The sequence below is a fragment of the Carlito syrichta genome, unplaced genomic scaffold (genome assembly GCF_000164805.1).
Source record: "Carlito syrichta isolate Samal-C Ts95f unplaced genomic scaffold, Tarsius_syrichta-2.0.1 Scaffold107969, whole genome shotgun sequence".
NCBI classification, from domain to species: Eukaryota; Metazoa; Chordata; class Mammalia; order Primates; family Tarsiidae; genus Carlito; species Carlito syrichta.
In genome coordinates, this window is record NW_007052065.1 from 6,719 (window position 1) to 78,807 (window position 72,089).

At 36.6% G+C, this 72,089-nt stretch overlaps 1 protein-coding gene across 1 annotated transcript; it reads right to left on the reverse strand.

Moving 5' to 3' along the window:
- Positions 1-18,910: 18,910 nt before the first annotated feature.
- On the reverse strand, positions 18,911-45,077 carry LOC103270628 (zinc finger protein 670-like). Its single transcript, XM_021717291.1, is given in 7 exon segments — positions 18,911-19,728; positions 19,795-19,872; positions 20,041-20,405; positions 20,407-20,427; positions 20,832-20,892; positions 21,526-21,652; positions 44,895-45,077. Coding segments are annotated over 7 exon segments (1,362 nt in total). The 5' UTR covers positions 44,898-45,077; the 3' UTR covers positions 18,911-19,021.
- Between the last annotated feature and the right edge of the window lie 27,012 nt (positions 45,078-72,089).

A 72,089-nucleotide genomic window follows, 5' to 3' on the forward strand; every position in this document is an offset into this window, starting at 1 on the left:
CAGTTGGAAAGCTATGTGACCCAGGGCTTTTGTTGCAGGTTGTTATTGGTCTATTTAGGGTTCCAATTTCTTCTTGTTTAAACCTTGGGATGTTGTGTGATGTCAGAAAGTCCTCCATTTCATTTAGGTTTTTGAGTTTGTTTCTGCACAGATGTACATAGTAATCTCTGATAATCTTTTGAATTTCTTTGGGGTCAGTTGTAACTTCATCATTCACAGTTTGAATTATGTTTATTTGGGCTTTTTAGCTATCTCTTTTTCTTGGTCAATCTGGCTAAGAGTTCATTGATGTTATTTATCATTTCAAATAACCAGTTTTTTGCTTTGTTGTAATTTTTTTCTATAGTTTTTGTCTTCTATGTCTTGTAGTTGGACCTTACCTGCCTTTCCAGCTTCCTTAGGTATATTAGTCTGTGTTCTTGTGATCTTTCTGTTTTCTTGATGTGTGTGTGTGTGTGTGTGTGTGTGTGTGTGTGTGTGTGTGTGTGTGTGTTGAGCTATAAATTTCCCTTTTAGTACTGTTTTCATGGCATCTCAAAGGTTCTGGTAAGATATGTCCTTGTTTTCATTTGTTTCCAAGAATCTCTTAATTTCTGTCACGATTTCTGTGTTGACTCAGGAGTTGTTCAGCAATATGCTATTTTGTGTCCATGTATTTTGTGTGTTTTGGAATGATCCTGTTGATGGTGATTTTTATTTTTATTCCACTGTGGTCTGAGAAGAAGTATGGTAGTATTTTAATCTCATGGAATTTGTTTATGCTTGATTATGGCAGAGAATGTGGTCAATCTTGGAGTACATTCCATGTGGTGATGAGTAGGAAGTATATTCTGTGGTCGTTGGGTTGAGTGTTCTGTCGATATCTATTAAATCCATTTGGTCAAGTGTCTAGCTGAGATCCCAGATCTCCTTATTGACATTTTGCCTCAATGATCTATCTAGGGTAACATTAGTAGAGTATTTAAGCCCCCAGTTATGATAGTTTAGAGCCAATATTTTCTTTTGGCTTATTTTGTAGTTGTTTTATAAATCCTGGTGCTTCTGTGTTGGGTGCATATGTTTAGAATGGATAGTTCTTATTGATGGATTAAACCTTTTATAGTTATGTAGTGTCTTTCTGTATCTTTTAAATTTTTGACAGCTTGAAGTTTGTTTTGTTGGATATTAGAATGGCAGCTCCTACTTTTTTTGTTTTCTATTTGCCTGAAAGTTTATTTTCCATCCTTTGAATCTGTGTGTCCTTTGTAGTGAGGTGTGTTTTTTGGAGGCAGTGTTTTGTTGGGTCAGGCTTTTTTTTTTTTTAACCCAGTTTGCCATTCTATGTCTTTTCAGTGGTGCATTTAGTCCATACACATTCAGGCTGAATATTGAAATGTGTTTATTCTTGTCATGAGGCTCTTATAAGGTTGTTTTGTTTTGTTTTAGCTTTTGTGTTGATACATGTGTGCTATCAATTTTGTTGGCACATTGTATGCTCTGTTGGCTCTGTGTTTTCCTCTACTCATGTAAAGTGCATGGTTCTTTTTTTCCTTTCTTCTATGCTTATATCCTGTAGAGCTGGTCTGGAAGTAGCATAATCTCTCAGGGACTGGATGTCTGGGAAGGATTTAAATTCTCCATTGTTGATGAGGCTTAGCTTAGCTGGGTAGAAAATTCTTGGTTGGAATTGTTTATCTTTGAAAACTGAAAATTGGACTCTAGTCCCTTTTAGCTTGTAGTGTCTCTGACAAGTCTGTTGCTATTCTGGTCTTCCCTGGCAAGTAGTCTAACCTTTCTCTCTCACTACCTTTAGAATTTTTTCTTATATACCTACTTTGTATAGGCAAATTGCTATGTGTTGGGGGGGTTGGTCTTCTCATATGAAGCCTTGTGTGGGGTCTCAGAATCTCTTATGTTTGAATGGTTGCATCTCTGGTGAGATGGGGAAAGTTTTATTAAATAAGCTCATGGAATACTTATTCCAGGGTGTTCTCAGTTTCCCTTTCTGCTTCAGGGATATGAATCAGGCATTAAGGTTGGCCTTGATATAATCACATAGCTCTTGGAGGCTTTCCTCTTCTTTTTGGATGTTTCTTTCTATATGTTTAACAGATTGGGTTAATTCCACATTTTGGTCTTCAAGCTCTGAGATTCTTTCCTCTGCTTGGTTAATTCTGCTTTACATGCTTATCCACTCATTATTTATTTCCTGAGTGGAGTTTTTATGGCCAAAATCTCTTACAAGTTCTTTCAGTGTTTCTTCTTGTCTTGTTCACTCTTTCCATCCATTCTCTGATCTCTGTTGTGTTCTGGAGCCAATCAGGGGTAATATCCATTGTTTGGGCTCTGAGGTCGGATGTTTTGGGCATTGTCTCTTTGGTACTCTGGGGGTTACCTGCATTCTTCTGTTGATTTTTCCTCATTTGTGGCAGATATCTTCCCTTTCTCTTTAATTCCATTATTCAGTGGTAGTGGGAGAAGCTTTCACTTCTGTTTTATGCTCAGTCCTCTATCCTATCAAGAGCAGGGCCTCCAACTTAGTTGTATTTTGAAATAGAGCTAGGTAGGTGTGATGCTGTGCTATCTTTTGTAGTTATGAGAGTCAAATTAAGTGGAATGTGGGAGCTAGGATTCAGAAACTACTTGCAGGTTGCAATGTTCACTTGCTGGGACATGGGTCCCCTGAGACCTTCTCCCACCAACACAAAATATGACAATGCAATGGGGATGTATGTGTACCCTGAATCCAGGATAAAGTAAAATAAAGGAGAACAGAGAAAAATAGATTGAAAGTAAAAAGATTAAAAACTAAACAAAAAGAAAAAAGCAGGGAAAATTGCCAAAGGAGCACACACATACCAAAAAAAAGATGAAGAAAAAACTGAAAAACAATCTCTCTCTCTCTCTCTCTCTCTCTCTCACACACACATACGAAAAAGAGAAAAAATTATGAGTGCTGAGAACCCTCTTGTGGCAGGTTCTGTACTTCTTCCTCTAAGCTGCTCACAGGTAAGTCTGCCAGGTGGCACAGGGGGCTTGGGTTGCAGCTTGTTTCCAATCTCCCCAGCACATGGCTCACAGCAGAAGGGATGGCAGTCATCCACCCCCACCCTCTCTTCTTGTGGTCAGGGGGATGCCCTCTGGGGAGGAAGTGTTGAATTGTCTCCTCCTAAGGTGTGGCAGTGAGTGTGCCAACCAAGCTCATCCCACAGTTAGTATGGTTGTCATCCAGCCTCCACCTGAGTTCTCAGCCACATCCCAACTGTGTGGGTCTGAATTTAGAAGGTTGCTGAGTGGGGAGGGTGTGAGGTCAACCTGGCACTTGATGCTGCTCTTCTCTGGCTGGGTCTTGCTTGCCCTTTTCTGGTTGTGTCCATTGTCCTATGGCTGGGTCAGGGTAGGGAGTGGGACACCTGGAACTCAGCACTCACCCTGTCCCTCTGGAAGTTTTGCTTTCGGGATATTCCCTCTGGGTTCACAATCAACCCCAGAGTGATGTGTGGTTTACCTGCCAGTCTCAAGGAGCAGGTCTGTTGCTTAGTGTAGGAATCCTGGAGCACTTCCCTGCCCAGGTTTCCAGATGATGGTAGAGTGCCTATTTCATCCTCCAGTGGGACTAAGTCTCAAGTTTCCTTGTTGTGGTCCCTCCACAGCTCTTACTGCCATTGTCCAGCCTGGTGCCAAATGGCAGTTGCTCCCAGCAGCTTCTTCCCAAGAAGGACTTTGTTGATTGCAGAAAATGGTGCCTATTCCTCCAAACATTTAAATTTAAGTTGTGGTGGGAATACTGATTTGCTATAAACTAATGAGTTGAGCATTATACTAAGTGAATGGCTTTGAAGTCTAGCTTTTTTTTAACCATTGTCTTTATCCAGTGATAAAATTAATTTTCCTATAAACCAACTAGTAATTCCCATAAAAGAAATGTTAAAATATATTCTATTTTGATTAAAAGAAAGTAAAGCAAACTGAGTGGTCAGATATCAGTGTAGTAAATAATGTTCAAGGAACCTACAGCAACACTATTTATAATAGTAAAACTGAAAATAATCTAAATTTCTATCAAAGGAGGAGCATTTAAAAATATCATGGTACACCTGTTTTTTGCAATACCTTTAAAGCTTTCAAAAGAGTAACTTAGAATTATGTATGCTGATATGGAAATACATCAGTGAAATGAGGGTTGGGAAATAGTAAATTGAGAAACAATGTAGTAAATATGATATAATTTATGTTAAATCATTTTTGTGTATTTTTTATTTTTATTTTTATTTTTTCCTTTTTTTTTTGAGTTGAAGTCTCACTCCATTGCCCTGACTGGAGTGCAGTGGCACGCTCCCAACCACTGCAGTGTCACCCTTCTGGGTCCCAGTGATCCTTCTGCCTCAGCCTTCCAAGCAGCCAGAACTACAGGCGTGCATCACACCTGGTTAATTTTTGATTTATTGTAGAGATGAGGTCTCACCAAGTGGCCTGGGTGGGTCTCGAACCCATGGGCTCAGCAATCCACTCAACTCGGCCTCCCAAAGCACTGAGATTACAGGCTGAGCCACCAAGCCCGGCCCATTTTTGTATATTTATAAAGTCATAGAAAACATTTAGAAGAATAAACATCAATCTGTTAATAATATCATCCTCTATGAAGAGTTTGGTGGAAAGAACAGGAAAGGGGATACTTTCACTTTATAAAAATCTGCATGAATTGATTTTATTTTTTATGGCATGTATTTCTTTTAGAATTAGCAAAAGAGAAAAAAATGAGTGTTGTTACCACTTCATAGGAGGACAACAGTTTTATTTTCATCAGTATTCGTATTATATGTTCTTGCACAGCACAAATCTGTAAGAGAAAACCCAGAGAAAAAAGATAAATTACACCTGCAAAAGTGAGTGGATTATCTTTACATAACAAATCTTCCAGGTGAGTACTGCTTGGTATTTGCCACTGCTCCAGCTCACTCAAAATCCTAATACCTGCCAAGGGTAATACAGAGGACAGGGAAGGCCAAGCTCCTGCCAGTACCCTCCCCCACCAGAACTTATGTGTGCAAGTTTCCTATCAAGTAGCAAGTGGACTCAGAATGGAACATGTACCCTTTCAGATACTAGCAGACACAAAGCAGAAGATAGGTATGCACACCTGAGAGACAGAGCTTCAGGTTCAAAATGCTCCATGAACTTGTGTAAAGCTAATATAGCTAATCAACCTCTCTGAGTGTCAGTTCTCACCTGTAAAATGGGGATCATATGCCTATTTCCTTGAGTTGTTGCAAGGGTTAACTTCATTAAGGAATATTAAAGTGCTGCTATGGCAGAAGTCCACATTAATATTAATAACAAAGCAGTATTGAACTTCAAAATACACAAAAAGAATGATGTCAACAGGACTAAAGATAAGATGCCAGCTTTATAAGCAGCCCTAACAATATCAGATGAGAATATCTGCAAGTAACTACAATTCTTCACAGCTCTAATAGAACAAACATGGGGCCTCCAACAAGACAAGTATGTGGCCATTGCACAATGACTTAGGTAGTGAGGGTGGCTTCCTAAAGACCTTCTGAAATAGTTACACAACTGTCTCCTAAGAAACCACTGGAACAAACAAGTTAACTCAGGAGATGATGCCAGGAATGAGGTTAATGGAGGAAGATTCCAACAATAAAACCTAAGCATATACACATACACAAGGAACACCTGGTTCTGGGAACAGCAGCTGTAATGGCATCAGGACTGATCTTCTGAAACAGCTGCTAAGGAGATTATAATAGCACAGTGACATTGCAAAAATGCAGTGCATCTGAACACAGATTGCAAGTCTTTTCTCTCCATTAATCCTGATTTTAAGATGATGACTACCCTCAAATTGCAGCATCCCTATACATGGCTCATGGAAGAGTGTAATCAGACACCCCCATGTAAAGAGAACACAGAAAAGAGCAGGTATGAGGAAAGGATGCACACAATTGAGCACACAGATTGTGCCCACAGACCTTCTTTAAAACAAGAGAAGAGCCCTAGTATTGTGCTGTGGATCTCCCTATAGTTCCTCATCTTGCATGTGTAAAGATTCTATGTGTTTTCTTACTTTCTTTACAAAAGAGTTGATAAATTTGTGTGTAATTAATTCATAAATATGGCCAGGCATGATGGCTCACATCTGTAATCCCAGCACTTTGGGAAGCTAAGGCAAGATGATTGCCTGAGCCCAGGAATTTGAGACCAGCCTAGGCAGCATGGCAAGACACATGTCTACAATAAATTAAAAAATTAGCTGGGCATAGTAGTGTGTGCCTGTAGTCCCAGCTACTTGGGAGGCTGAGGCAGAAGGATCTCCTGTGCCCAACAGGTTGAGGCTGCAGTAGCCATGATTGTGCCTCTGCACTCCAGCCTGGACAACAGAGTGAGACTCCAACTCAAAAAAAAGAAAAATAAATAAAAACAAAGTAAAGACATTCCAGATAAAGAACCCTGAGAGAATTTGCTGCAAGACAATTAACCATAAATAAAAAAATACCAAAGAACACTTGTCAGACTAAATGCAAGTGACCCCAGATGATAATTCAAATTCATGCAATAAATCAAAAGCACCAGTAAAGGTAATTGTGTAATTACAAAATACAATATAAATGTATATTTGTTATTCTTGTTTTAACTGATTTTTTAAAACAATTATATGAAATAATACATACATGTATAATGTGTCAGACATAAAACATAGAAATGTAATATATGTATAATATAGAAGTGAGTGGAGGCAAAGCCATAGTGAGTTAAGGAAAGAGCTATGGAGTTTAATAGTTATAACACTGCATTGCTGGCTTTCTAACATTAATAGGAATAACCTGCATACCAATATATTCTAAAGTGAAAATAGGAAATAGAGCTATGCAGGAGTAACTTTTTCTACATAACTGAAATTCACCTAGTAAAAAATCTGAAGCTGACGGATTTGTTTAACAATACAACAATCATAAAATTAATAATTTAGAGTAACATAGCACAGAAATTTAAAATATTAGAAAATATTCAGTTAATGCAGATGAAAGCAGTAAAGGAAAAATAGAAAAACAAGATCAATATGAAACAAGCAGAAGATAAAAAGTGAAATGACAGACCTCTATCCTATTATATCAATAATATGAAATGTAGATAAACTAAATAATCACATCAAGAGGCAGAGATTGCCATACTGGAGTTAAAAAAAAATGGTCCAACTATGTACTGTATCAGTTAACACACTTTAGATTCAGAGATGTAAATAGACTGAAATTAAAAGGCTGGAAAATGATACACCCTGCACATAGAAGCTGCAATAAACATCAAGAGAAAAAATGCTAATACTAGGAAAAAGGGTTTTAAACCAAAAAATATCATTGGAGATACAGAGTGACATTGTAAAATGATAAAAGTCTTAATCCACCAGAATAGCATAATTCAAATATATATACATGTAATAACAGGGTACTAAAATACTTTCAGCAAAATCTGACAAAAATAAAGGAAGAAACAGAAGATCCAAGAATAACAATTGGAGACTTCAATACCATGCTTACAATATGTAAACAACAAATAGGCATATGATAAGGAAATAGAAGACTTGGAAAATATTATAAACTCTTTAGATCTACATATCTGTAGATCATTTCACAGAACAAAAATCAGAATATATATTTTTCTCAGGAATATGTGGAAAAAAATCTCCAGTATGGACCTTACTTCAATCCATAATAGAAACTCCAATACATTTAAAGGATTTAATTGATACAAAATACTGGATGTGCCAAAAAAAAATGTATACACATTTTAAGAGATGCTATCTATATATTACTTTTAGTTTGCCATAGTCAGAAGTGTCTGGACACTGATGGCAACCACTTTGAGCACCTCAAGTAATTACAGAAGTTTGACTTGTATTCAACTTTTGTTATTACTATATACTGAGTATTATAATTTTAATACAGTTTTTTCCTTTCTTAAAACTTGCATTCATTTTGTTGGCACTGTCTGTATGATTTCTGACCATAAGGAATAAAATTATAGATCAATAGCAAAAAAATATTTGGGAAACTTACAAATATGTGAAAATTAACAGGCTCTTTAATAAACAACATGCCAAAAAAGAAAGAAAATGGAAATCACAACATGCTGAGATGGATGAAAATGAAGAAAAAACATAGTAGCATTTATGAGGTATAACTGAGGTAGCACTTAAATTTATAGCTATTAGTCTTGTGTTAACAAAGAAAAAAGATCCCAAACAAACAACTTAACCTTCCAATGAAACACAGTAGAAGATAAGCAAACCAAACCTACTGCAAGCAGAGGAAGGTAATAGATTAAAGTGAAAAATAAATAGGAAAAACAGAGAGAAAAATTAATAACACAAAAGTGAGATCTTAAAAAACTAGGAAAATTGGCACACTTTTAGCTAGATTGATAAAGAGAAAAAGAGAAGACAAGAATGGCTGGAATCAGAGAGATAGAGGGACATCACTACAGACACTAAAGGGGAAAAGAGGCTGGGCATGGTGGTTCATGCCAGTAATCCCAGCACACTTTCAGAGGTGGAGGTAAGAGAATTGACTGAGCCCAGGGTTTCAAGACTAGCATGGGAAACTTGGTGAGAACTTGTATCTACAATAAATTTTAAAAACAATTACCTGGATGTGGTGGTGCATGTTTATGGTTCTAGTTACTTGGAAAGCTGAGGTGGAAGAATTGTCTGAGCTGAGGTGGAAGGATCACCTGAGCCCAACAGGTTGAGGCCGTGGTGGAATCCAATAAAATATAAATATCAGAACTGGTAAACCAGTTTAGTAGTGTTGTAGGAAACAAGATCAGTATACAAATGAAGGAAACAAGGACATAAGCTTGACAAGGTTCTTGTGTTTCTGGCCTGGTTCCAACAGGAGCTTGACCAGTGTTTTCTTCTCTCCATGTTTGCCCCTGGGAATGTTGATTTAGTAGAATTCAGGTGGTGTGACCTCTAGTCTGCGTAGGCTGGATGTAGCCTGCTTCGATAATAACTTTACTCAGAACTTCAGAGAACACAGATGTTAATAGTTTGACTTAGACCCTCAGAAAACAAAGATATCAGTGCTATAATAAGCTTGCTAGGGAAAATCCTGAATGTTAACGTTTTCCCAGCTGATGCTAGCATTAAAATATTTCTTGTCTATGTAGTTTTGCTCTATATAAGAAAACATGCTGTGAGAATAAACTTGCTCTCGCCTATTGAGACGAGAGATCTCCCAATCTCACTGTTCTTTGTCTTTCTTTTCTCATTCCCTCCCCCTACCTCAGGCCCTGCTCTACTGAGACTGGACCTCCACATACAAAAGTCAACTTTATTTTATGCACTTGCAATACAAAAATTGGTAAATTTTAAAAATGATTCTATTAATAGTAACACCAACAAAAAGAAGATATTTAGGAATATTTTAACAAAAGAAGGACAAGAGAGATACACTGAAAGTTAAAAAAAAGACACAAACTCATAAAAAAAAACCTACAGCAATAAAAATTATCCTTCAAGTTTGCAGAAGCACTTCAGCTTGATAAGGTCCCACTTGTCTATCTTATCTCTTATGGCATGGGCCTTTGGAGTTTTGATCAGGAATTGGTTGCCTATTCTGATTTCCATAAGGGTGTCTCCTGCAGTTTCTAAGATTCTGGAAATCTGGGGTTTTACATTTAGGTCTTTGATCCATTTGGAGTTGGTGTTTATGTATAGTGATAGTTAGGGGTTCTATTTCACTCTTCTGCATGTGGTCAGCTAGTTTTCCTAGCACCATTTACTGAATAGATTCTCCTTTCCCCAGTGGTTGTTGTTGGAGGCTTTGTTGAAGAAGAGTTGGTTGAGAAATTGAGGTTTTGTTTCTGAAATCTCTAACCTGTTCCATTGGTCTATATGCCTGTTCTTGTACCAATACCAGGTTGTTTTGATTATTGTAGCCTTTTAATAAAGTTTAAAGTCTGGAAATGTAATACCTCCCACTTTGTTTCTTTTGCTAAGGAGTGTCTTGGCTATTTGTGGTTGTTTCCCTATGCATTTCTGTATTGTCATTTTTGGGTTTGAGAATGATGCTGGTTAATTTAATGGGTATAGAGTTGAATCTCTATATTGCCTTTGGTAGGATGGACATCTTACAAATGTTGATTCTTCTAATCCATAAGCATGGAATATATCTCCATTTGTGTCATCTTTGACTTCTTTGAGCAGCGTTTCATAGTTTTCATTGTAAGGTCTTTCACTTCTCTGGTTAGAAAGATGCTGAAGTATTTCATTTTTTCTGTGGCTATTGTGAATGGGATTGTGTTTTTTATTTGGTTCTCTACTTTTTTGTTATTGGTATATAAGAATACAAATGTCTTTTGCATGCTTGTTTTGTATTCTGAGACTTTGCCAAAGTCCTTTATCAGTGCAAGGAGGTTTTTGACAGATTCTCTTGGATTTTGAAGGCATAGGTTCATATCATCAGCAAAGAGGGATAGCTTGACTTCTTCCTTTCCAGTTTGGATATCCTTGATTTCCTTCTCTTGCCTGATGCTCAAGAGAGTGGGGAGACAGCCCATAGAATGGGAAAAAATATTTGCCAACTGCATATCTGACAAAGGTCTAACATCCAGGATCTATAAGGAACTGAAACATGCCAAAAGGGAAAAAACAAACAGCCTCATTAAAAAGTGGGCAAAAGACATGAATAGATGCTTATTAAAAATAAAAAAATTAAAGCAGCCAACAAATGCATGAAAAAATGCTTGGCCTCACTAATCATCAGAAATATGCAAATCAAAACCATACTGAGATATCACCTAAATCCAGTAAGGATGGCCATCATTAATATATCAAAAACAACAGATGCTGGTGAGGATGCAGAGAAAAGGGAATGCTTCTACACTGTTGGTGGGAATGCAACTAATTCCACCTGTATGGAAAACAGTACAGCGATTCCTAAAAGAACTAGAAATTGACCTTCCATATGACCCAGCAATCCCCCTTCTGGGAATATACCCAGAGGAACTTAAATCACTCTACAAAAGACATAACTGTACAGACGTTTATTGCAGCACTACTTACAATCACAAAAACATGGAACCAACATGCTGATCATTGAAACTGAACTGGATTTAAAAAATGTGATCTTTACACACGGTGAAATATTACACAGCCATAAAGAACAAAATTATGGACTTCACTGCAACTTGGATGGATTTAGAGTCTATAATACTCAGTGATTTATCACAGAAACAAAGAATTGAGTACCACATATTCTCACTCATAAGCAAATCCTGAACATTTACCATAATATTATAAGACAGGGATTGGCAGTAGTCAAAATTGTGGGGGCACGGGAGCACATAATATTAACAAGTGTACCTGTTCTCAAACCAGGCAGGTGGGGACCAAAGGGAGGCCCACACTTTACCTGTACAATGACCACTTGTATACCTAATTCTGAATTGTACCCCACATCTTTAAAATAAAGTAATAAATAAATAAAAGAAAGGGAAAAAGCATCCTGTGTTTATAGATTAAAAAACTTAACATTGTTGAGTTGGGAATATGCATAAAATTATCTAGATTCAAGACAATTCCTATTAGAACCCTAACTGACATCCTTATAGAAACTCACAAACTGTTTCAAAGATGGATATTAAATTGTAAGAGACCCAGAGTAGACAAACTGACCTTGAAAAAGAACAAAGTGGGAGGACTCACATTTCTCAATTTCAGTACTAATAACCAACAGTAATGAAGACTATAGACAGTGATACTGGCACCAGGACACATAGATCAGCGAAATAAAACTGAGGTTCTAGAAATAAATCCATAAATCTATATAAAATGAATTTTGACAATGTTATCAAGACTATTTATTGGGGAAAAGGAGGTTCAACAAACAACAATTAATGCTGGGAACAAGTGGATAGCTATGTGCTAAAAAATAAACTTGGACTTAGGCATCACATAAAACACAAAAATTTCCTCAAAATGAATCAAAGACCTAAACATAAAAGGTAAAACTATACTGGTTCATAAAAAAATAAATAAAAAGTCGGCAACTTCATAATCTCATGATTGTGGATTTGAGAAAGAATTCTTAGATAATACACCAAGTGCACAAACAACAAATAGATAATTTAGACTTTATCAAAATGAAAAACTTTTGTCCTTCAGGAGAAACCATTAAGTGAAAGAAAAACCTATCAAATGAACAAAAATAATTGAAATAACATGTCTTGCAAGAGACATGTATGAAGAATGTATAAGACACTTAAAACACAAAAATACAAGGAGTACATTTTTTTAAAAATGGACAAAAGGTCTGAATAGACATTGCTTCAAGAAAAATATATGAATAGTAATAGAAAGAAAAAAAAGGAAGAAAGAGAGGGGAGAGAAGGGAGAGGGAGGGAGGGAGGGAGAAAGAAAAAAAGAAAGATTAGTCTTCAGGTAAATACAATCCCAAATTACAAATATATACCATTTCATTCTAACTAGAAGGGCTAGAATTAAAAAGTGTTGGCAGACGTGAAGAAATTGGAACTCTCATGCACTATTGGTGGCAATGCATACTGTGCAGCCATTTTGGAAAACAGTCTTTGGAAAACAGAATTACTAAGTGATTCAACTGTCTGCTAGTTTTAACAGATTTTTAGTGGAATTCTTCATTTAAGATCATGTCATCTGCAAACAGATAATTTTACCTCTGTTCAGATTTCATCCATGTGTGCTTCAGAATTGCATTATGCAGTTGTTAGATAGACGTCCTGCAAATGCCTGTTAAGTCTGTTTGGCTTAACATATAGTTCAAGCCTGCTATATCCATATTGATTAATTGTTGAAAGTGGGGTACTGCAGTTTCCTAATGTTATGTTGCTATTTCTCCCTACACATCTGTAAATATTTACTTTATATATTTAGGAGTTCTGATGCTGCATGCATATATATTTACAATTGTTATATCCTTTTAACAAATTGACTTCAATATTATACTGACATTTTTGGTTTCTTATTGCAGTTGTTGACTTACAGTCTATTTTATCTGGTAAGTATACCTACCCATGCTCTCTTTTGGATTTTATTTGTGTGAAATATCTTTCCCATTTTTTCAATTCCTTAAAGATAAAGTGAATCTCTCACGGCAGCTTATAGTTGTCTCTTTATGGTTTTTTTCCCCTAGTTTATTCAGTCATTCTGTCTATTGAGACTGATTGATTTAGTCCACTCACACTTAAGTAAATCTTGGTAAGAATTTACTAGTCCCACTTTTTACGTTGTGTTTTAGCTATTTTATAATTTGTTGCTGTCTTCCTTTCTTGTCTTCCTTTATGACTTGACTTTGTAGTATTAAGCTTTGATTCCTTTCTCTTTATCTTCTATGCATCTACTATTGGATATTTTGTTTTGTGGTTACCGTGAGGTTTAGTAAAATATCTTACAGTTATAAAAGTCTTTTTTAAGCCGATAACAACTTCACTTTGGTTGTATATAAAGGCTATGCACTTGTACTCTCCTCCAACACTTTAAGTTTTGATTTGTTTACATCTTGATATTTTGTATTCAGTAACATATTTTTGTTATTATATTTATTCTTAATACTTTTGTCTTTTGATATACATGGCACTATTGTAGTATTACACTTTGTGTTTGTCTATATATTAATCTTTACCAGAGTAAAGATTTAAAATATTCATATGCTTTCATACTGCTTAAGCCATCTGTCTACAATTTGAAGGCATGTAAACTCTCACCCTGACTACATAACAAGAATTATAACAAAAATAAAAGTTCTTTGCTCAAACCATTTTGCACCAATGTGAGAGGCTTACTTTCCCAGGAGACAATCATGAGAGTAAATATTCTCGTACACTCTTGATGTGTAATTAGCAACATCAGTCTAAACATTTGGCCCAAACTTTTGGTTGAGGGCCACTTGCCTTTGCAGGTAACCATGACAGTCATAGAAAGGCAAGATGGTATATACGCTGTAATGTACTTGGCTTATTTCTTACCATGATATATCCTGCACATTTTTTCATGTCAACTAATGCTGTCCCTCGCTTTCATATAGTTGTATATGATTGAGGTTATATAACTGATTCTTTTTAAATAGTCATTTGAATAGTTTATAATCTTTTGTTACCAAAACTATAAATTAAAACTCAGTCATACTGCAGGACAAACATAACAAAATTATATTATTTTCAAATATAACTAGTGATTTAAATATGTTGAAAATGAATATACATCTTATCGAAATTTGTGGAATGCAATAAAAGCAATGCTCAGAGAAAAATTTATAGCACTGAATGTAAACATTAGAACCAAAGAATATAAAATCAATGATGTAATCTGCTTTAGAACCCTAGAAAAAAGAGCTATATAAACCTACATCAGTCATACAAAGAGAAATATAAACAATTAGACCACAAACAATAAAATTGAAAATAGGAAACCAACAGAGAAAATTTTATAAATTACTGAAAAGATCAGTAAAATTGAACATCAGGCTAACTAAGAAAAAACCAAGACACAAATTTCTAATATAAAAAATAAAAGAGAGCCCACCATATCTGATTAATGGATAGTAAAATATAAACTCCATGCCCACAAACAGTATCCTAGATCAATTGACAAATTAATTAAAAACGCAACTCTCTAAAATCCACAAAAGGAAAACCCAGTAATTGATCTATAGGTGTTAGTAAAATGGAATCGATATGTAATTAGCTCCCCAAATTTACATATTTTTTTAGTTACATGGGGCCACGTTAACTTATTTTAACTGGTGGGGTCTAACGGTTCCCATTTTGTAGAGAAAAATTTGGAAGTGACGTGGCAAACATTTAATTTTATTACTCATTAGGTCAGGGAATTGATGTTCACTATAAGATGTTTTAGCATAATTGGTGCCACAATTATGGAGAATTTAGTCAAGAGAATACTTTTGTCATGGTTAAAGGAAGGCATACCTGTTTTCAATAAAGTAATGCCCCCTAAGATTATGTGGGAGCATACCTAAATTTTGTGGTATTTCCAGGTATGCTTATTCAAGCTCTATATAGATTAAGGACATTGAGATTTCCCAATTGATGCATTTCAACAGATACTGTACTTAATTCACAACCTATTTTGTAGAGGCATAAAACTCAATTGACAGTCATTTAACTTTTTATTTTATATGTTCTTAGTTAACTTTGGATATCTAGTTGAGTCAAATTGTGTGCAATTGTTTATATTTTCTTTTCGGGGATGAAGGTTGCTTTGATGTTGGAATGGGGGCACCTATGTACCCTACAAATATCTACTAGTGTCTTCCCCCAGTGAGCCTCAAATCAGTGTTTGCATTATAATAGACATCCCATATAACAATAGTTGTGTTATAGACTTAAGGATGCTAGGTTTATGTCTGATTGAATTAAGTAATACTTTTTCCTATGGTGCCATTGGTGCTTTTCTGCATTGTGGACAAAATTCACTGTGTACTGGTTACCAACTTATCTGAGTTCAGTGAGACATTGTATAGTCAGTCATACACAAGTTGCATAAAGTGGATTTATTACTTTAGGTTGGAAAGGGATAACACAAGTTTCCAACGCAAGCTGGTACCCAAAGACTCAGAAAAGCTGCCCGGGGAAGATTGTGTCTTCACTGCAAGTATCTCAACTGCTCCACAGCTGAACGATCCCGGGAAGCAGGTCTCCTGGGTTTTATATCCCAAGATGCTATGACATGCTGGACAAGTATTGAAGGACATCCTTTTTCTAAAAAGGACTGTAAAAGAGCACAGGCTGTTCTGGTCAGTTCCTCCTGAGACCAAAATATTGCATTCCCATCATACATTTATTCTAGAGAATTATAAGCAAGAAAGCGGGGAGAACTGGGTCAGTCCATGAACATTCAGAGAAATGTCCTGAACCTTTAACACTGAAGGATCAGAATATAGGTTTTAATAGAGATATGTGGTAGCAGCAGTTGCAGTAGAGGTATTTAATGGTCCTGGTGAGCCATCTGCTCTAGATTTTGGATCCTCAGCCTACCATATGATGGCTTTTCTCTTTTGTCTCTATAAAAATTGTCCTAGAATATTTTGGATTTCTACTCATGTAAAGTTGCAGGTTTCAGGTACTATCTCTGATGATTGTTCCACCATGAGGACCATGTGTGTGGTTAAGGGGGAGCATTCTAGAGCCCAACAACCCACATGGGAGGTGATCATCTATGCAGCCATTGACAGCTTCTCAATCTTGTCGGGGTAAGTGTCCACAAGGATTATAGTCATTTTGTGTAAGGATCATCCAAATAGATGAAGAAAAAATTATCTAAAAAAGTTCAACACCCCTTCATAATAAAACAAATAATGAAGAGAAGGGAACTATCTCAATGTGCATTAAAGCATTAATGAAAATTCCACAGCTAACATCATATTTGATGCTTTCGCAAACCTCAAAATTGATACAACATATTGTCAAATCACACTTTAATTCAAAGTGAAATATCCAAATAATAGCCAGACACAGTCAAGAGTAAAGGGAAAACAAAAAACAAAAAAACAACCAATTAACATGACTATACCCTCTGATAAACTTGACAGACTTACAAACTGACACCAAAAATTTTAGCAAACAAAATAAATCATCCACATAAGGTAAGAAAAATCCCAATAATCAGACTCATTTATTAAAGGCCTATTAACCACGGAGCAATTAAACAACTATATACAAATTAAACTTACCCATATATTAGAATTATGTTTCAATCTATCTGTTTATTCAACACACTTTAAAATGGTTACAAAAAAATTTAACCAGCTTCAGGAAAAAAAAACACGATACATTCAACTCATATTATTACTTTAAAAGTATCTATAGAATTCTTGTCTCAACATTTCCTTGCACATGCAAGGAGACCTTCTTTAAGAACGAGCTACTGATAAACACAGTATGTGTATAACTAATATTTTATTCATGTTGCAATTTTTTCAAGCATTATACAATAACTAATTTGCATTAGGCTTTTCATATTACTTATATTTGTAGAACTTCATTCTACTAGGAGTTGTCTCATGACTTTTAAAGTAGTTTGTTTAAAATTGAGAACATTTGTGTATTTTTCATACATAGACAGTTTTAATCAGGTGTGTATTACGTTTACAAGGTCCATATCCAGTGTACATGATTATTTGTCTACAATTGAATATAAGAAAAATAAAGGCATTCCTACATTTTGTACATTGTTTTTCTTCAGAATTAGCTATTTTATGTCATCAAATGCAACTGAAAGAAATAAAGGCCTTATCACATTTCTTACATTCATAATGCCTTTTTTGGTGTAAGTCCTTTTATATTTTCAAACCACATTTCTCAGTCATAGGGGATTTTCTCCAATTTAGTTCTTGTAACTCCATCTATGTCTTTGAAGGAAAATTAAATGCTTCCCTACATTTCTTCCATTTATAGGGTTTCTCTCCTCATGAGGTTTTAACATATTTTTGAAGATGACTGGAACATCTGAAGACTTTATCACAATTTTTTGTATTCATAAGGTTCCTATCCAGTATGCATTCTTTCAAGTTTTCAAAGGTAATTCGAACAGCCAGAGGTTTCACCACATTTTTTACATTTATAGGGTTATTCTCCAGTATGATTTCTTCCATGCCTTTGAAAGGAACTGGAATATGTGAAGTCTTTATTACTTTAATTCATAGAGTTTTTCTCCGTATAACTTCTTTCAGTTTCTGAAGGTAAGTCAAATGGCTAAAGGTTTCACCACATTTTTAAAATTCATAGGATTTTTCTCTAGTATGAATCCTTTCATGTCTACTAAGAGAACAAAAAAGTGTTCCCATATCCCTTACATTCATAGGATTTCACTCCAATATAGGTTGTTTCATGATTACAAAGATGACAGGAATGAAGAATTTATTGCAATGCTTTCATACATGTTTTTGAAGGGAATGGGAAATAGTAAAAGCTTTATCACATTTCTTACATAAACAAGATGTTTCACCAGTGTAAGTCTTTTTATGTCTTTGAAAAGACCTGAGACAACAGAACATTTTCCTACATTCCTTACATTCATAGGGTTTCTCTCCATTAAAAATTCTTTCATAGACTCAAAGGGAACTGCAAAAGCTGAAGGCTTTTCCACATTCTTAACATTCACCATACTACTGGTTTTCCTCCAGTATGACTACTTTCATGGTTATGACGAGAATGGGAATGACAGAAGGCTTTCCCACATTCCTTACATACATAGTTTATCACAAATATGAATTATTTGATGGTCACAAAGGAAACTGGAACAACTTAAGACCTTCCCACATTTCTTGCATTCATAGGATTTCTCTCCAGTATTAGCTCTTTTGTGCTTTTCCAAGAGGAAACAGTGAATGTTTTCCCACATTTCTTACGGGTATAAAGGTCTTCACAAGTGTTTTTTGTCCTTCAAAAGGCTTGAGACAACTGAATCTTTTCCCACATTCCTTACTTTTAAAGGATTTCACTCCAATATGACTTATTTTATAGGTATGAAAGTGAATGGAAGGACTGAATACTTTCCCACATGCTTAATTTCATAGGGTTTAACTCCATTATGAGTTCTTTCATGCTTTTGCAAAAAGTGAATGCTTTACCACATTTCTCACATGTATAAGGTCTTTCATCAGTTTGAGCCTTTGTATGTCCTTTAAAGGACTGAATCTTTTCCCACATTTCTTACATTCATAGATTTTCCCTCTGAGTTATTTTATGCGTATGAAGATGAATGGAATGACTGAAGGTTTTCTTACATACCTTACATTTGTAGGCTTTCACCTCACTATGAGTTCTTTCATGACTAATGGATGTGGAACAAAAGGCTTTTCCATATTCTGTGCATTAATATGGTTTTGAGTTATTTCATGATTATGAAGGTTACTGAAATGTCTGAAGGATTCCCCACATTCTGTAAATACACAGGATTTCTCTACAGTATGAGTTATTTCATTGTTACAAAGGGAACCACAACAAGGTTTTCCTATATATCTTGCATTCATAGTGTTTCCCTAGTATGAGTTCTTTGATGTTTCTGCAAGAAAGAGGAGAGTGTGAATGTTTTACCGCATTTCTTACATGCATAAGGTTTTTCACCAGTGTGAGCCTTTATGTGTCCTCTAAAGGACTGGAGACAACGGAATCCTTTCCCACATTCCTTACACTCATAGGGTTTCTCTCCAATATGAGTTCTTTTATGAGTATGAAGATGACTGGAACGACTAAATGCTTTCCCACATGTCTTACATTCATAAGGTTTTACCCCAGTATGAGTTTTTTCATGATCATGAAGGGAACTTGAACAAAAGAAGGCTTTACCACATTCTTTACATTCATAAGGTTTTTCTCCAGTATGAGTTCTTTCATGATTATGAAGGTTACTGGAATGTCTGTAGGCTTTCCCACATTTCTTACATACATAGGGCTTCTCTCCAGTATGAGTTCTTTCATGATTACGAAGATTACTGGAACGTCTGAAGGCTTTCCCACATTCCTTGCATATATAGGGCTTCTCTCCAGTATGAGTTCTTTCATGATTATGGAGGTTACTGGAACAACTGAAGGCCTTCCCACATATCTTACATTCATAGGGTTTCTCTCCAGTATGAATTATTTCATGCTTTCGCATGGAAGAAGAAAGAGTGAATGCTTTACCACATTTCTTACATGCATATGGTTTTTCACCAGTGTGAGCCTTTTTATGTCCTTTAAAGGACTGGAGGCAACTGAATCCTTTCCCACATTCCTTACATTCATAGGGTTTCTCTCCACTATGAGTTCTTTCATGGCTATGAAGGTAACTGGAACGACTGAAGGCTTTTCCACATTTCTTACATTTATAGGGTTTTTCTCCAGAGTGAATACTTTCATGTCTTTTCAGAAAACAGGGAAAACGGAATGCTTTTCCACATTCCTTACACTCGTAGGGTTTTGCTCCAGTGTGAGTTCTTTTGTGTATGAGACAAGAATTGGAAAAACTGATGGTTACACAAGTTTGCTTACATTTGTACGGTTTACCTACAGTGTGAGTTCTCTCATGTACCTGAAATAAACTGGGAAAACCAAAGTCTTTCCTACATACTGTAAATTTATAAGGGCCTCTTCCAGTGTGAGTTACCATGTGTTGTTGAACACTCATCAGAGAAACAAAGGTTTCCTGACACTGTTGACATTTATATGGCTTCTCTCCACATTTCTCACACTCATATAGTCTGTGTCCACAGTGAGATAACATGTACCTATGAAAAGATAAATGACATATGAAGACTTTTCTACACATACTATATTCATATAGTTTTACGCTAATAAAAATTTTCTTGTTCAGATTAAGATTTGGAATCTGGCTGAAGGTTACTCCACATTGACTACCTGTTTGACTTTTCCAGTATTTCTACTGTATGACTTCTGTAAAACATGACAATAACATTATTAATGGTTGGCTCATTAATATTTTTTCTATTTATTAACTGGTCATGAACTTATATTGCTAGCATTATCAGGGAAAGTACAGATTTCTTGCTATGACTAATTTGTTCAGAGTAAGGAGACTGATTGCTCTGCAACAGGGCCCCTATTCCCATAGCTATTATAAAAACATTATATCCATATATGTCATTTCTTAGATAGTATTCAAGAGAACTACTTTTCAAACAGTGAATATCTATGTCACATATATATTTTTGGTGAAAATTTTATAAGGATAAATAAGTTTAAGCTGTGCTTATTTATTTTATTTCCTTATTTTTAAAATATCATGGCACGTTAAGATTACTTCAAGTGATATTGCTTCCTGTTCAATTGTAAATTACCTCAGATTTCTCCAAGAATTTTTGTACTGATCTCCAGTGTTCTGGTCTTCACACTTATTTCCTAAAATGTAGACCCAGAAAAATTTAATTAACTAGAAATCATAGAAAAATTACTAAATTCTAGGTGCTATGGTTTGGATATGATTTATCCTCACCAAAATTCATATTAAAAATGTTGGGTGGTGAGGCCTAGTAGGTGGTGTCTGTGTAATGAGGCTGAATCCCTTATGAATAGTAATGATCTCCCTAGGGAGTGTTTTTGCTCTTGAGAGACTGGATCAGTTACCAAAGAGCAGGCTGTTATAAAAGCAAGTTTAGCTTCCTAGACTCATCTTTCTCTTTCACCATGTGATTTCTTTGTACACACCCACTTCCCTTCTGTTTTCTGCTATGAGGAGAAGTTCCATAAGGGCGTTTCCAGATGCAGCTGTCTAATCTTGGACTTTCCAGCCACCAGAATTGTGAACTAAAATAGATCGCTTTTTATTGCAAGTTATCCAATCTCAGGTATTGTTATGGTGACACAAAATGAACCAAGACACTAGGTTCACTGTATGCTGTGACAATGCCTGATTCAGTCACTATAAAATTCCCTTTCCACATACCAAATCATAGAACAACACTGATGACCATAAAACACTTATTCTCTAATTGATTAAGTGAAAAAAACAAACAAAACCATTGTCATTCTTACCTACAGAAGCCAAGTTCCTAAAAGTTTCTTGCATCACATCTCTATAGAGATTCCTCTGGGAAGGATCCAGCAAAGCCCACTCTTCCTCGGTGAAGTTCACTGCCACATCCTCAAAGGCCACTGAGTCCTAAAACATCCCACATATGTGTAGAAAAGGATGGGTAAGAGTGACAGTACTGGAAATCTTTAGTCAGTTTATAAGACCTTTACATGATTATGTATTCTTTAAACATTTATTCCATGACTTGGTCATCAGAACTCTCACGCTCTATCTGCACTTTTTCCAATAAGCAGTGCTGATGCTAAATGAACTATTTAGAAAGGCAACAGCAGAATGGCAACACTGTTCTCACTGATGAGTCCAGAAGTAAGATGTACTGGTAGGTCACCCTTATTTTTGCTTTGTGGAGTATATCTCTATAACTGGTCATAACAAATTCCTACTACTAGGTTTGGTAATAGAGTTAATACTGTACTAGCAGTCCTAAGACTACTTATTCTTAGAAATGCCTTCTTATAAAGTTTGATCTTTGTTATCTAAGTGGTTACAGTGGTTCACTGTGTCTAAATAGTTTATCCTAACATACAGTATTTGAAATCTTTTTTTCCCAGCCTAGGCAAATATAGTGAGAACTTGTCTTTACTCCCCCCCACCTCCCCCCAAAAATTAGACAGGCATGGTGGCACATACCTATAGTCCCAGCTACTTGGGTGGCTGAGGTGGGAGTATTACTTGAGCCCAGGAGATTGAGGCTACAGTGAGTCATAATCATGCCACTGTGTTCCAGCCTGGTCAACAGAGTGAGACTTTAACTAAATGTTTTTTTTTTTTTTTCATTCTGTAAGTCTATTATTTTGTTCCATTCTCATAGTGGTGCCAAAGGGATCACCCTTCCACCCAACCTATCCCCACTTCCCACCAAAAAGCACTGAATAGTATCTAATGCGCTTCTTTGGTAGACAATATTTCCTTGTGTTCTCACAAGTTGATAATTCAGAAACTGAGTCCATCCCATGTGACTATACCAAGAGAGAATATTTGGAAGCTTGCAAGTAGTTTACTGCAGACTGGATTTAATAGAGGAGTAAATAAAACTAACGATCAACATTTAGTGATCCAAATAGCACAATGTTAAAACTTCTATTGGGTAATATCAAAGCAGAATGGAGTAAGTTGAAGGGTTGTATGTGTTCTTAGAAAAAACTCATTGACACCTAAATGCCACCTTTTACAAGTGATATCCATATAAATTACTGCAAATTCCCAAATTTTTTTGTATTCAACACAAAATACTTTTCCAAACCTATAAAAATAGCATGTCTAACAGTTGTCCAAGTCTTCTGAATAACAGTATGATGGCTTTCTAATATACATTTTGGGTTTTCAAATGTAGTACATGGGACAGCATAGTATTAGCAAAGAAATAATCATATAGATCAAGGGAAAGAAAAAGAATCTTTAATGAACTGGCATGTATATGGAAAGCTAATTGATTATAAAGCAGGTTTGAAGAATAGTGGAGGAAATATCAAGCACTTTAAATCATAGGGCAAAACTAATTGGTATTTAATTGGAAAAATGCATTGTTTTCCCCTTTATTCCCTAAACAATAATTTATTGTAGAGTGAAATGTGAAGTAAAAGTAGAACCCTTAAAGAAATCACAGCAAAAATTTTTCTTAAATGAAAGGCAATCTTTAAAAAAAATTTTTTTTAGGTTATCAAGGTCTCTCTCTGCTGCCCAGGTTGGAGTGCAGTGGCTATTCACAGGTGTAATCATAGTGCACTGTGACCTCAAACTCCTGCCCTCAAGTGATCGTCCTGCATCAGCCTCCCAAGTAGCTGGAGCTACAAGCACTGGCCATAGCACCCAGGTCAGCAGCATTATTTTTATATAAAAAAAGAGTAACCAATGGAGGAAAGGAATGAAAAATTCAAGTATGTTAAAATTAAAGAAATTAAAACACAAAAAGAGTATAATAAAATCTGCAATACATGCAATATAAAGAAACTGCTCTGCAGAGTAAACATGAACACATGATTACAAAATAAGAAAGTTGACTGCCTGTATATCTTCTTTTGAAAAGTGCCTATTCATGTCATTTGCCCATATTTTAATAGGGATGTTTGTTTTTTCAGCTCATTTGAGTTCTTTGTATATCCTGGATGTTAGGCCTTTGCTAGATACATAATTAAATATTTTTTTCCCATTCTGTGAGTTGTCTCCTCATTCTCTTGATGGTTTCTTTTGCTGTGGAAAAGCTTTTCAGTTTGATGAGGTTCCACCGGTTTATCCTTAGCTTTTATGACATTCACTTTTGGGGATTTGGTCAAAATTTTTTGCCTACTCCTATGTACATAGTGTGTCTTGTGTTTTATTCTAGGATTCTTATAATTCGAGATTTTACACTTAGGTCTTTGATCCATTTAGAGTTCATTTTTGTATACGGCGATAGATTGGGGTCTAATTTCATTCTTCTGCATGTGGTCAGTCAGTTTTCCCAGCATCATTTGCTAGATATGGTCTCCTTTCCCCAGTCGTTGTTATTGGTGGCTTTGTTGAAGATAAGTTGGTTGAGATTGAGTTTTTGCTTCCATAATCTCCACCCTGTTCCACTGGTCTATGTGCCTATTCTTATACCATTACCAGGTTGTTTTGTTTACTGTAGTCTTGCAGTAAAGTTTAATGTCTGGAAGTGCGATACCTCCTGCATTGTTCCTTTTGCTGAGGATTGTTGTGGCTATTCATTTTTGTTTGTTTGTTTCCATATGAATTTCTATATTATTGTTTCCAGGTCTGAGAAAAATGATGTTGGCAATGTAATGGGTAACACGCTGAATTTGAAGATTGTCTTGAGTGAATGGACATCTTGACAATATTGATTCTTCTAATCCATGAGCATGAAATGTTTTCCCATTTGTTTGTGACAGCCTTAATTTCTTTGAGCAGCTTTTTGTAGTTCTCATTATAAAGGGCTTTCACTTCTGGTTAGGTGGATGCCAAGGTATTTCATTTTTGTGTGTGTGGCTATTGTGAATAGGGTTGTGCTTTTTATATAGCACTCTCTCTGCTTGAAGCTGGTGTATAGAAATACAACTGTATTTTGCAATTGATTTTGTACCCCAAGACTTTACCAAAGTCAAGACTTTATCAGCACAAGGAAGATTCTGACAGATTCCTTAGGATTTTCAAGATATAGAATCATATCGTCCACAAAGAGAAATAGCTCGACTTCCTCTTTTCCTATTTGAAGACATCTCATTTTCTTCTCTTGCCTGATGGCGCTGGCTAGGACTTCCAACACTACGTTGAACAGGGGAGTGAGTGTCGGCATTCTTGTCTTGTTCCCATTCTGAGCGGGAATACTTTCCATTTCTGTCCATTGAGCAAAATGTTGGCTGTGGATTTATCATAGATGGCTCTTACTGTATTGAGGAATGTTTCTTCTATGCCTAGGTGCTGAAGGCTTTTTATCAAGAAAGGATGTTGGATTTTCTCAAATGATATAATCATCTGGTTCTTGGTTTTACATTTGGTGATGTGCTGAGTTACACTGATGATCTTGCAAATGATGAACCAGCCCTGCATCCCAAGATTGAAGCCCACTTGGTCATGGTGAATGATCCTTGAGATGTGTTGTGGGTTCCAATTTGCTAGAATCTTGTTTAGAATTTTTTGAATCTATATTCATCAAGGAGATTGGCCTGTAATTTTCTTTCCTTGTTGGGTCTTCACCAGGTTTGGGTATCAGTATGATGTTGGTTTCATAAAATGAGTTGGGGAGCATTCCCCCTTTTTTGATTGCCTAGAATACTTTCAGTAAAATTAGTATCAGCTTGTCCTTGTATGTCTTCCAAAATTCAGTGGGGAAGCCATCCGGCTAGGGACTTTTTTTGGTGGGTAGATTTCTTATGACTGAGTCGATTTCCTGGATTGTTACTGGTCTGTTTAGAGTATCAATCTTCTTGTTTCAACCATGAGAGGTTGTGTGATGTCAAAAAGTACTCCATCTCCTTTAAGTTTTCTAGTTTATTTGCATACAGGTTTTTATAGTAATCTCTGATCATCAGAATTTCTTTAGGGTCAGTTGTGACATCACCTTTTGCATCTCTAATTGTGTTTATCTAGGCTTCTCACTCACATTACTCATAATAGGGAAAAAAAAACATAGAAGCAAAATCCTACTGCCTAACAAAAGCGGACTAGATAAAGAAAATGTGGTACATATACACATGGAGTATTATGCAGCCACAAAGAAGAACAAAATAATGAACTTCACAGCAAGTTTGATGGAGTTGGAGACCATCATACTTAGTGATCTATCACAGAAAGAAATAACTGAATACCACATGTTCTTACTCATAAGTGGAACCTGAACATTATTCATATTACCACAAGGGAGGGACTGGCATGCAGTGTACTTGTGTAGTTAATCATGACTTGTACCCCACATCTTTATAATACAATAAATAAATAAATAAATAAATAAAATTTGAAAAGACTACTCACAAAAATGTACCAAGTGAGTTTTACAAAACCTTCTATAGGAACAGGTAACTCTGCCATTCCTAGTATTAGAAATAGAGAGGACTCTGAACATTTCTATGAAGCTCATATATCCCGGTTATTTATTTCCCAGAACATTGAAGTAATTGAAAAATACTGAAATACTGAAAAATAGGTGTTTCAAAACCTGCAACATTATTTCAGGTTTAAATATTTTGATTACAGACAAACCATAATTTAGTATAACTTATTTTTTTCTGGTTTCAATGGAAACAAACTCATTATATTTTCTTTTTCTTTTTTTTTTTTTTTTTGAGTTGGAGTCTCACTCTGTCACCCAGACTGGAGTGCAGTGGCCGCTCCCAGCCACCACAGCCTCGAACTGCTGGGCTCTGGTGATCCTTCCACCTCAGCCTTCCAAGTAGCCGGAATTACAGGTATGCGCTACCATGCCCGGCTGATTTTTTGATTTATTGTAGAGATGAGGTCTCGTTGCCCAGGCAGGTCTCGAACCCGTGGGCTCAGGCAATCCACTCACCTCAGCCTCCCAAAGGTGCGGGATTACAGGTTGAGCCACCGAGCCTGGCTCTCATTATATTTTCAAAATTTATTTTAAAAATTAGGCACTAAAGCTACATAAAAACATGTATACAGGGGTGCATATTTTTCCCTGTGTCTCAGGCTTCAATATGGTTTGGCATGACATTGCTAAAGCCCAACTCAATGTGCATGTATAAATAACAGCTGTAGTTTTGGCCAGTTTGAATACTTTTCACACATTCAGTATGTTTTCCATCTGTTCTTTTCAAATTATTCTACATTATCCAGTCTTAGGCTATAAGTAACACAGCTTCTGCTTACTTTTTAACTATCTTATATCTAAAACAATGTCATGTAGTAAATTTTCAGAACATATTACACAGGTAACTTAGTTTGCTACCTTGTGTTAGTATCTATTTATCAATAATTTACGTTAAAACTCAGTCTTAACTCAAATGTTCATCAACTGATGAGTAGATAAACAAAATGTGGTATATTTATACAACGGAATACTCGTTCAGCAAATAAAAAGAATTGAAGTCCCAGAAAAAGAAGGAGGAAAGTAAGAAAAACATACTTAATAGAAGATATAAGACTACATATGCAAAAAGATCCATTCTTCTTGGTAATGAGGAAATTGCTAAATAAAATGTCATGAATATTGACTAAAAAGACAAATAAGAATCCCAACTGATGACAACCATAGCAAACAAAGTTATGCATGGATACACTTCACTGATATCTCTTGTAAGTTGAACTTTACCACAATCTACAACCCAGTAATTTTTCTCTGATGTACAATTTCTTGTGCATTTGCACTTGGAGATGATAGGAACAGTATTTTCCACTACATTTGAAAAAGCCCAAACACCAACACTATTGGAATGGATTAATGAATTGGTCGCACAGCCTCAGACTCTAGCAAGTGTAAAACAAATTGAGGTAAGAAAACCACCAATGAACTTTCTCATTTTAATCCCATCAATGGCTATTTATTTATTTTGTGAGAAAGGAGGGATAATTGAGAGGACAGAAAAACTCCCACAGTGGGAGGGGACCTGAGGGGGTAGCCCTGCCATTTAAAAAAAAAAAACATGAAAAACTTCACAAGTTTGCATGTCATTCTTGCACAATATCAAAACTCATTTATTGAAAATTAAAAGGCAAAACTTAAAAGAATTAAAATAGCAAATGATATGACTATGAAACACAGTCAAACAATCAGGACAAAAAAGGCAAGACAGAGATAAGTCCAAGATGTGACCATCAAGAAACTTTAATGACTACCCAAGGCCCAGTTAGAAATCTTGACAATGATTTCAAGGACGTTTCTATTAGTATAACTAAAACTTATGACAAATGTTTAATTCTTTCCTGTGTGAGTATATTTCATGATAAAAATCTAAAGAATTATGTTTGGTAAGGAACACAATTTGCTTGTTTCTTTTTCTCAACATGTGGCAACCTGAATTTTAATTCACAGATTTGGCGGAAAGAAAAAATGAGCCAGAGCAGCAAAGCTCAAAACACTTGTTTCTCAGAAAGTGGTAAGTCAAAGTATATGCTGGAGATCAGGCAGCAGAGCAAGTTAGCAAGTCAGAGAAAAGAAGACAGACTCACAGAGTGGTGGACAATGTCTGATCTCCCAGTCATGATGCCAACTGTTATGTTCATCTTCAGAGATGTGGTTTTGAGAGGGTAGACAATTAATGGTCATATAATTGACCTTTGAGGGGACAGTAGGGTAGGCCTCTCAGGCAGTCTTACATGGACTGAGCAAGAAAGGCAGGTCTGGGCTTTGTTTTGTTTTTTTTATCAAGGTTAGGTGGAAAGCTAGGGTGAGAATTCACTCTCATGGACATGGGTTTGCATGGTTTCCATCCGCTCCCTGTGCCAAAGGAGGGTGCACACAGTCTTTTCATCTTATCCTGATATGGGACCACAGGTGAGAGAAAGAAGGTTTAGAATTAAAAACCTTTAGCAGCCAATCATCAAAAAATAAAGACAGACACTTCTGGTTTCCAGTCTTGCAGGTAAGGCCTTAGAAGGCAACATTCACATTCACAAAAGCAAAAAAACCCAAACATACTGAAATCAAAAATTCTTCTTAAGATCATCAAAGAGCTGAGTTCATAGGGCAAATCACCATCCTAAATAGAAGATATGAGGATGCGCATCCAGAGAATCATAACTTACTTATTTAGAAAACCATAAGAAACCCCATGGAAAGCAGCACAGATGTAAAAACAAAACAAAACAAAACCCCTAAACTCTAATTGGTGAGTTGCTAAAGTCTGAGAATTAAACTACCCAGAGTGCCTAGTCTTAAAGGTCACCACAAATTTATCGGTTTTATTTCTAGAAACACTACCAGGCTTTCACAGTGAAGATCACAGAAAAATAGCTTCATGCTTCCAGTGGGGGAGAGGGGGGATAACTACTTTCAAATATGCTCAGTGAATTCTGTTTTTAACATAATTTTGCCTTCAAATAAACTATTTCTCAAAATCTTAACCAACAGAGATTTTACCAGAGTCAAAACTCCTAATGTAAAAGAAACATCCAAATCCATCCCCAGCTAACCTTCCTGCCTAAATTAAAGAGGGTAAATATTGAAAAGTACATATGAAAGTCATAACCCAGGGAGACACAGGCTTCCTCAAAATATGGCCAAAAATTATCAGTCAATAAAATGTTTTTCCTTACCCCATACATTACCATTATATCAACAGCAGTCATAGAAACACATAATAACAGCAGAATACAACTAAAATAACCATATACCTAGGACCTTATGTAACAAGTCTCTAAAGGAATGTCAGCAAATTGGATAACATTAATGAGGTGGAGAAATTTGTAGAAATACACAGTTTAGTAAGAATGACTCATGAAGAAATAGAAAATCTGAACAGACCTACAGTTGTAGGACAATGATATAATAATCAAAATTCCGTAAACAGAAGACTAAGTAGTTGCACTCCTGGAATATATCAAACATTTAAAGAAAAATAATACCAACCTTCCTCAAACTTGCAAAAAGCTAAAGATGTGAGAACGCTTATAAACTCATTCTATGAGGTAGACCATAATTACACTGACACCAAAAATGGACAAGGCAGCACATGAAAAAAAAAGAATTGCAAACAAATGTCTTTATAAATAATAATGCAAAAATTCTAAAATGAATACTAGCATACCATATTTGGCAGCATAAAACAAAATTATACATCATGACCAATTGAGATTTATCCCTGCAGTGCAAGGATGAATCAACATATTTTTTTTAAATCAATCAATGTAATACACCACATTAGTAAAATGACAATTACCACAACCATTTCAGTTGCTACAGAAAAAATATTTAACAAAATACATATAATTCATTCATAATTATTATGAATGACCCATTCATAGTACATTTTTAAAAACAAGGACTAGAAAGAAATTACTTCAATATAATAAAGGTCATATGTAAAAAACTAACAGGAACATCATAATCAATGGTGAAGTAAAAAGTAGTTATCCTGTAAGATCAGGAACTAGACAGGATTCTTGTTTTACCACTTCTACTCAACATAGTGTATAAAATCCTAGCCATAGTAATTAACCAGAAAGAAAAGAAAGAGATGCATATAAATGATAAAGAAAAAAGTAAAATGATCTCTGTCCATAGCAATCATATATGTAAACAACACTAAAGATTACACACAGAAAAAAGTCAAAACAGAATTCACGAAAACATGACCTCACTAAAGTTGCAGGATACAAAGTCAACATGCAAAAGTCAATTGAACTGATACACTAACAATGATTAATTTGAAAAGGAAATTAAGAAAATAATACTATGAATAATGGTATAAAAAAAATACTCAGAAATTAACTTTACCAAGAAGACAAAATATTTGTACACTGAAAATGACAAAATATTGCCGAAAAAATTAAAGAGGGTACCAATAAATGGAAAGACCTCTTGTTTTCTTGGGTGCAGAGACTTAATACTGTTAAGATGTTAGTACTACCTGAAATTATCTACAAATGCAATGCAATGCCTATTAATTGCTCAATATTTTTTAAAAATAGAAATAGAAAGCACCATCCTAAAATTCATACGGAATTTCAAGGAACCACTAATAGCCAGAGCAATTGAAAAAAATGTCAGAAGCCTCACTCTTCCTAATTTCAAAATTTACTTAAAGTTACAGTATTCCAAACAGCATAGAAATGACAGAGAGACATATACACCAATGAAATAGAATAGAGCTGATAAAGATAACTTCACATATTCAATAAAATTCTTTTCTTTTTTTTTTTTTTCCGAGAGAAACAAGAATTTTATTTAAGCATGTAAACACCACCATTCTTTTTCTCTAGTTACAGCATAAGGAGATTTGATGTAATTATAGTCTGGTGCTGTTGTGAAAGAAAGAAATAAAAAATTAACAGATTATAAAGTGAAGGAAACATCTAGGAAGATTTTGAGTTGCTTTATAAGCCAGACAATAATAATATATGTAAGTTTAAATAAAGTACCGAAAGCTACTTTTTCCTACTGGTGGTACAAGATTTTGCTATGCATTTCAATAAGTATTTAATTTTCATTTGACAGTAGATAAAAAAGCCTCTCTTCTCTAATGTACTTATTTATCTATTTATTTTTATTTATTTATTATAAATATGTGGGGTACAATTCAGTGTTAGGTATACAAACACTGATCATGCCGGTACCTTTGTTGATGAGGTATGACCCTCCCTCTCCTTGCAGTTTCCCTCAACTGCCAGTTCGACCCCTCCCCTGACAGTTTTCTGCTACTGCCAATCACTTTCTTATAGCATTATAATTGTTCAAGGTCACCTTATGAGTGAGAACATATGGAACTCAGTTCTTTGTTTCTGTGATAAATCACTGAGTATGATCGACTCCAAATCCATCCAATTTGCTGCAAAGTCAATATATTTGTCCTATATGGCTGTATAATATTCCACTGTGCATATGTACCACATTTTTTTGGTTTTGTTTTGGTATGGTTTGGGTTTTTTTGAGTTGGAATCTAACTCTGTCGCCCAGACTGGAGTGCAGTGGCCGCTCCCAGCCACCGCAGCCTCAAACTGCTGGGCTCCGGCGATCCTTCCGCCTCAGCCTTCCAAGTAGCCAGAATTACAGGCATGCGCTACCACGCCCGGCTGATTTTTTGATTTATTGTAGAGATGAGGTCTTGCTGCCCTGGCGGGTCTCGAACCTGCAGGCTCAGGCAATCCACTCACCTCAGCCTCCCAAAGGCGCGGGATTACAGGCTGAGCCACTGAGCCCGGCTAAAAATTATTTTCAACAACATGGTAGGATCATTCAATGGGAAAAGGATATTGTTGGAAAGAATGGTGCTGGGAAAACTGAATATTCACATATAGAAGTATAAAGTTGCACGAATATCTTATGCCATCTACAAAAACAAAATGAAAATGTATCAAAGACCTAAAACAGCTAAAACTAAACAATTCTTATTTTAAAAAGTGCAAAGTTTCCTAACATTGCATTTCAAATGATTTAATGCAAATTTCAATTCATTTATGCAAAAATCAATTCTATTTTTATACACTTATAATGAAATATCTAATAATGCAGTTAAGGAAAAAAAAATTACTTAGAGTAGCATCCAAAGAATAAATGCATAGAAATAAATTTAACAAAAGAACAAAACCTGTGCCTGGAAAACGACAAGGCTTGTTGAAAGAAACTGAAGATTTAAATAAACAGAAAACTATTACATGTTTATGAATCAGCAGGCTTAATATTTAGATGGCAATAACTCCCCAAAAATGATCTACAGATTCAATACTATCCCAATCAGAAGCCCAGGTGACAACCTTGTAGAAATGGGGATGCCAATGCTGAAAATCACATGGAAATATAAGGGTCTAAGAATATTATTGATAATAATGTCCTGTGATCCTAAATATCTCAAAACAGAGTCACTTATGGCAAGCGCATTGGCTCACAGTTAAACTGCTTGACCCCTCAATGTGATAAGAATATATATATAAATAAATAAATAATAGACTGAGGTGATAAGATAACATCTGCTTGTGGCCAGATGCCCCTGACACCTGACTAGAAAATGAGGTCAAAGCTGAGATAATAATCATGGACACTCCTGGGGAGGGCTATAAAAACAGCAAGGAAACTGACCATGGCACAGAAGACTGAAGAAGCTCTGCCCCTGAGAACTCTTCTTAGCAGTGGCTTCCAGAAGCTCTGCCAGAGAACACCAATCTCCCCCACTGCTGGTTGGCATTTAAAATCCAGACCTGCCTGATTTGTTCGTCAGCAGGCTTGTATCCCAAGCAGCTTACTGTGGTTCGTTACCCCTCTTTCTTATTACTGCCTGTGTGTGTGTTGAATGTTTTCAAGATTGTTGGTATGTGAAAGCCTTGTAAATAACTGTGAATTTGAAAGCATTTAATTGGCCACTGAAACCTCTCAGTCACCTGGTCAGAGTTAGCACAACTAGGCTGATTCAAATCTCACATAATAGACTAACAAAACAATCTTGAAAAATATGACAAGGGAACTCACACTTCACAATTTCAAAATGTGCTTCAAAGTAACTCAATCTAGATAGTGTGGTAATGGCACAAGGAAGGCCATACAGATCAAGGAAATACAGTAGAGATCCCAGGGAAAGTGAGTTCAGCAAAATGACAGCATGAGTTTCTCTAAACACTCATCCCTTCAGAGAGAAACATGCAAGAAACAAGCAGAACAACAGGAACAACTTTGTCAAAACTCTTGCAAACCATCAAAGGTTTACAGTAACCAAGTGAATACAGAATCAAGAAAAGCAGGGAAAAATGGGAAGAAAGCCTTGTGGACTTTTTACTTGTCCTTGACCCAACCTTTCCCTGACTTTTTCTCTCTTGCAAACAGCAGCCTGAGTTCCCAGCATGAGACTTTTATCACTGATTCCAGAGGAAGCAGAGAAGATCTTATTTGCAAATTATTACATTTTAATGTTACAATCTTTCTGGAGAACACCTGAAAATCTGAAGCAGGCTTTCTTGTATTTAGTCTAAGTCAGAAGTCAATCAGTAGAAACAGTTGGCAGGAACTACATCAGAATGTTTAAAATAAACAAAAAACCAGGTTTATAGCTGCCTAGAAGAACAGATTACAGTTGACACACACAATAGGCCACATAAAATCCAGAAGGAAAAGCTGGAGTGAAAACTTATTTTAGAAATGAGGGTATTCAAAAGCACCCAGGTATACCAAAGAATTTAGAAAGCCCTGTGCAAGCCCGGTGGTGAGGGAGGAGGGACTGGATGGGTATGTCAGGAAAGACCTGAGAAGGCATTTCTGAAGGCATTCCAGTCATTAGAATTACACTAGACAGTCTCAAAATCAAGTGTCTATGTATGCATCTAAAATAGGTTGAAATACATGAGGAAATGAGGGCATTTTTTACAGTGGATGACCTCTAGACTGAGTTCAGTTGCATGTTAGAGATATGCCCCAGCAGAGTCATCCACAAAAACTAGAGGTGAGGTTTTTCTTTGATTCTTCTTTTTCAACTACTGGCATTCAATGAAATCTTTGCCAAAACACTGGCCGAACACAAGCTAAAGAAACAGAAATTTCAGTGACTACATAAAAGTAATACAGTCTCTTCAAAAATACTTTGAAAAAGTTACAAAACAAATGGAGAACTACAGCCTTCATTAAACAAAAATAGCAAACACTGGGGAAGAGGTAGAAACTGATTTCCAAAGTTACCGTATTATAATATTCAAAAGTCTACTGTTCACAACAAAAATATACAAAACAAAGGGCTCACCAGTGGAAAAAAAAATTAGTTGAGCTAAGCCATCAATGAGAACCCCAGACATTAAACTTACTAGACAGTCTCAAAATCAGGTGTCTTAAATCCTTATGTAAGAAACAAGCTCACCAGTCCAAAATCAAAGGATGTACAAGAGACATGGAGTGCAGCAGAAGTGAGACTTTAATGACGGTCTTGCAAGATCAGGTGTCTGGTGGGCAAGCACACTGAAGCAGGAAGAATCGGCACTTCTATTCCTAAAATGCATGTCTCTCTCCTGGTTCCTCATTGAAGTAATACTTGCAGGAGATACACGCTCTGCTGTAGGATGCCTACATGTTAGATGTTGATTGGTTTTACAGAATTATTTCATTTACATGTCCAATTTGCCTACTGGCTTACAGGATTACTATTCTGACTAGATTCTGCCAAAGGTTTAAACTTGTAGCCCGCCAAAGTAAAAAGCCCGCAAAAAGGAAGCACAAAGAAGTAGGAAGTGAATCAACAAAAGCACAAAGCATTTAGACACCATCTTGAGAACCCAAGATAAGCTAGGCTCCAATTTGAAAAACAATCATCATTCTTATTTCTCACAATCTCTCCTCTTCTATTTTAAAAACCCTTTTTATTTTATTTTCATTATGATCCAGGTTTGTTTTAAATTTTTCTGATAATTTTTTTTTCCCTTCAAGATTTAATTTAGTTTTTATTATAAGGTTATTATGGGAATAACCGATGGGCATTTGTTCATTAAAAGCAGCTTTTATGAGTCTTTAAGTTAAACTTTTAACACAGGGAATTATACAACATTTTGTGGCCATTAATCTTCCAGCTACCATTACAAGAGAAGTTAAGGCTGAAGCTGCCATTCCTTTCCATTTTTTTTTCCCTTGTTTTTTTTTTTTTCTTTTTTTTTCTTTTTTGAGTTGTAGTCTCACTCTGTCGCCCAGACTGGAGTGCAGTGGCTGCTCCCAGCCACCGCAGCCTCCACCTGCTAGGATCCGGCGATCCTTCCGCCTCAGCCTTCCAAGTAGCTGGAACTGCAGGCGTGAACTATCACGCCCAGCTAATTTTTTGATTTATTGTAGAGATAAGGTCTCGCCTGCCCAGGCGGGTCTCGAACCCACGGGCTCAGGCAATCCACTCTCCTCAGCCTCCCAAAGGTGGGGGATTACAGGCTGAGCCACCGAGCCCGGCTCCTTTCCATTTTCCAAACCAACTTTTTAACCCATCAGTAAAAGGATTACTGATTTCAAATTTTTCAGCTAGTTCATTGGCTACAGCAGCCAGTCCCTGTAATGCCTTAACAGTTTCATCTGGGGCAGTGTTTCTAAGGATAAAAGTGCAACATTGTCTCTCCCCCAACATAGCACAGACCTCACCCTTTTCTGCCAACATCATATTCAGTACCATACGATTTTTTCAAGTCATTCTGCCAGTAGCATTTAATTGGCTAGCTACTCCTTGAAGAGCATTTCTAGTATAATCTTTGTTGATTATAGTAAATATAATTAATTCAATTTACATTTTTACTAATAGTAGACCACCAAGAGGGCAGACTCAAATTCTGTGGCTATCTGGTTTTTAGACTTGAATTCCTTAGGGACTCCCCTGGGGACCCCTATGGAGTTAATGTACGTATTTGAGTTAAAGGACTCTTGTAGTGTTCTTCGGTGGGGAGTTTGAGTGCTTTTGGATATGGGACAGAATGTCAGGGTAAATGGAATAGCCAATTGGACCAATGCAGAAATTCTGGTACAGTTGGACAGCGACAAGTCACACAGGCTTTCCCCTCCACAATACCACCATATATTCGCTTGAGTGATGTACAAGCTTAAGAAGTTGCTGCTGGATTCACCATAGACATTTAGGATGTGGGTACAAGTCAGCAATTGTCCCACAGGAGTCGTAAAATCTTCCCCTTGTCTAGAGAGACACAAGGAGAGATTTATCATACATATGGAAAAGGAAGAGATTGCCCTTAGGTCTGACCTCTGCAGTACAAGAAAGAGCAGAGACAAGTTCTTACAAGTCTTGCTTCCCCAACCATCCTTGTCTTGGTATAAGGCAAGCATATAAGGGTGAGGTCTGTGAGGACAACTCACCCTAGTAGGGTCTGTGTCCCAGCCAAGGGAATGGGACCACCTGTGCTTGTGGCTATCCCACAGCACATGCATAACAGTTGCTCTTGTTTAAAGTTAATACCAAAAATTTGACTCATTTTACCCAGGCATTGGTGTCTCCATAGACTGTTTTAATTTCTAGCATTTGTGACCCTTTATATTGGGTTGTAAACGATTACATCCCCTAGGATCTCCAAATGGAGTAGCAGAAGTCCACCCCTGGTGTTGTGTGGTCCAACATACATCCCCCCAACTAGGACAGGGAGGTTCCTGATGATCTGAGATATGTTCAGGATGAGATATTGATTTATCTGTGAAAGCCGGCTTTTATCTTTTAGATCTTCACAACGTAAAACTTGACAGCATTAAACTTTACAGTCAGGTTTTTTTTTGGGGGGGGGCGCCTTGTGCACTTTTCACCGTTTTTCTTTCCCTCCCTTTATTAAGTCCTTTGTTAGTCCCTTAACACGTGTATAATGAAGTCAACCTTTTTCTGCTGTTCATATGGTGGTCTCAGTGGTCAAGAGTACTTGATAGGGGTCTTTCCAGCTGAGCTAAAATTGATCTTCCTTCCAGAACTTAATTAGTACCAGGTCTGCAGGCAGTTCAGGAGGAGGGTGTGGGTAGATGTGGTTTCTGAAGCTTGTTTTTGTTTTGTTGTTGTTGTTGTTGTTGTTTTCAGACTGAATTAAGAACTTGAAGAGTTAAAGTATTAAAAAAATTTTAACACAGGATTACAAATCATTGTTACTTTTTTTCCACAAATCTTTAACAAACCATTGTTTATATATTCATACCATTTTTAAAAATATGCTTGAACCTTTTATTTTTGTCCTATGCTTTAAAAAAAAAATAGCCAGCCATTTTATTATAAGACAAAAATGTACCATACAAGATCTTTTTCTGTACAAAATGATGATGAAAAAAAAAAAAGTTCAACCCTTTTAAAGCTTAGTATCCTAAGTAATTAAAGACCTCTCAAGCTATAACAGCAGTTAGGACTGGAGAAAAAGGTATAACCAACTTAATTATATGCCAAGATTTCTTCATAAATTCCCCTTTGTGAACCTTATCCAGACTTCCACATACCATTGACAACATGTTTGAGCTCTCTGTTTTGCCCTGTATTTCCCTCTTTCCTAAATAACCAGTCGTTTTACTTTAGGACAAAATTTTTTTTTTTTTTTTTGAGTTGGAATCTCACTCTATCGCCCAGACTGGAGTGCAGTGGCCGCTCCTGGCCACCGCAACCTTGACCTAGTGGGCTCCGACGATCCTTCCGCCTCAGCCTTCCAAGTAGCTGGAATTACAGGCACGTACTACCACGCCCGGCTCATTTTTGACTTATTGTAGAGATTAGGTCTCGCCAAGTTGTCCAGGCGGGTCTTGAACCCACGGGCTCAGGCAATCCACTCACCTCAGCCTCCCAAAGGCATGGGATTACAGGCTGAGCCACCGAGCCCAGCTCAGGACAAAATTTTAACATTCAAAAATCTTTTATATACAAAATTCTTTTTTTTCTTTATAACTTTCCTTAACAAAAATACACCTTTATATTCATAGCTTTTTTATATATCTCTCTCCTACTTACTGATATTTCCCATTTTTGAAAATAGCCTTTTAAATAATGTCCAGATTACATAAAATAGCCTAAAATTTTAGTGAAAACCTAGGAAACAAAAAATTCTGAACTATCTGTTAGATATTAGTATTTTATAGATGAGACCCTTTATATAATGTTAGAAACATTTTTCCATATTATAACTTTTTCTTAATTGAAAGAAAACCAGACATTTAATGAGCTTTTAAAACAATTTAAAGATTTTCAAATTACATGAAGAGCTTATCCATAAGCATTATTTTATTCATATTATATTTATTTATAGCAGTCTGCTTAATTACTTATGAAAACTGAGATCTTAGACAAGGTCAGTTATTATTTTAAGTTATTTTCTGGCTAATCATTTTCAAAGTCTGTGAATATCAGGTGTTACCTAAGTGAGAACCTTAAAGTTAAATAAATGAATATTTTACTGATAATTCAGAAGGTTTAACTGGGGTTTTCTTTTAACCAACAATTTTAAATTAGTTATACTTGTAACAAAAACATTTATACAAATAAAGATTATTTTGGTTTTGACTAGGTTTATAGTTTTACAAATTTTATGTCAAATCCTGATACTTAAAATACCTAGCAGAGGCAAATGCAAAACTTATTTAGTAGACCCAGACAAAAACATATGCTGAAAATTCCAAAGACATTTTTCATCTTAGTAATAATTTTAAACCCATTTTTATTTATCAAAGATCATTAAAGTCACATGAACTTGGAAAGCATTTAAATTTATTTATTTACTTTATGAGTACTAATTTACTTAGAAGCCAATTTGGTAGCATGCTGGACATAACACATAACATGCACATGCATGCAAACACATTCAAACATACATATATACACACAAAAATTTAACATCATTTACTTCCAAACTTTAGCCATGAAATAGCAACAAACTTACCATTTTACAAAAGACACCCAAATACAAACCACGTTTCTGACAAAATTGGAACCTGTTTGCATGGCTAAACTTTGTTTGCCCCAGCAGGCAGTCCAACAAAGGCTGTGGATCAAAATTGGGGTAAAGCAGTTTCCATGGCGGTTTAATTTTTAAAAGCATTTTTAATCCCCCTCTTTTTTTTTCAGTAATAATGAGTTTTCAATTTTACTTTTTTTAATTTAACCTTGAAATAGTGAGCTTATTTCAACACCAATAGCTTAGTTGCTAGCAGATTCAAAGCAGCAGAAAAGAGAGAAATAGTGTTTAGAAGACTTTATTTAGCCCTGTAGATGCAGGTTAACTATTCGGATACTAAAATTTATAATTCCAACATGGATGGCCAGGACCAAATGACTGGCACCTATGCTAATTAAGAAATTAATTTGGGTTCCAGTGCCCTAATAGTCACCTGGGGTGTTGTCAGGTTCATTATTACCAGGTCTCTCAAGGGCAGTTGGAGTTTTTTTCCCTTTTCTAATTGAGGATCAAAAGCCTTGGAGATATCAAGAGACCTCAGGGCTGATTCTGATTCTCTTAATTATCAACCCCCTCAGATCTTGCATTTTTTTCATATCATCTCGATTATTATTGTCCCACCCAGGATCTACATTTGGGTACTTTTGCTTGATTGGCTGAATGCTGTCCATATGGACATTGCAGCCCTCCTGGTCATTCCCCTTGTTCTTGGTACAAAGGCTATGCCCCCAAGACCTCAACATTTCCTCAATGAACTATCTGGGGCAATGTTAGAGGGAGAATTTTTATTTCACTCTTTCTTGGGTTCCCTAGGCCTAAAATTTTTATTCTCCATTCTAGACTAACTAGAACACTCAACCCCACTTAGTAGGGTTTCTTGTATTCCCTGGTTGATGCCCATGCCTGAGTTTACATATGCACTCAACCCCCTTTACTGGAGATATCTTGTGCACACTGCTTCATCCATCTCTGGCATTTCCCTTGTGGGAGGACAGAACCGTGGATTGGGACTTGCTTCCTATCTGTGATATGTCTCAGCCACACACACACTCAACCTCTGAGAATGACCCAACCAACAAGGCAGTACTTATAGTCCAATTTTTCCTACCTTGGCTCATGCACAAGGTAGCCTAGTTGCTGCGGTACCTGCTTTTTTTTTTTCCTGCCTCCAGAACAATAGTCTTGGGCTTATCTGCAGTCCTGTGAGAAGCCGAGATGCCCAGAGTAGACCACCCGAAATTGGGTGGGATGTGTCTCTCCCTCTGCTGGGGTCCCCCTTCCGCAGATGCAGAGTATCCTGGAGAGCCCCCAAATTGTGAGAAATGAACTCACCTGTCCAAAATCAAAGGCTGGACACAGAGACATGGAGTACAGCAGAAGCAAGACTTTAATGACAGTCTTGCAAGATTGGGTGCAAGCATACCGAAGCAGGGAGAATCAGCACTTTTATGCACGTCCCTCTCCTGGTTCCTCATTGGAGGAATACTTGCAGGAGTTACACACTTTGCCATAGAATGCCTACATGTTACATGTTGATTGGTTTTACAGAATTATTTCATTTATGTGTCCTATTTGCTGAATGGCTTACAGGATCACTATTCTGATTAGATTCTGCCAAAAGTTTAAACATGTAGCCCACCAAGGTAAAAAGCCTGCAAAAAGGAACCACAAAGAAGCAGGAAGTGAATCAACAAAAGAGAAGCACAAAGCAATTAGACATCATCTTGAGAACCCAAGATAAGCTAGGCTCCAATTTGAAAATAAATCACCATTCTTATTTTTCACACTTACTATGAATGCACCTAAAATGAATAAACACACATAAGGAAAAGTTATAAAAACTGAGCAGAAAAATAGAGAAATCCACAATTATAATGGGAGACACTAACATACTTCTATCAGCAAATGTCAGATCAAGTGGACAGAAAATCAGTAATGTTATAATTTAGCACAAAGCACATAATCAACTAGATTTAATTGACATTTATAGACTACATCAACCAACAACAGCACAGTACACATTCTCAAGATCATACAGAACATTCACTGTGGTAGGCTACATTCTGGGCCATAAAACACACCTTAACATATGTTAAAAAAACAAAAACTAGGAGACTTACAAAGTATGCTCTAAGAACATATTGGAATGAAATTAAAAGTCATCAGAAAAATAGAAAAGCTCCAAATAGTTGATGGCTAAACCACAAAGTTTTAAATAGCACAAGGGTCAAAGCAAACCTCAAGAGAAATTTACGTATTTCAAAGGAAACTAAATAAAACCACACCTTATGAAAATTTGTAGAAGCTGGGCTTGGTGACTCAGCCTGTAATCCCAGTGCTTTGGGAGGCTGAGGTGAGAGGATTGCCTGAGTCTGTGGGTTCAAGACCCGCCCGGGCAACTTGGCGAGACCTCATCTCTACAATAAGTCAAAAATTAGCCAGGCGTGGTAGCGCACACCTGTAGTTCCAGCTACTTGGAAGGCTGAGGTGGAAGGACCACTGGAGACCAGCAGGTCGAGGCTGCAGTGGCCAGGAGCGTGCCACTGCAATCCAGTCTGGGTGACAGAGTGAGACTCCAACTCAAAAAAAAAAGAAAATTTGTAGAATGCAACACAAGCAATACTTAGGGAAAATTTAAAGCATTGAATAAACACACTAGAAAAGAAAGAGCTAAAATAAATAACCTTTCACTTTAGGAATCAACAGAAAAAAGAGCAAGGTGAGCATAAATCAAGCACAGAAAAATAATTTTAAAAAGGCATCCAGCCATTGCTTTAAGTTCTAGCCAGGCCATGTTTTCCCCAACTTTGTCCCCCTCCCCTATCTTGGGAAGGTGAATCGTTTCTCTTCCTCTCTCTTATTTACTTTCTAAATAAACTGTATGTTCCAATCTGAAAAAAAAAAAAAAGACAATAAAACTGCAAGCAAAAAAACCAATAGAGAAAAAGCTGGTTCTTCATAAACATCAATAAAATTAATATATCTATATTCAGGTTAAGAAAGAAGACACAAAAATAACCAATCAAAAAGTGAAAAAGAAGTAATCAATACCAATACCACAAACATTAAAATGACTGTAAAGATATATTATATACAATTTCATGATCACAAATTTGGTAACTTAGAAGAAATGGATCAATTTCTGAAAGAAACAATCTTCTAATATCATGCAGAAGAGATTAAAAAACATGGATGGGCTATGCTAAAGAAATCAATCAATAACTAATAACTGTCCAAAAAGTAAAGACAAAACCTCACTGAATACATTAGTAACTTCTGTCAAACATTTAAGAAAGAAATGACACCATTTTTAAAAATGTCTTCCAGAAAATAGCAGAGTAAACACTTTTTAATTTATGATATGAAGCCAACATACAACATACCCTACTACTAAATCTATAGGACATTATAAAAGAAGAAAGCTAATGATCAAGAACTCTCATGATCATAAATACAAAAATCCTCAATCTAAGAATGCATAAAAAAATTATATACCACAATCAAGTTGAAATTATTACAGGTAGGCAAGGCTGATTCAAAATTCAAAAATCAAATAATGTACTTCATCACACCAATAAGCTAAATAACAATAATCACATAACTATGTTAATAGTGGCAGAAAACCATAAGGCAAGAAAAGGAAGGGGGAAGAAGAATTAAGACTGAGAAGAAAATAAAACTGTCTTTGTTCAAAGATGAAATAATTGTCCATGTAGAAAATGCAAAGGAGCCAATAAAAATCTCCTAAAACCAATAAGAAATTATAGCAAAATTGCAGAATACAAGATTAATATACCAAAATCAACTGTTTTCCTGTATTGGTATGAATGGTTGGATTTAAAATTACAGACAAAAAAACCACTTACATAGTATCAAGAAAAAAAAGGAGAGAGAGATATATATATAAGATCTAAATAAATGGAAAGATATTCCATGGCCATAAATAAAGTAAGAAGCCTCTCAGTATTATTTCTTAGATGCCAGTTCTCCCCGTGTTGAATTACAGATTAAACACAAGCCAATAAAAATCCCAATAAGTTGTGGTGTCAATACAGAAAACTGAGTCTTATATATGAAAAGGAAAAACACATAGAATAGTCAACACAATAAAGAACTCTCTCGTAAGACTGACTCTACCTGATGGTAAGACTTACTATAAAGCTACAGTAATCAAGAACATGTAATTATGTAATATTTGGAAAAGAATAGACAAATATGTCATCTTAAGAGAACAGAAACCCAGAAATACACCCACACAAATACAGTCAACAGATCTCTGACTACAAAGGAGGAGCAAAGGAAATTCAATAAAGAATGGTCTTTTGAACAAATGTTGCAGAAACACCTGGACATCCGTATGCAAATAAATGAATTGACAAATAAACCTTGCAACTTTTACAAAATTAACTCAAAATGGATCATAAACCTAAATGTAAAATGCAAAATTTAGAACATCTGGAAGATAATATAGGAGAAACTCTAGACATCCTTGATTGTAGCAATGATATTTCAGATGCAACACCAAAAGCATGATCTGTGAATAACAAAATTGATAAATTGAGGTGTTTTTTTTTTTTTTACATTGGAAAATATAGTTTATTTAGAAAGTAAATTAGAGCGAGAGAGAGGAGATGCACCTTCCCAAGGTAGGGGAGGGGGCCAAAGTTTAAGCAAGGCAATAGCCGTGAGTTTTATTACTTTTATGTTGTGATACTGTTAAGAAAATGAAGACAAAGCACAGACTGAGTCAAAATATTTATAAAACACATGTCTGATTTTTAAAAAACAGGTATTCAAAATATACAAAGAAGTCGTAAAACTCAATAAGAAAACAATCAATTAAATAAATGAACAAAAGATAAGGAAAGACATTTCACTCAAGATACTAAACAAATGAGCATATCACAAGTTGCTCAACACCATATATATGTCTTTAGGGAATTGCAAATTAAAACAGCAATGAGGTACTACCATATATCTAGTAGAGTTGCTAAAATATAAAACCCCTACCAGTTTACCATATTGGTAAACTGTGAAGCAAGAGGAACTCTAATTTACTGTTGGTGTGAATAGAAAATAGTTTAGCCACTTTGGAAGACAGACTGGCAGGCTCTTACAAAGAGAAATAAGGTCTTACAATAGGATTCAGCAATTGTATTCCTGGGTATTTACCTAAATGAGTTAAAAACTGAGGTCTGCACAAAAGTCTTTAAAGGAACATTTATAGCAGCCTTATTCATAAACGCCAAAAACTAGAAACAACCAAGATGCATCTTTCAATAGGTGAATGGATAAACTGTGTTATATTCATACAATGGAATATTATTCAGAAAATGAGTTATCCAGACGCAAAAAGGCATGGAGGGACCATAAATGCAGACTACCAAGGGAAACAAGCCAGTCTGAAATGGCTACATATAATTCAAAAGAAAAAAAAAATTCTGGAAAAGGTAAAACTATAGAGACAGTAAAAAGATCAATGGGTGCCAAGGATTCAGGAGTGATTAGGCTGGAGGGTGGTGGATTTGGGACCCTCAGGATATAACGACTGATCCGAGGAGAAAACGGGTACCCCAGGGACCACAGCTCCCCACACGCACAAACCAAACACTAGGGCGGGACTCTCCCCAGTAAAACTCCCGTCGTCCCAGCACAATCTGAGCTGGGGCGCCGCTGCAGTCCCAGTCCTACTCTGCGACTATAAAGGACTGAGGGCCGATCTGCGCCAGGGGGGACTCGGGTCACAGGCTCCGAAGCTGACAGCTGGGAGGCCTGCGTCCCGCCACAGCCGGTTCCTGGTAGGTTCCAACCAGCCTCCTCCCCCATCTCTGGACGCCAGGCCCCGCGCACTCACCATTCCCGGCTTCCGGGGTGTTCTGGCGTCCTTCCTACGGATCTCACAGTACCTGCAGGTCGCAGGGTGACAGAGACTGCAGCAGAGCCACCTGGGCCTCCCGGAGAACAGGAGATGAAGGAGAGAAGAGACTCCAATTCCTTGCGCGGGCACAAGAAACAAAGCCCCAGCCGGAGCCCGGAAGCCGCCTTCTCCTCTCCGGCTGCGTGTCTGATTGGACAGTTTCCACCCCAGCGCCGCTGATTGGATAGCGCTTCAGGCCCCGCCCCAAAGCCCTGAATGACAGTGGATGCTATCCTATACTGGCTGAATGAGGCCAGAACAACAGACTTTTGGCTGCAGCTCGGAACTGGCCGGGTTTGCAGGACGTACGAGGAGGGACCAAAAAACTCAGAATTATCTTTTGGAGGGCAGCTCCTTGTACAGGCTTCCTCCGCTAGGTAAGTGTTCTAGGAATATTTTGGCATCGGTGTACCAGCTAGCATTGTTGTGACAGGCTGCATTAGGCTTCAGTGAATTTGTGGAGATTCTTTGAACGCGTTTGCCCATTTCATGATGGATGATTTTCACGAACAACCTGCCCCCACTGCGCTGCGTGTTCAGCAGTTTTTGACCAAAAACACCGGGACTCCTGTGCCCCACCCTCCCTAGTTACCGAATCTCGCCCCAAGCGACTTTTTTGTGTTTCCCAGATGAAAAAAAAGTCCTCAAAGGAAAACGTTTTGCTGATGTGGAAGAGTCACAAAAAACCGGCAGAAGCACTAAAAGTTTTTGGCATAAAAATGCAAGCGTTCAAAAACTGTTTTTGAGCAGTGGCAAAGCATCTCGAGAAGTGTATTGCATCAAAGGGAGAGCACTTCGACGGTGACTGAAGTTTAAACATGTAAGAATAAATGCACTGTTTTAATAAACAAATTCCGTGGTTTTTAGGGTCCCCCATCATACATAAACACCGTTTGTGAATAATATATACATAGGGTACATAAATGTTATTCACAAATGGAAACAATATAATGACAGTTATTTTAAAGTTTAAATTTTCATAACCTTCCTAGCCTCTGGTCTTTTGAGGAGGCAGCCTGAGCTTTGAAAAGGAAGGCAAATCTCTAAGGCAGCAATGTCCAATAGAAATAAAATGTGAGCTACATATGTCGTTTTAAATTTCTACTAGTAACACAAAAGAAAATAAAAAGGTGAAATTGGTTTTAATAACTTATTTAACCCAATTATCCAAATATTACCATTTTAATATGTAATCAATATAAAATTAGTAGTGAAGTATATTTTTGGTACTAGATCTTTGAAACTCATTGTATATTTTAAGCTTCCAGCGCATCTCAGTTCAGGCCAGTCACATTTCAGGTGTTCAGTAGCCCCATATGACAAAGTGTGGCTTTAAGGGTTCTGACTCTCCTGGTCTCAGGGAGGTGAAGAGCCTGAACCCCAATTTTCTGTCAGAAATGCCCCCTCCCTCTCAACATGTTTCCTCAGACCCAAGGGTGGGAGACACCCTGTTGCAACATAGAGTAGATCCTGCAAGCAGGAAGTGTCCACAAGTAGACCACTGTCTCCCACCTGCTGTTTGGCAGGGGCCTATCTCCCTCCAAAAAAAACACGTGAAAAAACACGTGAGGCCCCAATAGCATGTAACCCATGTTTTCAGATCTGTCCATAGCCTTGACTTCCAGAGTTAGAGGCAGAGGGAATAGATTAAAGGCAAAATTCTTGTTTTGCGATTTGTCCTTGGTCCCGATGTTTAGACCGTGGTTGTCTATTTCCTTGTGTGGTGTGGGGAACTGTGTGAGTTTAAACACCAGTCGCATGCATACATGTTTACATGCATTTCTGTATAACTCAACATCATCTAAGGGATCCAACTTTCAACAGGAGAAAAGGAAATCAGCACCTATACGGGGCCTACTGTTTGCAAGGTAACTTGTAATCAACCTGTCACTGAATCCTGACACACTGTCTTAATGGGTGTATGTTTTAGTTAGCTACATCTACATGACAAACCACCTCAAAACTTATTAGTGCATAATTCAGTAGATCAGCAATTTAAGCTAGGCTCAGCTGGGCCGTTCTTTGGTCTCAGCCTGGGTTCCTTCAGATATATGTGGACAGCTGCTGGTTAACTAGGCAGCTCTGCTTCTGGGAGTGGAGCTGTCAACTGGGGTACCTTGATTCTCCTTCACGTTGTATCTCATCCTCCAGCAACCTAACATGAGCTTCCTCTCACAGAGATGCCATAGTTGTGAAAGAAAAAGTAGACACATTCAAGACCTTCTGAGCCTAGGCCCAAAATGAACACACTGTCATATTCACAGCCTTTTATTGGCCTAGGTCTAATAAGGCCTACCAGAGTGAGGTTTAGGGAAACAGATTCTGCCTCTTGATGTATAGGCACCTTGCAAAAAGCATGGATCCAGGAAGGAATGAAGAATTGCTGCCATTTTTACAATCAATATCATGAAACTTTTCTTCCAGATGAAGTTTATGTGATTGTTCCAAATCAGGTAACTTGTCCAAAGCTCCACAGTTACTAAGCAGCTGGTCTGGGCTTCAGGATCAATTCTGCCTTATTTCCAAAAGCCCATGAACCTGCCTAGACCACTCACACAGCTTCTCTAGACCTTCCAGTGTCTGGAAAGTGACTTTTCTGCAATAGAAGTAGGAGTCCTTTGAGATTTTCATCTATCTGGTACTCTTCACCATTGGAAATAATCCTCTTCAGAGAATATTTCTAAAGCCTCTTGGAAGGACATGGAATAATTTGGGGAAATGGCTGAGGGCTGTGTTTGGAATATCAAAGTCCAACAAATATATTATTTATTTCTCATCATAAAAGAAATTTGAGGACACCTATAATGTACTCCACATGTTTGCAAATTCTTTTCATTTTTTTAATGTGTGGGCTATTTATAACTTCAAACACAGACTAAAGCAAACTACTGCACCTAAAACAACCTCTTGATCTAAAAGCAAATGACATAAAGATAGATCTGCTGAGAGAACATTTTCTCCTTCTGCAGTTTAGGCAAACAGCTGAGTACATTTTAAAGTTGTCCTTTGAGAGAGAGAGAGTGTGTGTGTGCGTGTGTGTGTGTTATAGTCTCACTCTGTCGCCCAGGCTGGAGTGCAGTGGCAAACTCAAAGCTACTACAGCCTTGACCTGCTTGACTTAGGCTATCCTCTTGCCTCAGTCTTCCAAATAGCTGGGACTACAGGTGTGTGCTTGGCTAATTTTTTGACTTATTGTAGAGACGAGGTCTCGCTAACTTGCCCAGACTGGTCTCCAATCCCTGGGCTCAGGTAGTCCTCTCGCTTCCACCTCCCAAAGTGCTGGATTCTGGGCATGAAGCACCATGCCTGGCCTGTCCTTTGATTTTAACAGGGTAGAGATGTTTTTCAAGACCCCCAAATTCAGGAACAACCATGGGGCAAAGCCTCTCAACATACTTGGAAATTACACACAGCTGATGCAGCCCTTACCCTGAACCAATGGCTCTAATCTTTGGTTGCTACTTAGAATCACCTGGGGGCTTTTAAAATCTCCCAAAACCAACTTGCAACAGAACAATTAAGTCAGAATCCCTGGACTGGGACCTGGGCAACAGTGTGGTTTAAAGCTTTCCAGGTGATTACAGTATGTAACCAAGCCCAAATACCATTGCTTTAAACCAACATCTTTTGATAAGTTTGCAAACGGTTACACAAATGAATTTGTAAAAATGTTTGCTGCTGAGTTGTGGCCTTTCGATCCTTCCCAGCATTCCCTAATTACTGTCCTGTGTGGGAACTGACCTAAGCTACTCACTTTGTTCCTGATTCAACCCAGTTCTAAAACTACCCTACTATGCACAAAGCACTGTCCTACGGGCCCTGGCCTTGGTGAACATCATTGTGGAGGGAGGGCTTTGATGGAAAAAAGTTGCATTCCAAAAATTGAAAACCATGCTACTTACTGATTTGAGGTAAACATTAAAAGACTTAGAAGGAAAGCCAGACGGGCTGTAATCCTGTGCCTGTAATCCTGCGCCTCGGGAGGCTGAGGTGAGTGGATTGCCTGAGCCCGCGGGTTCGAGACCCGCCTGGGCAACTTCGTGAGACCGCATCTCTACAATAAATCAAAAAATTAGCTGGGCGTGGTAGCGCACGTCTGTAATTCCAGCTACTTGGAAGGCTGAGGTGGAAGGATCTCCGGAGCCCAGCAGGTCAAGGCTGCGGTGGCCGGGAGTGGCCACTGCACTGCAGTCTGGGCGACAGAGTGAGACTCCAACTCAAAAAAACAAAAAAACAAAAAAAAAAGAAGAAGGAAAGTCAAGGATTAGGACATGAATAATACCTTGAAATATTAAAATCCTTGTGATAATATCATGAGTGAACTTATAACAGTGTAAAAACAAAACCAAGAATAAAACCACAGCTGTTATTCTGAGATATTGTATTAGGATTTTTGTATAAACATGCAATATTTAATTTTTTGATGTACAACATACAGAAATACACATGCAAAGCATTTCTAAAAAGCTCTATGAATTATTACAAAGCAAATACATTTGTGGAACCAAGTAATAGAACAAGTTTACTCATTCCCCAACAATCACTTCTTCCCACCTCCCACAGGTAGCTGTGATTTTTAAGAGCTAACATTGTAGATCAACTTTTTCTTACAAGTAAGTGTTTCTATTACAGAAAATTTGTAAACATATAGAAAATATACAAAATAGTACAACAGATCTGTCACCCAACCTGAACAACTACTAATCATGTGCTATTTTTGTTTCATCTATACTTCAACCCACTCCCCACTCCTCCCCCTTGTTATTTTTTAGTTCTTTTTTTATGAGGTAAGGTTTGCATACTTTGAAAGGCATAAATCTTAACTCCACAGTTTTGACAAATACATTCATATGCACTTCACCTCTTTTAAGAGTATAATATTGTATTTCCATCATTCCCTGAAAGGTCCCTAGTGCTCCTTCTCAGGAAATTTTTTCTTCCTCTAGAGGCAACTTGCTATTGTGATTTTTTTCACCACAGGTTCCTTTTGCCTGAAATTATGCAATGTATATTATTTGATGTCTAGCTGTTTCATTCAGCACAATGTTTATGAGATTCATTTAGGGTATGTGTTTCAGTATTTTGTTTATTTGAATAGCATTCTGTTTTATGAATGCTCTATAATTTGTTGATTATTTTTTTCTTTAGAGATGAGGTCTTACTATGTTGCCCAGATCAATCTCAAACGCCTGGGCTCAAGTGATTCTCTCACATCAGCCTCCCAAAGTGCTGGGATTATAGGAATGAGCCACCACACCAGGCTTGATTCATTTTTCTATTGTTGGACATTTGGATTATTTTCTGTTTTGGGCTATTATAACTAGAAAGCCCATGAACATTCTTGAACGAATATACTTTGTTTTGTATAAAATTTAATTCCTTTATTAGAATTTAAATGTCATCTCTTTTCATTTTTATAGTGACTGCTCCAAGTATTACAATATGCATCTTCAACATATTGCCTGCTACTTGGAGTTAATACTGTACTATTTTAATAAATGTAGAATATAAAGCCTTTGCTACCAAACAGTTCTATTTACTGTCTTCTATCATTTGTGCTGCTGTTATAAATATTACACCTACACATTATATATCCCATAATACAGTGTTATAATTTTTGCATTAAATAGTCATAGGTCTTTTAAAGAAGTAAAGAGAAAAAAGATGTTATAAATATTTGGAGGGAGCTATGTTGAGACAATGCAACTATAGTGTTTCTCCTCAAATTATACCCACAATTTTTGCATCTGTTAGCAAATCTTGGCTATAGTAATTATTACTGTGGTATTCTAATGGTAACTTTCTATTCTTCATTATCCATCTACGTTTAATATTTGAAATTCTCTTGTCAAAAATATTTGTCTCTCCCTCCCTCTTCCTCCATTTCTCTCTTTTTCCCTTCTTTCTTTCTTCCTTCCCTCCCTCCTACTATCCTCCCTCCCTCCCATCCTCCTTCCCTTTCTTCTTTCTTTCTCCTCTTCCTTATTTGGTTCCCTGACATGTGGATTGACAGCTATTATCATTGGAAAACCAAGTAGACACCACCAGAACTGCACTAACATAGGAACATAGTTAAACAAAAGAATCATCACATTCTTGGAGGTATTTGAGAAATTAGTACCACTATCAATAACATGAAGATGCAGAGCGTATGATTCCCTACCCCATGTATATTCAACTTGCCTACGTGGACTATGCAGATGACTGACAGATCTTGGAAACTGGCTGAAGATTACAACAAGCTTAACCAGGTGGTGACTCCAATTGCAGCTGCTTTACCAGATGTGGTGTCATTTCTTGAGTAATTAATACATCCTCTCATACCTGGCATTCAGCCATTGATCCAGCAAATGCTTTTTTCCTTCATACTTGTTCATAAGGTCCACCAAAAGCAGCTTGCTTTCAGTTGGTAACACTGTCATACCTCAGGAATATACCAACTCGCTAAGCTGTCATGATTTAGTTCTTATCTTTCCTTTCCACAAGATATCACAGTTGTCTGGCATGTTGATGGGATTATACTGTTTAGACTTAGTAGGCAAGAATTAGCAAGTGCTCTAGACTTAGTAAGATGTTCACATGCCAAAGGAAGGGAAATACCTTCCAACAAAAATTTATGGACCTCCTACCTCAGTGATTTCTAGGAGTCGAGGGGTTTGGAATGTGTCAAGATATCCCATTATAAGGTGAAGAATGAATTGTTGCATCTTTCTTCTGCAACTAGCAAAGAGGTAAGATGCTTCATGAAGACCTTTGGATTTGGGAGCTAACATATTTCTCATTTGAATGTGTTTCTACAGTCCATTTTTCGAGTGACTCAAAAGGCTGCTAGTCTGGAGTGAGGCCCAGAACAAGAGAAGTCTCTTAAATAAGTCCATATTGGATGCAAGCTGTTCTGTCAAATAATCCAGTAGACAAAATGATGCTTGACGTAACAGTGGCAGATAGGAATGCTGAAGTCTTTAGGAGACCATTATAGATGAATCTCAGCGCAGATCTTTGGGATTTTGGAGCCAACTCCTACCATCCTCTGTGAATAACTTTTGAGAACTTTTGAGAGACAGATCTTGGTCAACTACTGGGCCTTAGTAGAGACTGAATGCTTAACTATGTGCTGTCAAATTACAGTGAGACCTGAACTGTCCATCATTAACTAGGTGTTATCAAGCACACAAAGCCATAAAGTTAGACATGCACAGTAGAACCACATCATTAAAGTACAGTGATGTATACTTGGTTGGGCCCCAAAACTCCTTGAAGGCATGAGTAAGTTACATAAAAAAGGGACCCAAATGCCCACAGTCCCCAATTATTCTGACTTCAAATTGCATAGATTAGTTTCACCTACTTTTGAAGTTTTTATAAATGAAATCACACAGCATGCATTCTTGTGTCCATCTTCATTCACTCAACATTAAGAATGCCAGATTTATCCATATTATTGTATGTAGCTATTGAAAGGACAGACCAAGAGTGGGAAGCCATTTTTTGTCTTGTTCCTAAACCCTAACATAATGATGGGAAAGTAGAAACTGTCCTGGAGGAATGCATTCCTTAGGTAGAGATTAGCTTTACTGACTTTGTCTTTCTAGAAACCCAAATCTCTCAAGCATGACTAGTATTGGCTCATTGTATAATTTCCTGAGGGTGGTAAGATCTGTGACTTGGTGCCTGGTGACCAGGACCCCCTTCAGGGTCTCCAAGACATCTACAAATGGTCAACAAGGAAGTCATGGTGGTCACATCTACCTGATTGCAACATCTCCAGGGGAAAGGATTTAAGCCAGGGCTTGAGGGGGCTACGGTGCCACACTCATCTAGAGTGTATGCCTGCTTCCTGTCTGTGGGAAGTGAACCTTTCTTAAATAAATCTTTTCTTCTTTCACCTCTTTGTGTGTTGTTGCAAATCTTTGCATTACTCGGATATCTGGTTATCAGCGTGCACCTCTGGCATGCCGGCTCCGGCAATGCTGTGCCCCTCTGCATCCATCCATCCACCCTCACCCTCCGTACTCTAACAGCTGTATTGTTCATACATTATTATTATTATTATTTTCAGTCAAGGTCTCACTCTTTTACCCAGGATGGAGTGCAATGGCAGGATCATGACTCACCGCAGCCTTCAACTCCTGGGTTCAGTAGATCCTTTTCTGCCTCAGCCTCCCCAGTAGCTGGGACTTCAGGCATGTGGTCCACTCCTGACTAATTTTTTAATTTTTTGTAGAGACGAGGTCTTGCTAAGTTGCCTAGGCTTGTCTTGACTCCTGGGCTCAAGTAATCCTCCCACCTTGGCCTCCCAAAGTGCTGGGATTACAGGCATGAGCCACTGTGCCCAGCTTGTTCAAACATTTTTACTGCCAAATAATAGTGCAGTATATGAATACCATAATTCATTTATATATTACATTATTGATGGATATCGGGATGTTTTCAGTCTGAGTCTTACAAATAGTTCTGCTATGAATCTTTTTCATGTCTTTTGTCATATATGTATAACCATTTCTTTTATAAATATGGTTAGGCACAAGGTTACTGGATCATAGCATACGGGGAGGAACCCAAAAAAATTAAAATTATTTTTTGGAAAGTGGCCCCTTGTAGTATAGGCTTCTCTCACTAGATAAGTGTTCTAGAAACCCAAGTGGGCATGGTAGCTCAAACCTGTAATTCCAGCACTTTGGGAGGCAGAGGCGAGAGTATTACCTGAGCTCAGGGATTTGAGACCAGCCTGAGCAACCTCGTCTCTTTAATAAATTTTTTTTAAAAATCAGCTGGTCATGGTGGCACATGCCTGTGGTTCCAGATACTAGGAAGGTTGAGGCAGAAAGATCGCCTGAGTCCGGGATCAAGGCTGTGGTGGTTGTGAGCGTGATGCTGCACTCCAGCCTGAGTGACAGAGTGAGACTCTGACTCAAAAAAAAAAGTCTTTTAGGAACTCATTGGCATCACAGTGTCAGCTAGCGTTGTTGTGAGAAATTGCATTCGGCTTCAGTGAATTTTTGTTTGTTTGTTTGTTTAGTTTCCTTAAATACATTTACCCATTTCATGGTGGGTGATTTACATGAACAACCTGTGCACACATAAAAAAGGGACCCACCACACTGAGTGTTCAAAAGTTTTTGACCTAAAACTGCATGACCTCTACACCCTACCCTTCCTATTCACCTGATCTCACCCCAAGCAACTTTTGTTTCTTCAGATGAAAAAAGTCCTCAAATGGAAACATTTTTCCAATATGGAAGAGGTGAAGCAAAAAAACAGCAGAAGCACTAAAAGGCATCAAAATGGACCAATTTTAAAACTGTTCTGAGCAGTGGAAGAAGTATCTTGATAGGTGTATTGCATCAAAATTTGAAGATGACTGAAGTTTAAACATGTAAGAATAAATACACAAATTTTTATAAATAAATTTGGGTTTATTTGTGTCCTCCTCCTTGTATGTGCATATTCAACTCTAGTAGATAATGTTAAAAAACCAATTTACATACCCAGCATCAGTGTACAAGAGTTCCAGTTGTTCCACATCCTCACCAGCATTTGGTCTTGACAGTCCTATTAATTTTAGCCATCCTTATAGGTCTGTGATTCTGATAACTCATTGTGGTTTTAATATATATTTTCTTGAATATCAGTGAGGTTGAGCACTTTTTTGTATTTTTATTGGCCATGTTGCTCTCCTCCTTTGTGAAGTGTCTTTTCAAGACTCTTATCATTTTTCTACTGGATTGTGAATATTTTTATTGATTTGTAAGAGTTCTTCCTATATGCTATGAGAGTCCTTTGTGATAAAGATAGATTTTTCTACTACACAGTTTGCTTTTATTCACTCTTAGTATCTTTTAATGATGAAAAATTCTTAACTTTAATATAGCCCAATATATCAATCCTTTTATGCTTAATAAATATGATCCTTTCTAAGAATCTTTCCCTATTTCTAGGTCTTAAAATATTTTCTCTGTTATTTTGGATTTTCATTTGTTTTGTTTTTTCTTTCATGTATATGCATAGATCTATGATTCACATGGAATTGGTTTTTATGTCTGGTGTGAGGTAGGAATCCCTTCTTATTTCTTCCCATATAAACATTCAATGACCTCAGCATTCTATTTAATGCAGTGAGAGACATCCCATCCTAAGACAACAGTCCATATAGCATAGTTCTGTTTCTGGACACCTTATTGTTTTTAATTGATCCATTTTTAATCTGCTCTCACACCAATACATGCTGTTTTAGTTACTCTAGCTTTATAATAAGGCTTGATATCCACTGGAATAAGTGCTTCAGTGATATTCTTCTGCAAAATTTTTTCAGTTATTCTTAATCCTGTGCATTTTTATATAAATCCTAGAGTCAAGATGTTGTTTCCAACCATCATTCATTTTTTAAAACAAAACCTGTTAGTATTGTATTTGCTTTTACATTAAATGTTAATCAAATTTTTAGAAATTGAGAGTGATCATATTTACAATATTGAATCTTTCAATCAATGAATATGACATATCCTCCCATTTATTTAGCTCTTTTACTTTATCTCAATAATTGGCAATTTTCTCTATAGAGGACTTGTAAATTTTTATTTAATTTATTCTTACTTGATAAATTAATACTACTGTCAGACATGATTTTTTCAAAACTTTATGTTGCTTATTAATTAATAATTGTTAAGTAATATTTAATCAACAATATAACAATCTAATATTAATCTAATTTTGCTGGTAGGAAATAATATGATTGATGTTTTATTTTGACCATGATCTAGTGACAGTAATAAATTTACATATTTCTAATCATTAATCTTTAAATTCTTTTGAGTTTTCTTCATATATAGTCATGTCAATTTTGTTTCTTCTTTTCTCATCTTTATACCTTTTATTTATTATTTACTGCCATATTCCATTCCAGGAATCCTCAGTATCATGATGAAAAGAAGTGCTGATAATAGATTTGTTTATCTCACTTTCAACCTCTAAATTTTTTTCATCATTTTACTAAAGTTTTCCATAGCTTTTTCCACAGAAAAATGTTTATGAGATTAAATAAGTTCTCTTCTATTTCTAATTTTCCAAGGTTTCAAATCATAAATGGACACAGTTTAACTTTATCAAATGCTTTTTTACACCTATTAAATAGTAATATGACTTTTCGTCAGAATTCTAGGACCCTTTTCCTCTACTCACTCACCAAAAGGGTGGGGCATGTATGTTTCATAATGGGCATTCAGACGTGGGATAATGCAAGGGTTGAGGGTGAGATAAGTGCTGGAGTCAGACTGGTCCCAGCCCAGTTCCTCATTTGTACTCATTTGGACAAGTGAGTAACGAGAGTTCTCATGGGGGGGGGCGGGGAATGTCCAGAAAGCTCCCTCAAATTTCTCGATCTCGACCCCAGCCTTTAACTCCTTCTGTACCTTCCCTCTCTCATCATCCAGTTCACCTTCCTCCCATTTATCCTCTGTTTTCTGGCCCTCAGTCTGCTCTCCAGAGCCATCCAACTCTTGCAGATTTCTGCCCTAGTTTCACCTCTCTAACTACTTTCATCCCTCCCTTAAGGATTTTCCTGCTTGGCTCCTCCTCTTACAGACCGCCCACTTGCCGCCATCATGTTCATAAAGTTCCCCTTTCCTATTACCCCTCTATCTTTGTCCCTATTCCTCCTAACCCTTCTCCCTAGTCCCCTGTACTCTACTCCTCAGCCCCCAATCCAGCCTCCCCCAACCAGTCCTGACCATTCACAAATCTCATGCTGGAGAGATGGTTTCCCTATTGCTAAGATAGTTCTGGAGAAGTTGAGAATTGCCAGGACTGTGGCCCCCCGTGAATCTGACCTGGTAAGAAAATGCAAGACAGTGGCAGACAAACGCTCAGCCTTGGTAAGTTACAGAACCACTTTTCTATGGCCAGATCCTGGTTTTCTTGCTACTATCTGCATTTTGCCTTCATCTCTATCCTGTTAATCCTCTTCAGATGCCAGAGATACTTTTAACAATTTCCTTTTTCTAAGTAGTACCCCTTCCTCTCCTGCCTGATTGGGCCGTCTACATGAGCCACTGCATCTGTAAATGGCTTCTCCATGGGACTTGCTGTAACCACAGAACAAACTGTAGAAGCAGTGACAGAGAAGGTGGAGGAGAGTTAGGAGTGGGAAAGCTTCTCATTTGTTCTCATGGTGTATAAGCCCTGTTGGTCTGCCCTGGGTTAAAGTACATGCAGGAAAGGGTGACCCCTGAGAGCCCCCAAACAGGGTGCAAGAACCCTGCTACAGGCTGATGGGGACTGTTTTGTTTTTATGTTTTGAGGTCTCCCCCTACAGTTCCTTCCAGACTCTACTGTTTTCATCCTAGGTTCTAGAACCATGTCAGAGATTTTCTGCCCTTGAGAAATGTCTCCTCTGAAGGGTGGGAGGGAGTCCTCCATTGTGCTGTCATCAAAGCTCTGAGGGTTGAGCCTTTCTCAGTCAGCTGCTTCTACCCCAGAATGGGAAAGGCAACAGAGTCTAGAAAGCAAGAATATGTCCATATCCTACCCAGGTGGTAGCATCAGATGAAACTTGATATTTTTTAAAAGTGCTTTCATGAAACTGATATCTAGATTCAGTAGAATCTATGAAAATCCCAACAGATATTTTCTGGGAACTTGAAAAGTTGATTATAATGTATATGGAAATGCAAAGGGCCAAGAATAGCCAAAACTCTCCTAAAAAGATGTTCTACCCTACTAGATATCACAACTTACTACCAAATTATAGTAATTAAGATAGTGTAGTACTGGTGCAAGCACAGACAAATAGACAAATGGCATAGAATACAGTCCAGACATAGACTCACACATATGTGGACATTTTCTTTAAGACGAAAGTCACATAGCAAAATAGCAGGAACAGGACTCTCTTTTCAATATATTGGTGCTGGGACAATTGGATACTCATTTAAAACTTGCAGTCAATTATTACTTCATATTACTCTCAAAAGTCAATTTCAGGTGGAACATAGATCTAAATGTGAAAAGATAAAAATAATAAATCTTCTAGAAATGCTCTGCCCATATATGGCTATTAAGCACTTGAGATGTGCTATGAAGTGTAAAATTTGCACTGAATTTTGAACATTTAATTTAAAAAAAAGTAAAGTATCTCCACACTTTTTATATTGAAACTTTGAAGCAATAATTATATATGTTTAGTTAAATAAAACGTTATTAAAACTACTTTTATTTGATTCTTTTTGCTCTCTTATGTGAATACTAGAAAATTTTAAATTACATATGTGGCCACTTCAAATTTTTTATTGGACAGCACTGATCCAGAAGGAAATTTAGAAAATTATCTTCAGGACATCTGAAATGTAGACAGTTATCTTCAGGACATCATTTCTTTAGGGAAAAATATCTCAAAAGGTATTTAAAAAGCACTGACCTTTAAAGGAAAGATGAATACATCTCACCACATTTAAATTTTGATACCAAAAAGACACAATTAACAAGACTACAAAGGCAAGCAAAAAAAGAGGAAAAATAAATTTGTAGCACCTAAAACTTTCAAAGGATTTATATCAATAATATATAAAGAACTCCAACAAACTGACAAAGAAAAAAACAGACAATCCAATAGAAAAACAAGAAAATATTTGGAACAGGCACTTCACAAAACAATTAGCCAAATGATCAATAAACATGTAAGAAAGTGTTCAGCCTCATTAATAAACTAGAGATTGCAATTAAAACCATCATGAGATGTTACCATCCAACACCAGACACTTTAATTAAAAGAATTGACAATGCCAAATGTTGACAAGACTGTGTAGCAATAATAACCCTAGCGGTAATCAGTTCTACTGTTTCAGAACATAATTGTATATCTGTTAAGACCAAATATAGATTCCCTATAATCCAACAATTTCACTCAAATATGTATCTAACATGTGTACCAAAAGCCATCTCTAAAATGCTCATGACAGTATTATTTGTAATATCCCATGTTAGAATAATCTAATGTCAGTCTGCAGTTGAATGAATAAATGGTATGTTACGAAGGGAAACCATAGCTATATGCAACAGCATAGATCAATTTCACAAACGTAGTATTGAGTACAAGAAGCCATACACAAAGGCATGCAAATATATGATTCCATTTATAGAAAGCAAAAGTAATATTGGCATTCAGGGGTGTTTCCTGTAACTGAGAAGGTCCTGAGAAGCCAGGGCAGGTGAGTCAAGCTCTTGAAAGGGCTGGTGTTAAAAATAAGATCCTGAGAGATGGGAGTGGGAGGAATGGATGGAGGTAGGGGAATGGGAGGCCCGGGAGTAAGATCTAACCTGGTAGGGCAGTACCACAGGAAGTGTTGCTTGCAGACAGAGTGGGATACCACTGCCTGGAGATGGCAGAAGGCCTGGGACCAGGTCAATGGGGAGAAGGCACAAAGAGAATGTGAGGACCCTGACCTAGCAGTGCCAAGGCCATGATCAGACACTAGAGGAAGAAGGTGATCCCAGATTAGGGTCATCAGAACCAGGTCTTGCAGAAGCTGTACCTCAAACAGCTACAAATCCAGAAACTCTACAGGCAGCATCATGTGAATCCCTTCTGAAGGATAAGGCTCCCTGTGGGATGGAGGGAGGGCAAGGTGGCAGGGGTCACTCCAGAGAGGAAAAGTTCTAGGGTTTATGGGTGGGGTTTGGGGTCCCAGAGAGGAAGGAGATCTCTTCTCTCACACTCACCCCCTTTCCTAGACTTCAGGAAGACTGGCTTTGGAGAGGACCTCACCCCACAAAACATCAGATATATTTGCTAAAATGCATCTACATTGTGATTAAATATTATCATTTTTTCAAAAATATTGAACGGGTTTTTATAATTTTGCTTTGGCAGTATTGTTTTTGCAGGGTTTTTATGTTTTCTTTTTGTTTGTGTTTTTGCTAGTTTTTAATAAGCTACAGGGCTTTTTTTGTTGTCACTGTCTCTCTCTTTCTCCTTCTTTAGGCTTCGGATACCTTATTCCCGAAGCCTCAGCAGGGCCCTGGTCACTGATGCCTGGATTAGTCTGATGGGCCCCAACTATTCTTCTTCCCTCCAAGCTGGCCCCTTCAACACATCACCTACTCCCCTGCTAGCTAGAGCTCTACTAAAAGGTAGTGGACCTTGGACCTTGGGTGCAGGGGTAGTAGCCTTCAGGCCTACCCTCCTACCATCTACTCTTGTCACCTTATGTAACTCCTTGGGCATTTATATCTGGTCTTGTCACATAAGCTCCCCCAAAATGTTGCTGAGTCTCGAATAGAGCTTGAGACCAACTCACCCAACCACCTCCCAGCTGCATTCCCTGGACAATCCACACTCACCAGGTGAGAATTAGGCTCATTCTGCACCTTCCTCCTTATGCTGTCCTGCTCCAGAATATCCTGTGTCAGCAAAAGGTGCCACGGTCATTCCCTTTCCCAAGGTAGAAGCCCAGCAGTCATCCTCACGAGCTCACTCACTCACACTGAAGTAGGCACAAGTCCTATTGATTCCTTAACATTTCCCTAACCTGATCCACCTGTTCTTATCTCAGTGAAAGACATCATCGTGCATGTGGAGGCATCTCTACCCCACTGACGTCATTTCACCCTCTAAGTAGCACTTCCATCTGCCTCTCTCTCCATCTTTGCTCCTGAAGTCTCAGCAGGGACCTGGTCACTGTTGCCTGGATTAGTCTGATGGGCTCCAACTATTCTTCCTCTCTTCAAGTTGGCCCCTTCAACACATTTCCTACTTCCCTGCTAGCTAGAGCTCTGCTAAAGGATCAATTGATGATCACGCTGCTGGCACTACAGCCTGAGAACAGAGCGAGACCCTTTCTCTAAAAACAAACAAGCTTCTCCCTAAACTGGCCAATTTCATTATGTCATTCTCTCCATAAAATTCTTCAACGGCCTCCCCAGCTTCTAGCTAAAGTTTAAATCAATCAGTATGTAAAGCCCCTGGATCCAGTCCTGCCCAGGTTCACCCCATGCTCCCCTTCACCACTCACCCGTGCTCCTTTAGTACATATTTTAGTAATGTCTCTGCACCGGCCACGGCCAAAATTTCCACACACAGTCCTTTCTCTCCCCCCTTTCCTAATAAATGGTTTTATTTTCTCATGCCACTTCCCACTACTTTACATAAACATTGATCCTTCCTTCTGAACATCTCTCGCACCTTCTGTTCCTAGTTAAGTCAAGTCCACCATAGTCTGGCTCCATAGAGAAAATGCACTGTCTTCACTTTATCCATAACTAACCTGTTTTTTTTTCTGTAGGCCCCAACCAGTGATTTCAGGAAAACAAATCAATGTCCAATTCTGTTTAATTTTGGTCCATTCTAAACAATTCCACCCCCCAATTATTCATGATTATGTATATACTTTGAGGCTTACCATATTGAGAATAGCCTAAGGTGAAAACCAGTATAATGAGAGTGAACTTAATCTGCATTATCTGTTCACTGAGGTATGTATAAGTCTTTTTAAAAATTTTTTATTTATTATAAAGATGTGGGGTACAATTCAGGGTTAGGTATACAAACATTGATCATGTTGGTACCCTTGTTGATGAGGTATGCCCCTTCCTCCCCTAGCAGTTTCCCTCAACTCCCAGTCCCACCCCCCCTTCCCCTGACAGTTTTCCGCTACTGCCAATCGCTTTCTTATAACATTATAGTTGTTCACAAAATGAGAAAAAATATTTGCCAACTGTATATCTGACAAAGGCCTAACATCTAGGATCTATAAGGAGCTCAAACATGCCGAAAGGAAAAAATAAACAGCCCCTTTAAAAAGTTGGCAAAAGACATGAATAGACACTTCTCAAAAGAAGATATACGAGCAGCCAACAGACACATGAAAAAGCGCTCAGCCTCATTCATCATCAGAAAAATGCACATCAAAACCACACTGAAATACCACCTAACCCCTGTAAGAATGGCCATTATTAATAAAACAAACAACAACAGATGCTGGTGAGGATGTGGAGTAAAAGGAACACTTCTACACTGCTGGTGGGAATGCAGACTAGTACAACCTCTTTGGAAGACAGTGTGGCGATTTCTGAAAGAACTATTAGTTTTTAATGTATCACATACAACTAAATTTCCCTTTGCATACTGACCAACCTAAAAGTGATCTCTATGGATTTTTCTTCTATTTTGTTTCTCCCAGTTTGGCACCATATTATTCAAATTCCATGATTATTTTATGGAAGTTGCCAGACTCATTAAATAAAAACACAGATACAGTTAAGTTTAAAATTAAGATTTTTTAAATGGCTAAAGTCCACTGTAGCCTGGCTCCATAGAAAAATATGCAGTGTCTTCACTTCACCTAAAACTAACCTGGTTTTTTTCTGTAGCCCCCAACTGGCAATTTCAGGAAAACAAATCAACGTTTAACTCTGTTCAATCTTGGTCCATTTCAAAAATTCCAATCCTCTAATTGTTCATGATTATGTATATACTTGGAGACTTGGCATATCGAGAATAGCCTAAGGTGAAAGTCGTTATACTGAGAGTGAACTTAATCTGTAACCATGATCAATATTCTTTTATTGGCACTAGAGTGTGATCCTTGAAAGTTAGAAACCATTAAAATATTTAATTCAATTTTGTCCTGGTTCTTCTTCTGATTCCAAGTTGACAGCAGAACCCAACTGTGCTGATGGTGCAGATGCATGTTAGTGGGAATTATCCAGTGCTTGCTTCTCACAGTTGAGATAAATGTGTTCCTTTACTAGATTAAGCTTTCTACAAGATTAAGATTTTTGTACCACTTAATCTACTTAAGCTTTTGTAGAAAGCTTAATCTAGTAGATAACCATTTAATCAGCTATTATCCCCTCATTTTAAATCCCTATTTAATTCCTACTAAATAACCATTTGAATCAACTATACAATGTTTCCTTTATAAAATCATATGTGTCAGATGGCTTTAGAACAATTTTCTAGCTCATCCATTAATTTCTGATTATTACCCAGAAATACTAATTGTCAACATTTCTGCATTGCCTTGCATATTTTTATTTACGGAATAGTTTAGTGATACATGACTTTTAAAATAGAATTGGACATACTTTCATCTCAGAAGAATCTGAGTGAATGTGATGGTTTTTCATTTTTCCATTCCATAAAGTTGAATTGGTCTTAGTTCTAGCTCGTAAATTTTAAAAATAAGGATGCTTGAATCCAGGCCAAATTAGAGATATGGTAACTGCAAAATTATTCTGTGAAATTTTACAAGATGTTCTGGCATTGAAGATCTCCTGAGGGGAATTATCTTTCTTACTGGAATCTAAGTATTTTTCTAGGCATGGTAAAGAATACCATGTAGCAAGTGAGGACTCAGAAAAAAGATCAATATGTGAATATTTTGATGCAACCTCATGGTTGTCATAATATAGGGTTTTTTTTTTAAAAAAATTATTATAAAGATGTGGGGTACAATTCAGGGTTAGGTATATAAACATTGATCATGCAAGTACCCTTGTTGATGAGGTATGCCCCTCCCTCCCCTAGCAGTTTCCCTCAACTGCCAATTCCACCCCCCACCGACAGTTTGCCACTAATGCCAATCGCTTTCTTATAGCATTATAATTGTTCAAGGTTTACTTATGAGTGGGAACATATGGAGCTCTGCTCTTTGTTTCTGTGATATATCACTTGAGTATAATCGACTCCAAATCCATCCAAGTTGCTGCAAAGTCCATATATTTGTCCTTCTTTATGATTACATAATATTCCATTGTGTATATGTACCACATTTTTTTCATAATATAGTTTTAAGTTAAAGGTAAGTTAAGTTTTCATAATACACAAAATACACAATTTTTCATAATATAGTTTTAAGTTAAAGGTAAGTTAAGTTGTTTATCTTCTTGATAACTGAGAGGCAGACATTAGCAATTTTGTCCTGAAATGAAGAACGTTCCCATAAGGAATCTTTGGGATGGAAACTGAACTGGAGAGAGGATCATTTTTAGGCAGTATCGTTAGTTAGGGTTTGAGTAAGCAAAGCAATGCCCTTTCTATTCTCTCCTCTCCAAAAAAGACATACATGTTCTAGTTTCTGGATACTGGGAATATATTATGATTCGTGGCAAAGAGAATATAAAGTTGCAAATGGGATCAAGATTACCAATCTGCTGATTTACAACAGATTGAACTATTATGGTAGATAGCATGAATCACAAGGGTCCAAAACCATGGAAGAGAGATAAATTGTATCAAATGGTAGATTGTGAGAAAGACTCAACTGGTTATTTTTTTAATATTTTAGTGATTCTTTCTGTATTAGCATAAATTGTATTCTATCCAACTGTGCAAATAACGTTTATTTTATATGCCTGTCATTTTTGGGCACTAAACACAGAATGAGAGAACACCAAACAATAAGGATATGATTTCTTAAAAGGGTGGCCAGGGTGCATTAAGACTATAGATAGTATACAACTTATGCAAGCATGATTGTAAATATGCTGATGTTTTATATGTATAAATTACTTCGTTTAGAAAATAATATAGGCTATTATTATCAAGAATTTATTTGAGATAGGGTTAAACTTGAATAGGTGGGTCAAATGCAAATAATGATGATGGTAATGACTTCGAACATGAACACTGAAGAAAGAACATTGATGATGTGAGGTATGTTTAGATGTGCAAATTATATTTCTTTTATGACATTAAGAGATGAACACACTTTTAACTTATTTTCCGTTTAACAAATGCCTTTTTTTCAAAGCTGCCATTAGGATCTCAACAAATAACTTTCTTCTTTTCATCTACATCTTGACATTCTTTCAGAATCACAGGCCTACGCTCACTGACCTGATCACCTGTCATTGGCCTTTGCCAACATAGGTGGGCTCCTCATTGTATTGGATTTTTGTTTCTAGACCTGTTTAAGCCTGGATTTTCAGAATAACTTCAAGTGTAAGGCTCTGTTCTTCATGCATAGGGTGATGAGGGGCCTGTTCATCTACACCACTTGCCTTCTGAGTGTTCCAGGCCATCATCATCCAAATTTAAACATAATTTCACAAATTACATTTTCCTGGCTTAAAAAAAATGTTATTGTGGTCCCTTAATTTATCTTTAAGTGGTGGCACAGTCGTCTACACTGTAGCTTATCTCAACCTGACCCAGACCAATCTACCAAAAGTTAGTAAATACTGCTCAGCTTCCCCCATAAACTCCACCATCAGGGGAATGTCTCTCACCCTGACATTAATCAGAGATGTCTTTTTTGGGAAGGAATTATTCTACTCTCAAGTACATAAATGGTCTCTTTTGTCCAGGCATTAGAGATGATCCCAGCACCATTACAGCACCAGACTCTCCCTAAGAGACTCCAAGGGGGGAAAGAAAAGCCACCCAGTCCATTCTGCTGCTGCTGCTGAGTTGCTTTGTGGTTTTGTACTCGGTGGACTTCATCTTCTCATCCTTCTTAATCCTGTTATGGGTTTATCTGGTTTGTCGTCAATGTCTATGACACTGTCAGTCCATTGGTGCTAACCAAATTTGATAATAGAAGCATCAATATTCCACAAAAATTGCAATGGAATTACCATCCATTTTTAACAAGTTAGTGATGAAATTTTTTCTGAAAATTACCCTTCTGTCATCAGTGAAATAATTCAAGCACATAATTTGCTATTTGATTTAAATAAAGCGTGCAGATTTATACTTTTATAATATCTAAATACTTTTGAATTTAAGGGTACCAAGGACTATGTGGTTCTCTCAGTTCAGTGTCCACCATGATTTTATATTCCTAAGTCATGTCTCTCACTCTTTTGTTTCATTTTATCTTCCTACAGAGAAACACTTATTTATTCTTTAAGAAGACTTCCAGAATACTATGTATTCTCTTACATAGCTACCACTTATAAAACTTTGTGTTATTATGTTTGAAAATAGTTTAATCATACTTATTCATTTAGATATTTAGCTACATATCAAATTCTAGCTTAAATATTAATTTTTCTAAGCACACTTGAAATTGATTTTTAAATATAACTGTAATTCTATTAGTACATGATGTTTTGAAGTACATATAGACTGTAGAATGGTTAAATCTAGCTAATTTTTTTTCTTTTTTTTGTTAAATCTAACTAATTTACAAGAGCATTACCTAACACAGTTATCATTTTTGTGGTGAGAATACTTAATATCCACTAGCTTTACATTTTTCAAGAATGCAATATATCATCATTACCTATAAACACCTTAGTTTAAAATAGATCTCTTGAAATGTATTCCTTCTATTTAACTATAATTATGTATCCTTTGATCAACACCTCCCCATTTGCCTCTCCTCTAACCAACCCATCTTCTGGTAACCACCATTGTACTTTTTACTTCTATAAAAATCCATTTAGATTCCACTTATGGTATTTGTCCTTTTGTGCATGATTTATATCACTTAACATAATATGCTCTAAATTTATCCATGTTGTCTTAAGTGGCAGAATTTCATTCTTTTTATGGCTGCATAGTATTCCATTGTGTATACATCACATTTTCTGTATCAACTCATTTCTTAATGAACACTTAGGTTGAATACATAACTTAGCTACTGTCAGTAGTACTCTCATAAACATGGGAGTGCAGATATCTCTTTGACATGCTGATTTAAATTCCTTTGGATATGTATGTCCACTAGTGAGATTGCTAGATCATATAGTAGTCCCATTTTTAGTTTTTGAGAAACCTACTTACTGTTTTCCATAATGGCTACACAAACTTATATTCATACCAGTGGTTTTAAGAGTTCTGCTTTCTTCACATCCTTGTTAACATTTGTTATCTTTTATCTTTTTGATAATGGCCACTCTAACCAGAGTGAAATAATATCTCATTGTGATTTTGATTTGCATTTTCCTGATGATTAGTGATGTTGAGCCATTTTCATATACCTATTGGCCATTTGTATATCTTCTTTAGAGAACTGTCTATTTAGGTTTTTTTCTCATTTTCTAGTTCTTTTTTTTTCTTTTTGCTGTTGTTTAAATGTATTATATTTTTTGGATATTAACCCTTTGCCAGATGTATAGTTTGTATATATTTTTCTCCCATTATGTAGGCTGTCTTTTCCCTCTGTTGATTGTTTCCTTTGCTATGAAGAAGCTTTTATTTTAATAGTTCATTAATACAAATTTTCTGTTTTCTGGCTCTTTGCTAAAGTAGGTTATCTCTTTCTTTCTGATTGCCTATAAGAGTTTTTCTCGTCTTTGGTTTTGTGCAGTTTGACCATTATTCCTTTTTTAAAAATAAATTTTATTGATAATTGACAAAATAATTGTACATATTTGCAGGGTACAGTGTGATGTTTCAATTCATGTATTCATTATATGATGAACCAAACAGGATAATTAGCAGATTCATCATCTTAAACATTTATCATTTCTTTGTGCTGATGACATTAAAAACCTTTTCTTCTAGCGATCTTAAAATATACAATTATTATTACCTATAGTTACCCTACTGTGTAATAGAACATCAGAGTTTATTTTTTCCTAACCATAATTTTGTGCCTGCTGACAGACCTCTCCGTACCCCTTTATCCTTCCTCGGCTCCTCCACCTTTGGTAACTACTATTCAGCTTTCTACCTCTAGGAGAACAAGTTTAGATTTCACATATGAATGAGATCATGGCGTGTGCCTCACATACTTCACTTAACATAATGTCCTCTAGGTTCATTCATGACACTGCAAATGACAATTTTTCTCTGTTTTATGACTGAGTGGTATTCAGCATACCACAAGTTCTTTTATTCATTCATTCATGGATAGGCACTTATACATTGTTGATGGGAATGTAAATTATACAACCATTAAAGAAAACTGTATGAAGGTTTCCCAAGAAATTAAAATAGAACCACCATATGATCCAGCTATTCCACTACTGGGTATGTATCCAAAAGAAATAAAATCACTATATTGAAGAAATATATGTATGTATCCAAAAGAAATAAAATCACTCCAAGGAACATCCATGATAGCCAAGATGATTATTTCTTTCTTTATGTGTGCCTTTTTTCACACATTGCACTTTTCTGTTCTTTATGTATGCCTTTTTAACACATTGCACTTTTCAGTTTTTAAAGAATTCATGTCTGGCTTTTAATTTTTGAAATGTATACATTACCAATTTTTCTGTTTTTTGAGTCAGGGTCTCACTCTGCTGCCCAGGCTGGATTGCAGTGGCATGATCGCAGCTTCAAACTCCTGGCTCAAACCTTCCTCCCACTTTAGCCTCCCAGGTAGCTGGGACTACAGGTAGTCTATTTTAATATGTAACCCATATATTGTACATCAAATTATTTTATTACATTCTGAATAGCTTACTTTCCATTTGCCTGCTTTCCAAATATGACTTGACAAGCTTATCATTTCTTTTTCTTTCCACATTACTTTGGTTTTTTAATTTTTTGTAATGTTGACGCGGATGTTCCAACATAAGTTTAATATATGACATTTATGAGACATATACCTTCTTCTGGACCATTATCCTGGTAGCTTCTCTCGTTGTGTGTAAAAAAACTTGTAATTTAATTCTCACATATGGAAGATATCACACATGGGATGTTGCCAGTCATTTTATTTCTTCATTTATTCCATCTGCCTTGTTGGAAGTTGAACAACCAACATGGGTTTCAAACTCCTGTGATCAGCCATATTTGAATGGAACACTTGCTTCTCAGGTTGGTTACTCTTCTGGGACAGTCCCTTTACTTACTTCTGGAAAGTTCTCATATTTTCCTTTTAACTATAGTAAGCATTGCATGGATCTTTGTAACTTCTCAATGATTTTAGTTATCTGCATTAAAAGTTTTAAAGTTATATATTATTTTTCTGAAAATCAGAAATATCAACAGTTGTATACATAAGTAAAATATTTATGAGGCATAAAATGCCATGTCATGAGAAGTTTCTTCATTATGAGTACACTTCTCCCCAATATACCATATAATAATAATAATGTGTAGAGTGTGATTATTTTTTACTATTAGAAAATTAATTATATGTTATGCAAAAATTTTTGAAATATTCCACTTCAGTGAATAGCACCTATATATGGCTAAAATTACTGTTTCCTGTAATATGAAGCCAATATGGGTAGAAGCATTCACCCGAATTCAGATATTTTGGCTTCAATCACTGTTCTTTCTCATTAGCACTTTCCTGACTCTGTAAAAATAATATAAAGTTGGATTTTTAAATTCAATTTAGAAGTTATTTAAAAGGGTTTTAAAAGAAGTTTCCATGTTGCTAGATATTAGTTATGGCTACATTTAATATTTTCCACACTTATTGACATATGAATGGCAAATAAAAATGTATATACTTAGAGTATACAATGTGTTTTGAGATATGTACACATTTTGAAATTATCACCTCAGTTTAGTTAACGTATCCATTACCTCACATAGTTACTTTGTGTGTGTGTGTGTGTGTGTCTTGAGAACTACTTTTGTAACAAATTTCAAGTATGTGATACATTATTAACTATGCAGGAATTGAAGGGAAGTATCCTGTGACTATATTCTATACCCCACTCCCACCCCAGCCCATGGCAAACACCATTCTACTGTCTGTTTCTGTTGTTAATGTATAAAAACCGCAACTTATTTTGTTTTGTTAATATCGCATCCTACAACTGTATTGAATTAGTTTGTTCTAACTTTTTTTTTTTTTTTGGTGTAATGATGAGCACTCTGGACCCTGGTTACATTTTAATTGATAGTTGCAATTATCATTTCATAGTTCTTGGACATTTGACCTGTTGAATTTCTGCTGTTGTGAATTCAATGGCTTTTAAATTTTTAAATTTAAAAACGTGTCTGGTATTTTAAAATAATGTATATCTTCTGTTTACTAGTCCAAAATGCTGCCAATTTATCAATATATCTCATTAGTCAAACTCTCCAATAAAGTTATTTAACATTTTTATGTTCATTTATTTATTGCAAAGCAAAACAAGTTTTATACTAGTTTCTTTGTTTTTTGTTTGTTTGTTTGTTTTTGAGTTGGAGTCTCACTCTGTCGCCCAGGCTGAAGCACAATGGCACGCTCCTGGCCACCCCAGTGTCGACCTGCTGGGCTCCAGTGATCCTTCCACCTCAGCCTTCCAAGTAGCCAGAACTACAGGCATGCACTACCACACGCGTGTAATTTTTGATTTATTGTAGAAAGGAGGTCTTGCCAATTTGCCCGGGCTGGTCTCGAACCTGCGAGCTCAGACAATCCACTCGCCCCAGCCTCCCAAAGAGCTGGGATTACAGGCTGAGCCACCGAATAGTTTTAATGACATCTAATATGATATAAAATGTGTTGATTTGTCATTTTCAACGAATCTTTGTGCTATTTTAAACTCTTAGGTACCGTGTCTCTGTAATAGCTGAAGATCTTGTCACACGTTTTATGTGCTAAGTACTAACCACTTAGATTTAGTGGTCTTTTTCATACTATTCTTTAAATACAATGTTATTTCCTATTTGTTTTTGTTAAAACAAATTTTCTGTCTTGTATACATACTCATGAAAATTAGGAAGTCTATTCAGTCTATCTTCTTGATAAAATTCAAAGTTAAATGACAGTTTTACCAATTTCCTTTAGATTCCGCACCTCATTTGCCTCACACAATAAATATAAACATTAAGGATAAAATTACATTTTTATTCTCCATCCTACAACAGAGAAACTTTTGATGGGGCTAAAGCCTCATTCCATATCATTAATATTGATTTTTTCATGTTAACCACCCAGAAAAAAATCTATTAATATGGAATCTATTAATATGGAATACTACACATTAAAAATCAATATCTTGGTTATGAAATTATAAAAGTACACAAATCATGAAAAACTCAAGAAATAATACAGGAATATATTTATATATATGAATGACCATACAAGAAGTAAAGATAAAATATTGATTAAAAATATTTTCATAAAGAAAAGTCCAGGATCAAATGGCTTAAATGGTAAATTCAGCAATTGATTTTTTTTTTTTTTTTTTGAGTTGGAGTCTCACTCAGTCATCCAGGCTGAAGTGCAGTGGCATGCTCAGGGCTACCACAGCCTCGACCTGCCGGGCTCAGGTGATCCTTCCACCTCAGCCTTCCAAGAAGCTGGAACTACAGGCACACTCCACCACACCCTGCTAATTTTTTGATTTATTGTGGAGATGAGGTCTCACCAAGTTGCCTAGGCTGGTCTTGAACCCATGGACTCAGGCAATTCTCTCGCCTTGGCCTCCCAAAGTGCTGAGATTATAGGTGTGAGCCACCAGCCAGACCTCAACCAACATTTAATTAAATAGTTAATATCAATTATTCACAAAACCTTCCAAAAATTGAAGAAAGGTTTGCACTTTCCAACTCATTCTATGAGGCCAGTATTAACTGTAGACAAAAACATCACAAATAGGGACTATGGACTTGTATGCCATATAAATATAGAGTCAAAAATCTTCAGAAAATACTAGTAAACTAAGTCAAGCAACATGAAAATTATACACCAGGTCTAAGCAGGAATTTTTTCACAATTTCAATGATGGCTTAATATTTAAATGTCAGGAAAACATATAATACTAGAGTTTAGGACAAAAGTGACCATTTAAATAGACCCAAAAAACTAACAAATTGAACACCCATTCATGATTTAGAAAACCCTATCAAACTACTAATTGAAGGGAATTTCTGAGACCTGCTAAAAGGCATCTATAAAAACCCTACAGCTAATATTGTACTTAGTAATTAAAGATTGGGTACTTTACCTGCAAGTTTGTGAACAAGTAAAAAAATTCTCACTTTAATCCATCTATTCAATGTTATAATGGAGATTTCAGTGAGGGAAATTATATAACAAAGATAAATCCTGCAGATTGAAAAATAACAAATAAAACTATCTCTTTTTTTTGGAGATGACATAATATCTATATAAAATGTGTATGGGATTTATTAAAATACCCCTAGAGCTATGAACTAGTTTATTAGTGTCACAAAATACAAGATCCAATAAAAATAAAGAAAAACAATTTTATTTACAGCAGCATCAAACGGAAAGAAACATTTAAGAATAAGTTTAACACAAGAAGTACAGAATTTTACAGTGAATTTTA